The sequence below is a fragment of the Mauremys reevesii genome, unplaced genomic scaffold (genome assembly GCF_016161935.1).
Source record: "Mauremys reevesii isolate NIE-2019 unplaced genomic scaffold, ASM1616193v1 Contig135, whole genome shotgun sequence".
In the NCBI taxonomy this organism is placed as follows: Eukaryota; Metazoa; Chordata; order Testudines; family Geoemydidae; genus Mauremys; species Mauremys reevesii.
The window spans coordinates 29363-100035 of NW_024100755.1; the positions used below are offsets into that span (position 1 = coordinate 29363).

A 70673-nucleotide genomic window follows, 5' to 3' on the forward strand; every position below is an offset into this window, starting at 1 on the left:
GGCGATAAGGAAGCTTTCTTCCTGAGTCAAGTATGGAGTAAAACAAGGAAGAAAATACAGAAGCCTTTATTGCACATTATGAACCGACAGGGGGAAAGAATTTCCCCTGCTGCACTGATTTACTCATTAAGAAGAGAGGGGGAGTTGGGGAGGCTCCTCCTGACCGGCCTTCGGGACCAGGACGCGGAGGTGCTCCGCGGGACGCGAGCCCTGGACGGAAGACGCTGGAGGCACGGCGCAGGTAGAGGCTCGTGCCGTGGCCCCGGAGGTCGCTCGGACCTACAAGCAAGTAAGTTGTTTTGGCAGGAGCCCGGAGAAGGCGCCCCACGCTGGCTGGTCTGAGCCTGGGACAGTGCTGGAAAACCGCTGTGCTTCTCCGGTATGAGCAGCAACAACTGGGTGTTCTGACACAGGATTTACAGTTTAAAAGAAGCCAAGCAGGGAAAGTAAAGAACATCATGAGTTAATCGAAGACAGCTCATTTTTTTTCTTCTCGCCCCAGTCAAGGACACTAAGACTTGGCAAACAGCCCAGACTAAAGAGAGCTTGACTGGGCCCAAAAAAGCTAATGAGAGCTGCAAAATCCTGCCAGGCACTAACGGACTGTGTTAGCTGTCTCCTTTTACAGGTATGGAAGAGCTGCCCAAAGATCCTAGCAGCCCTGCCATTTTTGCAACCAGGAGACTGACTGGACCCATGATTTTTATTGCAAAGACCCCTTCACATCAGGAGAATTTTCCTACTGATGATTGGCCTAATTATTTTTTAGTTCCATTGTGCTTTTAAATAGCAGGAAAAAAGGACAAGGTAACGTGCTGGCTAATTTTTCCCTTGTCCGCTGCAGCCCCCACGTCCTGATTATTTCCCAGAGAAGCTGGATCTACGACGGTGGTGGAAAAGAAGAAAAACACTCACGTTGTTGATATTGCCACAGTCCAGAAATTCCTGACTAAAAAGACATTGAGAACTGACCCTGGTGAAGAAATAAAGAATTGTACACTGGCAGGAAGAAATTTGGGACTCCTGCTGAGAAATGTGATGTTAATTGACTGTTGGGGTTTATTCTACAGGCTGCGCCTGTGTTTTGGATAAAATTTTAGCATATATTGCCCTCCCTAATTGGATTGTAATGATATTACCCCCCCATTACTAATCCCAGTTTTTTAGAGTTTAATTGTTTTTTGTTTCTAAAGTTTGAGATAACTCAGCCAAAAGGTTTGTTGAGTATTTTCAAGGGGGGGGGGAGTTTATGGTGTTATTAGGCATAAATTTAGGTAATTTAGGAGTATGGCTTTTGGGTGTTATTAGGCATAAATTTAGGTAATTTGGGAGAATGGCTTTGACTTTATGTGACCCAAAATACCTTTATGTAAAGTGCTTTGGATCGGGCCCAGGCAGGCACGCAATAGATAGAGAACTTGAAGAGGAAAAAAGGATCGGGCCCAGGCGGCGGGCAACAGACAACAAGCTTGGAAAACTGGTTGATAACCTTGAGGGTGTAGTTGATAGAAAAGGTAATTAACTACAAGCGAGTAATGTTAGGCAGAGTAAAAGTTAACTCTGTGGTTGCTAAAGGGAATAATAGCTGAATTTTGTAAAAATGCTGAGAGAGAAAAGTTTTTGGTGTTTTGAAATTTTTGTAAATACATGTAGGCAAAGAAATTAGTTTGTAATTGTTTGGCTATGAATAATTTTGTTGCATTAGCTGAAGAATGTATATAGTGCTATGTAATTGTAATTGTATTAGGCTAAGGGCATATAAGTGGTGATTTTTTTTTTTAGCGTTTAAAAGTAGAAGTTAATAGTAAGAACCCTTAAGCTGTGAATAGCTTTGAATTCAGAAGTGTTAGATGCAATTGTATTACTGTAAATGATTTAATTGATGATGTAATTTTTCTTTTTTTGCCTGATGGTATTAAGGGTATTTGTATATTGTATGTGATGATTGCTTGCCCAGTAGGGGTAGTTTTGTTTTGTTTTTTAGATATTAAGAAAATTGGTGTTAGCTGTATAGCATTTTTATGTACCATGCATTTATTTATGGAGTTAAATTTATGTTATGTGTCTTATGTTTTGTTTTGTGGTGTTTATTTGTTTGTTTTTCTGGCCAGAATTGTCTTTTGCGTTTTATGTGGTTTATGTTGTGTTTTTAGGATTCTCTACTCCCTCAGTGTCAGTTTGATCGCCTGACATCTGAGGGATGATTTGGTAATAGAAGTTTGCCACAAGTTGGTGTGCTATAGAGAAGGGGGGAATCCTGTAGAATTTATACCATTTATTTGTTGTGTATTTATGTTTGTTTTGTTTGATGTTGTTGGTGTTGTATGTTATGAATTGCATGGTTATGGATAAGCCTTATAGATTGAGGAAGTATTATTTGGTTTTTAGTTTTGTTTTGCTTAATGGGTTATTGTTAATTTTTTTATGTGTTTTTGGAATAGAGGGGAGAATTTCCCTATGCTGGCTTGGTGGAAAATCACAGCTGCGTGGTTACGAGAATAGAGGGATGAGATAATGTTGTTATGAGAAAGTAGGGAACTGCCAGAGCGAGGCAAAGGCCAGGTGGCCTAATTGGACTCAGATACGCGCATGGGAAATGGGAAGACAGTAAGCAAGGTGGATTCCGGCGAAGTGGGTCCGCCTGGCTGATTTTGGCGCAGAGTGCCATAAATACAATGGCCTTCTGCCTGCTGCCCCATGTTGCTGCAGTGAAAGCCCTTATTGGAAACCTGCTTTGTGGGTGTTTGTACATTGGCAGAACCTCCTGGCCCTTGCCACTTGTGCTACCTGGAGGAGGGATGTATAGGTAAAAATAGGGCATTGGGAAGATATTGTTACGGTTTAGTTAGTCAGCTGGTGTTTAGATTTGCTTTTAGTTTTGCTGTGTAATAGATTGTAGTAATGTGATGCTATAAGTTGAAAATGTTTTGCTGTGCCTTCCTTTTTTTTATTATGAGAAAAGGGGGGAAGTGTCGGATTGTTTTGCATAAGAGTGTGGGAAACTGACATGCAAGTCTCAAGGATGAGGCTCGTTCTTATCTGCTGGGAGGCAATAACAGAATAATAAATTAGAGGGTTGGCCAGATGCTAAATAGCCAATGAAGTTATAGCTGTGCTTGTCTGTACCTTATTAACCAATTAGCAATTGCTTGATTGCCTGTATTAATTGTATAAATGAAATATGCTGGAGAGAAATAAATGACTTAGCTGCCAATCATACTGACTGAAGAGCTTTGTTCATGCCCGCTTGAGAGGCACCGAGACGCAACAGGAAGACCAGCAGGAAAATCAGCGGTGGCGGCAGGAAGATCAGTGGTGGCAGGATGCAACTCTGGGGCTGCTGCATGATCAAACTGACATGCTCCAGCGTCTGGTGGAGCTTCAGGAACAGCAGCAGGATCACAGAGTGCCACTGCAGCCCCTGTATAACCACCCTCAACCTCACCATGTTCCACATCCTCCTCACCCAGACGTGTAAGAACGCGTGGGGAGGCCCAGCACCCGCCCACTCCACCCCGTGACAGCCCAACCAGAAGGCTGTCATTACTGTGAAATTTTAAATGGCCTTCTCCATCCCTCCTATCCTCCTCCCAAACCACACCCTTACTTCTCTCCTCTTTTATAATGATTTAATAAAGAATTCCTGATTTTTATACTATAGTGACTTTATTTGCACAAGTAAGCTGTACTCAACGGGGAGGGTGAGTTGCTTACAGGGAATGAGTCAATCAGGGGTGTTCATCAACAAACACAGCAGTCACACTGTACCCTGGCCATTGATGAAGCCTGTTTTCAAAGCTTCTCTGATGCGCACCGCCTCTGGTGTGCTCTTCTAATCTCCTGGTGTCTGGCTGCTGTAATCAGCGACCAGGTGATTTGCCCCAGCCTCCCACCCCGCCATAAAGGTCTCCCTTACTCACAGAGATTGTGGAGAATACAGCAAGCAGCAATAACATTGGGGACATTGGTTTGGCTGAGGTCTGAGTGAGTCAGTAATGTGCGCCAGCGCCTTTAAACGACCAAATGCACATTCCACCACCATTCTGCACTTGCTCAGCCTGTAATTGAACAGATCCTGACCACGGTCCAGGCTGCCTGTGTATGGCTGCATGAGCCATGGCATCAAGGGGTAGGCTGGGTCCCCCAGGATAATGACAGGCATTTCAACATCCCCAACTGTTATTTTCTGGTCTGGGAAGTAATTCCCTGCTGCAGCCGTTTAAACAGAGTAGTGCTTGAATACGCGAAAGGCCATGAACTCTCCTGGCCATCCCACGTGGATGTTGGTGAAACGTCCTCAGATCCACCAGTGCTTGCAGCACCATTGAAAAGTACCCCTTCCGTTTACGTACTGGATGCCCTGGCGCCCGGTGCCAAGATAGGATATGGGTTCCATCTATCGCACTCCACAGTTAGGGAATCCCAGTGCAGCAAAGCCATCCACTATGGCCTGCACGTTTCCCAGAGTCACAACCTTTCGTAGCAGCAGCTTAGTGATTGCTTTGGCTACTTGCATCACAGCAGCCCCACAGTAGATTTTCCAACTCCAAATTGATTCCCGACTGACCGGTAGCTGTCTGGCGTTGTAAGCTCTACAGGGCTATCGCCACTCTCTTCTCAACTGTGAGGGCTGCTCTCATCTTGGTATTATGGCATTTCAGGGCAGGGGCAAGTCACAAAGTTCCATGAAAGTGCCCTTACGCATGCGAAAGTTTCGCAGCCACTGGGAATCGTCCCACACCTGCAACACAATGCGGTCCCACCAGTCTGTGCTTGTTTCCAGGGCCCAAAATCGGCGTTCAATGGATAGAATCTGCCCCATTACCATCAGGATCTCCAAAGCGCAGGGGCCCGCGGTTTGAGAGAATTCTGTGTCTACATCCTCATCACTGTCATCGCCACGCTGCCATATCCGCCTGCCTCGCCTCGGTTTGAAGGTCCTGGTTCACTATATACTGCACACGAGAGTGCAGAGGTGTTTAAAACATCCACGATTGCGGTATTGAGCTGAGCAGGTTCCATGCTTGCTGTGCTATGGCGTCTGCACAGTTCACTACAAAAAGGCGCGAAACGGTTGTCTGCTGCTTTCAGGAGGGAGGGGTGAGGCTGTACCCAGAACCACCCGCGACAATGATTTTTGCCCCATCAGGCACTGGGATCTCAACCCGAAATTCCAACGAGCCGGGGAGGCTGCGGAACTATGGGATAGCTACGGGATAGCTACCCACAGTGCAACGCTTCCAGAAATCGACGCTTAGCCTCGGACCGTGGACGACACCACCGATTTAATGTGTTTAGTGTGGCCGCACGCAATCAATTTTATACAATCTGTTTTGCTAAACCGGTTTATGTAAATTCAGAATAATCCCGTAGTGTAGACGCACCCTGTGTGTCAGTGTAGATGCTGCTGTTCATTATATCACCATAACTGGCCTCCAGTATCCCACAATGCCCGCCGTGAACTCGCCTGCCCTGCATTCCTGCTACAGAGCCATGGGGCCCTCCCCTTTCATAGCTCTGGGAAGTTCTGACAGCTGAGCCTGCTGCTCTGCTCCGGCAGCCAGGAGCAAATCACTGCCGTGGATGCTGCTCTCTCCCGCACTGCGAACACAAAGCCGGTGGCAGGAACTTCCTTACATGGGGGGCCACCGGCATCTGAACTGTGACACCCCCAGGACACCCCTTCCCTCGAGGAGGCTCTTACCTTCTAAATAGGGATGGCTGTTTTCTAGTAAAATCACTGAAAGGGAAGAAGAAAACTCGAAAGAGGTTCCTCCTGGCGCCACGCCCTGAACCCGAATACTCTCTCAGTCCTCAAAGAGAGACCTGGAGAGGAGACTTGCTGAAGCAAAGCCACAGGGTCTCTGAGGCCCCTGGCCCCTCGCCCCTGTCCTGCCTGGCTGATGGCAGCATTTCTCTGTGAGGTCACCACCTCCCACCACCTTGACCAATAGTCTGAGGTCCTGCAAAAGGCCTTTGTGATGTCACTGCCTGTCACGGACTCACAGATCGTGCCCACTCATGGCCCCGTGCGGTCCGTGGGGGTGCCTTCAGTGCGACAGCCCATCGCGGGGGTCCACTCTCTCTCGGGGTCAGGCCCCTCCACCTCCTGGAGCCGCACCTCTCTGAGCCTTAGCACGTCTGTCTCTCGCCGTGGGCCCCCTCAGGGAGTCCACGTGCTCTGGACCCCCTGGGCCTCCTCACCCCCGAAGGGGTTGCTGCCCCCTGTTCTCTAGACCGGAGTGACTCTCAGCCAGCATAAAACAGGAGGGTTTATTGAGAGTTGAACACAGCACAGGAAACTCTCAGGGCCTCAGGCCTGGCCTCCCTCAGCCCAGCACAGCCCAGTTCCCTGCAGCCAGGTGGGCTCTGCCTGCTTCCTCACCAGCCCTGAGCCCCCTGCTTCCCAGCTGGGCCTCTGATATCCCCGGCCCCAGGCCCCGCCTCTGTCCATTGTCTTTTCTCCAGGTAAACAGGGTTGCCTGGGCCTCCTCCCCTCTCTGCCCTCCTCTGGCTGGAACAGGTTGGTCACGGGGTCCTCTCCCCGCAGCCCATTGTCCTCTCACTGGCCAGAACTGGCTGTGACTCCTGAGCTGCGTCTCCGGGTCACCAGGTCACCAGGTCACCAGTCGCTGGGGTCTCCATCCTCCAGGCCAGAGCATTGGCCTGAGCCGCCAAGAAGAAGTTCCAGCCCTGAAGGGAGCAGGACTTTCAGCACAATGGTAAAACTGCACGAGCACAACCACGAAAAGATTTAAACCCTCAATCGCCTGATCCAAGTCAGACACCTTATCCATTAGGCCATGTGGTTACATAGAAAAAAAGGCCCTCCAGGCACTTCTTTGGAAAAGGCAGACACTGACACATCCAACGAAGTGGGATTCAGCCACGAAAGCTCATGCTCCAATACGCCTGTTAGTCTGTGAGGTGCCACACGACTCTTTGCTGCTTTTGCAGACACTGTGTTTCTCGGGTCAGCTACTGAGGGGGGCCGAGACTCTTTGGGCACAAGAAGTCGAGTTCCCAGTGACACGTGAGACTTAATTCTCTGGAGCCAGGTGCAGGGCTTTGGCAGGGAGGCTCAGGCATGGGGGATTGTGGTGCTACGGACGGACCAGCTGTCTAGGTGTGGAGATTTATTCTCACTGAGGAGGAGGAGGGGGAATCCTGCTGATAGGCAGTGGGGCCAGTGCAACCACTAGGCAAACTAGTCGGCCGCCCAGGGTGCCAAGTGGTTGGGGCACCAAAAACGCATTATGGGGAGGTGGGGAGTGGAGGTGAGCTGGGGCAGGGGAGGTGTGGAGGAAGGCTGCCTGCAGCAATAACAGGGGCAGGTGTGTGTGCAGGTGAACTGCTCCCTGTCCCAGTTCACCTCTGCTCTGTCTTCTCCCCTGAGCACAACGCCCCCGCTCTGATTCTCCTCCCCTCCCAGGCTTGCCGCACTAAACAGCTGATTGGCACCACAAGCCTGGGAGACGGGAGACGTGGCGAGCTCAGGGGAGAAGGTGGAGCGGAGGTGAGCTGGGGAGGGGAGCTGCTGCAGGGGGGGCTGCCTGCCTGTCCCCATGGCTCCCTGCCCCTGCACTCACTGCATGGTAAGTGGAGGACCCAGCCCCAGCCTGGTCCACTGCCCTTGCTCCCAGCAACGCCGCCGGCGAGTGCTGTGGGGCGGTTCCCCCTCCCCCAAGCTTGGGAGCCAGGGGAGCAGAGCAGGCTGGGGCCGCAGGTCTCTGTGGGGGGAAGCAGAGGGGGGCTGGTCCCAGGCCATCGTGGGACCAGGGGCCGCTAATTCCTGCGGAAGTGGAGTGACCCAGCCCCAGCCTGCTCTGCCCCTGGCTCCCAGGCTTGTGTTGGTGTTGGCTGGATTTGTGCGGGTGTTTGTGTACATTACCAATTGTGTGTGTGTGGCTGGATTCATGCATGTGTTTGTGTATGTTTGCAATTGTGTGTGTGTGCGCATGCTCTGCTGCCCTCTGCCAGTGCAACAACCGCTTTCTATATGTCACAGCCCCATACTGCTGGACCCGATGGTGATTTCCCCATCTTACAAGGGCTGGCTGGCCTGACCCTTCTCCCCTCTGGGCGGAGTGTGGCAGGGGCTGCAGCTCACCCCCTGTGGGGCAGGAGTGCCACGGTGTGGGGTGCTGGGCTCCAATGCACCTGGAGAGCAGCTCAGGTGAGGCTGAGCAGGGCGTGTGGTGTCTGTGCTGCATTGCCTGGTGCTGGGCCATTGCACAATCCCCAGCCACGCCACACACGTCCCGAGAGGGATTGGGGGCCAAGCAGATGATCCAGCAGGAGGATCATTCTCATTGGTGGCTGTCCAGTGGCAGTGAGTTCCACAGGCCTCGGCACAGGCTGTGTGGGGCAGGAGGTCCTGTGTTGGGAGCAGGGAGGAACTGTGTGCAGTTGTGTCTCTGTGCAAGATTGCGAATATTCTGGTGTGTGTGTGTGTGATTGAGAGTGCGGCTGTGGGGTGTGATTGTTTCTCTCTGTGGGGTTGGGCTAGCATGCCCTCTGTGTGTGTTGTGTGTGAGTGTTCTGGATTGTGTGAGTCCCTTTGTACAATGTGTGTGTGTGTCACTTGCTGCAGGATACAAAATCCTGCAAAGCCACCACACACACACACCCGGCGCAGCCCCGCCAGCAGGGGCAGCAGGGACACATACGCCTCCTGGGCCAGCTTGGACAATTTCCCATCACGACCCGGCACAGTGCTGGTGCCCCCACATGGGGTGGGCAGTGACCAGGCGGGGGCAGGGACAGAGCTTTGGGGGGCATGGGGGAGCAGGGCAGGGAATGAGGGGGCAGGGCAGGGCTTTGCGGGAAGGCCAAGTCTGTCTGCGGGTGTTTACAGCCGGCCCACCCGGGAGGGGGCGGCCGGGGCAGCGGGAGTCGGGTGACACGCAGCCGGTGCTGAGGCCCGGCGGACCCACCCAGACCCGCCACACCCAGATGCAGGGGTGGGTTACAGCCCCAGCGAACAAGGGCTCCGGGAACATTCCCGCTGGGTGGACACAGGATCGAGTCCTCGGACAGAGCCAGACCTGCCCTGACCCGCCCGCACAGACCTGCCCTGTGCCGGGGTGGGGCATTTCGCGGCAGGAGCTTCTCTGGCCCCGCCCCGACCAGCCGCGTGCGGGGGCGGGGAAGGTGAAGCGCAGCACGCCTGCGCTGGGCAGCATCATACCTTCAGAAACCACGGTTGAGAAACGGGTAAGTGGTAAGTGGGTCGAGGCTGGGGCTGGGAGTGGGCTGTTGCTTGCTGGGGAGAGGTGCAGACAGGGGTAAGGGGGTCGAGGCCGAGCTGGGAGCCAGGGCCCAGGCTGAGGGTGGGGTTGGGGAAGAGCTGGGACAGAGTGGGGCTGAGCGCTGCCCTCCATGGGGCTGGCTCAGGCCCTGAGGTGCCCCATGAATGTTCCTCTGTGTCCCCTAGGAGTCATGCCCCACATTTTGGGGACCACTGAACCCTACTCGCTAAGCAGGGGCCAGTGATGCCAAAGCGCAGGGAAGGGAGAACAAGTGCGGGGCCCCAGCACTGGAACCATGACCTCACTACTGTCTGTGGCTCTGCCCCTTCCACACCTTCCACCCACAGCCCCATCCACTGTCACCTCTGTTCCACCCCTTCCCCACTGGCCCCACCCCTGTCACTCCTTTACCCCTGCCCCGCCAGGCCCCGAGACCAGAGATGCTCTGTGCCCCTGCTGCAGCCCCCGGGCCGTAGCAGGGAGTGGGAGCTCCTCCAGCCCTGGGACCGACATGGGGGAGAGTTTTCCAGGGGGCCCAGTTTGGCCAGGGCCCCTAGTCATGGGCCCCACTGCCCCCTGGGCGACGCAGGTTTGGGGAGGCTGAGCCCCCGAGCCTCCATTATGAGCCGCCCAGGCTACCTCTGCTCAGTGGGTGGCCAGTCTCCTGTGTCTCTGCTGTTCGTGCTGGGGAGCCCGGCCGGCCTTAGGGTGGGGCCCCGGCAGCCGCCCAGGGCTCCAGGGGTCAAAGGGCACCGTGTGGCAGTGCAAAGGTGCTCACTGCCTCCCTGCCCCAGTGCTCCTCCGTGGCCCCACAGAGGGTGGGGAGCGAGGAGCAACACTATGTGCTCCATGCGCCCTGGTCACTTTCCCACCTGGTGCTGTGATGGGAGCATCAGAAGCTGCTGCTCTCTGCCCTCCCCTGATGCAGCCCGGCTGAGGAAAGTGACCTGGATGCAGGGAGCTCGATGATGTCACTTCGCCCTCCCCACGCCCTGCAGCCCCTCGGGTGCCCGGAGGAGCAGCATCCCAGGAGGAGCAGGCAGCAATGCCAGCGGCTCCATGTACACAGGTCAGTGTCCCACATGGGTGCAGGAGGGGCAGGGGTTAGGGATGAAGGTGCAGCAGAGGGGCAATGGCTGGTGGCACAGGAGCAGGGGCGGTTTAGATTTGCGCCGCCCCAGCAGGGCGGCACGCCACGGGGACGCCTGGCTGTCGCTGGTCCGCTGCTCGTGATTCCTGCAGACGTGGCTGCAGAGGGTCGCTGGTCCCGCTGCCCGTGGACCTCCCACAGGCATGCCTGCGGATGCTCCACCAAAGCCACGGGACCAGGGGACCCTCCGCAGGCACGCCTGCAGGAGGTCCACCGAGCCGCCTGCCGCCTCCCACGGATGTTGCCTGGCGCGCTAGCGCGCTGGGGTCTGGAGTCAGCCCTGCACAGGAGGGGAGTGCGGGAGTTAAGGGCAAAGGCGACAGTGTAGGGGTTAGGGCACAGGAGGGGGCAGGAGTTGGGGTGAAGGAGGCACAAGGGTTGGGAGTGCAGGAGCTAGCTGTAAACGGGGAGGCGGATCGTCCGGGGAAATGGGGAAGTGCCAAAGTACAAGTTTTGCCCCGGGCACCATTTCCCCTAACGCTGGTCCTTGGTCACATTTCTTGCTGGGAGGGGGAGGGGAGAAGAGGCGTTTTCTCTCTGTTTCTTTCCTCTCCATTTCCTGCTCCTTCCTTCAATTCCAGAAACCTCCCTTGTGTTTCAGACTGTGCCCTCCCCACCCCAGGCCTCTGGAGCCTTTGGAGCAGAAAGTTCCCAGGAGCTGAGGGTGTATCCAGGGGTGAGTAGCTGGCAGGAAGGAGTCCTAGCAGCTCTTCTGGGAGCGCAGGGGAGGAATGACTCCCCCCTCTCTAGATTCTCCCCATGGGGCTCTGGGGAGCAGGGAGGGTTGTGTGATAAATTCCATCCAACTCCCCCTTTGTTCCAAGCCGAGGGACGTCTCAGCTCTGCACGATCCCCTTGGCAGCACCAAACAAGGGATGTTTTCCACTGCCCAGGAGACACCAGCCAGAGACTGATGTGCTGGAAATATGTTGGGAAAAGGGACTGTCTGAATTGCCAAGGCAGGGAATGAACAATCTACAGTAACATCATTAACCACAGACACACTCTAGCCATGCTCCAGCCAGTAGGGAAAAGGGCAGGAATTCTTGCTGCTCAGCCATGGCCACATGTACAGAGCTGCACAGCAGTGAGTGTGCTGGGGAAGCTGGTCTGAGCAAACAATTGAAATGACCCTTCAGTGAGAACAGAACCAGAGTGTAGAAAGATCCATGTGTTAAGTGGTTGTGGCTGAGGGCTTAGGAGCTGAGCCATGACACCATAGAGGTTTTTCTGTGGAAGTTTGATTCTGCCAGCTAGGGAAGGCTGGTGTGTGGTGTCTCCATGGCTGTACTTTCAATGATGCAGATTTCTTCTCCCATTGTTTTGTGGGCATCCTACTAGATTGCCAGCTGCCTTCAACTGCAGTGTGGAGACTTTGTGTGTGGGGAGAGACAGGAGTGTGTTGAGGTAGGTAGGAGCGATCATTATTATCCCTCCTTGAAAGAGGGAGGAGCTAAGGCTGAGAAAAGAGAATTGACGTGTCTTAGGTCACACAGCCAGCCCATGGCAAGGTTGGGAATAGGACCCAAGAGCCCTGATTTTCAAACTAACCATCACATCTTGAATTTCAGACATTGAATGACCTGAATAAAGTGCTCTCGGATGAGCTCCAGACCAACAACAGTGCACAGTAATTATTCAGCAAGTATTTGAGGAGAACTGCAATGTTAGAGAGAACTATGAACTGCTCAGAGACCATTAATGCAGCAAAGCAGCAAAATTCATCAAACATATGACTGGTTCTGACTTATTTCCTTGGTCTTAAAAGAGAACAACAAGGACCTGAGTCTCCTCCTGTCAATAACCCCTGCTCAGCCAATCAGGTAGAGACTGAGGATGGGAGGCTGAGGGTTCTCACCAGAGAGCCCAAAGGATGGCCCAGGTCACCAGTGGGGATCACTGCCTGAGCACTATTTCAGCCCCACATTTTTGGGTGGGCCTCCCACAATGGGAGCTGTCGAGCACTCCTCGCAACACACACACACACACACACACACACACACTGCTCCTGGTGTTGGGAGGGGAACACGGAAAGGACAAAAGAAGCAAGAGACAAAGAGAAAGGAGGAAGGGATGGATGGAGGAAAAGGTGAAACAAAAGGACAAACTCTAATGACCACAGTGATTCTAAAGGACAAAATCCCAGGTGCGGAATAAAATTCTGCCTCCTTAAGTTTGTATTTTCCATGCCTAAAATTCAACTGTCGCTAGATGGATCAGACTGAACAGGTTTCAAACCTCAAGGAGGCTCTTACCTTCTAAACTGGGATGGCTGTTTTCTAGTAAAATCAGGAAAAGGAAAGGAGAAAACTCTAAAGAGGTTCCTCCTGGCGCTCACGTACCTGAACCGGAATACTCTCTCTGTCCTCAAAGAGAGAACTGGAGAAGGAGACTTGCTGAAGCAAAGCCACAGGGTCTCTGAGGCTCTGGCCCTCGCCCCTGTCCTGCCTGGCTGATGTCAGCATCTCTCTGTGAAGTCACCACCTCCCCACCACCTTTGACCAATAGTCTGAGGTCCTGCAAAAGGCCTTTGTGATGTCACTGCCACACCCCTCCCTTGCTGTGCTAATGTCCTGCCCCTGGCCAGGCACTTTGGAGGATTGAGCTACTCCCTGGGGATCACCCCACTCAAGAAGCGTTCATTCTAGGCAGCAAGCCGGCTAGACAGGAAAACATCAGACACTTCTCCCAATGCTACACTCAGTTTTTCAGAAATTAGTCGACTTTATGGCCAGAAGAGACCATTAGAGCATCTAATCTGACCCCCTGCATATCGCAGGCCTCCTATATGACACAATGGCTACTTTTGGGGCAAATACATTCTAGAAAGGCATCTAGTTTTCATTAAATGACATCAGGAGATGGCAAATCCATCACTTTCCTTGATAGCTTTTTCCTGTAGTGAATCATCCTGGCTGCTGAATATTTGTGTCTTATTTGTAATATGAATTTGTCTCTTTTCACCTTCCAGCCATTGGGTCTTGTTATACCTTTCTCTCCTATATTAAAGAGCCCTTTCATACCCAATCTTTTCTCTCCATTAAGGCCTTTCAACACTTCAATTAAGTCACCTTTCAATCTTCTTTTGATAAGCAAAACAGGTTGAGCTCGTTCAATAGCTCAGTAGAAGGCATTTTTCTCCAGCCCTCAGAACATTTGTTGGCTCTTTCGTTATCAGACTTCTCAACTGCAGCTGGATGTGGTTCTTGTTCTTCTGCACAGCACAGCTCCTGGAGAGGAGGGATCTGCAAATGTACATCTGTATGATACCTTGTTTAATTGATGAAACATAAACTGGACACTTAGAGGATTGGAACTGATTTCAGCTGATGGACAGCTTCGCCAGGTTTTTATGCATTTGAACAGCAAAATGTTGAGTGTTTACATTCATCAAGCACCGCATAGAGGAGCTCCTGAACATAATGGAGAATGGAATGAAATGTTTTCCTTTTTAAAAAAAAGAAAAAGGTTATAAGAGAACACAGGAGTTTGACCAAGTACCAGTGTGAGCAGCAAGAAGCACTCTATCACTGAGCTATACCCCGTGACAACAGGAATATAGAATTGTGATTCCAGGACTTTGCAGGATAGACCCTGCTTCATCGAGCTCCTTTGCCATTCCCAGACCACAGGTGGTTTTAAAAATGGGGTTTGATTAAACTTCTTAAATGTGGCAAACACCACAGCTTGCACACCACCGATATAGCTTCTCCCACTGACATAGCTGCCACCTCTGCGTGGATTAACTGCACCCACAGGAAAACTCTCTCTCTCTGCCCCTCACCTGCCTAAGGCTCTGGGAGGGAGTTTGGGTCGGGGGAGGAAGTCTAGGGGTGCAGGCCTGGGCTGGGGCTGGGATTGGGGTGCAGGCCTGGGGGAGTGTGGGTGCAGAAGGGGTGAGAGGCTGGGCCTGGGAGGGAGTTTGGGTTGGGGAGGGGTCTGGGCTGCAGGCTCTGGGATGGAGTTTGGGTGCTGGGTGCAGGCCTGGGCTGGGGCAGGAGGAAGGGGGAACAGGAGTAGGGGTGGGGTTGTGGGCTGTGGAGGACGATTGTGTAGGCGGAGGGGGTGGGAAGGGGTGGGGGTGCAGGCTCAGGAAGGGGTCAGGGGTGTGGCGCTACCTGGGGCTCCAAGGCAGGCAGGCTGGGGCTCTGTGTTGCTGCCCCAGGCATCACCCCACAGTGTCCCATTGGCTGCAGGGGCTCGACAGGGCAGCGGTGGAAGCACAGACCCACCCCACCCTGCCATGCGGAGGGGCCGCAGCCACTGGAGTGAGCAGGTAGATGACTGGAAGGGTTTTCCAATCCCTGTAATAGCTACATGAACAGAACAATTTTCCTTTTCTTTAGCACTATCTAACCAGGGCTTAGGTCACCTTAACTCTATGGGTTGGGGGTGGGTTTCACACTCTAAGAGACGCCACGCCAGTTCAGTGCCCAGCGACACCAGCCCTTAGATCCCTCTTGGCATTTCAATGTAGGCACTGACCTGTGAGAGGAAAACATCAGCTCACAAACACAGAGACTGAATTCCCTACATTTAATCTCGCTGCACTTTCCAGAAAGTCACAAAATTCAATTCATTCTTGCTAGGACAGAGAAAAATAAGCAACATTAAGTTTTTGGCTTGATTAAATAAAATTAAGTGTTTAATCAATATAGTAAAAAATCTGTCTTGATTCTCTAACTAACACTCACAGCGTGAAATAGAACAGAGACAAAGCTTGTCAGTGATTTATCAATTTAGCAAAATGATCTTCCCATTATTAATTTCACGCTGCCCCCATTGGAGGTCTGGGCATCTCCAGTGTCATTGTTCATGCCTACCTTCCTCTTCGAATTGTTCTCAGACATTCGCCTTCCTCTGCAGCATGGGGCCTGGGTCACTTGCTGGAGGATTCCTGCACCTTGGAGGTCTTTAAGCCACGATTTGAGGCCTTCAATAACCTGTGGGACATAGGTCAGGGGTTTGTTACAGGAGTGGATGGGTGAGATTCTGTGGCCTGCATTGTGCAGGAGGTCAGACTAGATGATCATAATGGTCCCTTCTGACATTAAGTCTATGAATCTATTTATCTTTTCCCAAATTTGGAAAATTGTGCAGTTCAGTATGTGAATAGTGACCCCGTCTCCTTCCTGCACCTGCTCTACATTGCTCCACAGCAGCTTCTCCCCATGCAGAGTCACCCCAGCACTGCAGTGCAGCCGCCCAGGGTTCAGCGGGGCCTGGCAAGTGACAGTGGGTGCAGCTAACAGCCCGTGTGCCTGGCCGTGAGGCAGCTGTAAAAAGCAACCCACCCCCAGAAGTACAGAGACTGAATTCCCAACTGTAACATCATGACCCTGTAGAAAGCCACACGTGTCAGTTGTATTGTCACAGGAGATGCAAAATACTGTGGACATAGTCACTCCCATTTGTGGATTTTTGGGGAAGTGGAGCCAGCTGCTGGAGGGTTTTGTCTCTTCCCCTCCATAACAGCCAGTCCATGCTTCTGGGCCTCAGTTTGGGCCTCTATTTCTCTGTCTCTAACTCCAGGGCTTTGTGTGAGCAGCTCCTCCTGGCTGCCTCTGCTCCATAGCCCTTCTGTGCACAGGTGCCTCTGCTTCTTTGAGCTTCCATTGAAACTCCCTGTCCTTTGCCTTCTTCTGCTTCCAGTCTGGCCAGCTCTAGTTAAGTAGCTGCCTCTCTGGTAGTCATTTTCCTCCTTTCTTGGGTGCTGAGACACCCCCTCTGCAGTTCACTGCTGAAACTCGGGATGCACTCTAGCTCCAGGGTGCTTAGTTAACAGGAGACTTCTTCCCTAGCGCCCAGTGTTCAGCCTTTCTGGGCAGCAACTTGCAACCTGTGCAGTCTCCAGCTTCTTCTGCTCTTCACTCTTCATTAGTTTGCTTATTTTTCTTTCCCCTATTTCCCTTACCTGAAAGGAGCAAACAGAAAATCATAAACCAGTAACCACTTTGTTCGTTCTCCAGCCAACTACACCCTGGAACTCACTACCAGTCTCTCAGCAAGCAATCAGCTAAAGCTGCCTGGAGGTCAGGACCTGGGATAGCAAGTGGCTGTGCACAGGAGTGAGGGGCACACAGAGCTGGAGGAGCCCAGGGGCCACAGTCGGGAGTGAGGGGCACTGTAGGGCTGGGGGAAGCTGAGAGGGGCTGCGTGGTCGGGAGGAGGGGCACCAGCAGAGCTGTGAGTCTGGGAGGTCAGGGGACTGGGACAGCAGGGGCTGCAGGTCGGGAGTGAGGGGCACCACCAGAGCTGTGGAATCTGGAGGTCAGGACTGGGATAGCAGGTGTAGCGTGGTCGGGCATGAGGGCCACCAGCAGTGCAGTGACTGGGGAGTTTCAGCGGAGCCCAGGGGCTGCAAGTCGGGAGTGAGGGGCACCAGCAGAGCTGTGGAGTCTGGAGGTCAGGACTGGGAGCAGCAGGGGCCGGGCTGCAGGTCAGGGGAGGAGGAGCACCAGCCGCTCAGTGACTGGGAGCTTCAGCGGGAGCCCAGGGGGCCGCGGGTTGGGGGACTGAGGGGCACTGTAGGGCTGGGAGTGAAAACTGTGCAGTTCAGGAATGTGAATAGTGACCTCGTCCCTTCCCTGCACCTGCTCTACATTGCTCCACAGCAGCTTCTCCACCTGCAGAGTCACTCCCAGCACGGCAGTGCAGCCGCCCAGGGTTCAGCAGGGGCCCCTGGCAAGGACCAAGTGCAGCTAACAGCCTGGTGTGCTCTGGCCGTGAGGCAGCTGTTAAAAAGCAACATCCGCCTCCCAGAAGTATGCAGAGACTGAATTCCCCAACTCTCTTAACATCATGACCCCTGTAGAAAGCCACACGCCAGTTGTATTTACAGGGAGATGCAAAAATCAAGTGACCAATTTTAAGTTGAGTAAATAAAGTTGAGGAGATAGTTATTAACCTCACAAAAATATACTAAAGATCCTCAACAGCAACACCTTGAAGGTGAAAGCTACACCAGAGACAAACTTTGCTCAGCAAAGGCTCATTTCCCAAACGATCCTCACAAATGTTACATTTTTAATTCCCACCCTCCTCCACAGGAGCTCTGTGCAGTGTCACTGTTCTGCAGGCAGCTTCCCATTCAATCGTTGTTGTGGGACATCCCTGAGGCCTGCAAATGTACTAACGAGCAGAATTTGAAGAGCAACCTACCTCGCTTCCCAGGCTGGATTTGAGTGTTTTGTCCCTGTCACTTAGTTTTGTCAATAGTACAGATGCCAGGGGCAGTGACTCCAGGCTCTGCTTGAGGGATCCTGCACAGGGGCTGGGGGGGAGAAAGGATTGTAGATTCTCACCTGACCTCGGAGTAGGAGGCGTAATACATTGAAGGGGGCATTTTTGACTCCTCCTCTCCTCAGTGTCCCAGGGGCTGGAATTCTGGAATATATGTACTTGTCTGGTAACACCCTCCCCGTCTCCCGGGCGAGTGCAGCGCCGCTGGGGCTGTCTCCAGTGGCTGAAGTTGCCTCCATCTCTCACTCTTCTTACCTGGGGGTGGGGGAGACAAAGAGGAGGAGATGGTCCCAGGGTGGAAAGCAAAATTAGGGGCTGGGAAAGAAGGACTGTTTGGAAAGGTGGGTTTTAAGCAGGGGATGGGAGGTCATCTCTTTGTATTGGACCAGCTCTCCAGTGGGGAGAGAGCCAGAGAGCGAGAAGCAAATGTGTAAGCTGTAGTTTTTCCCCAGCAGCAGGTGGGCCACGCTGCCTCTCTCTGCTGGGCCTGGCTTCTCGGGATCGGGGACCCGGCTACCACCACAGGGCAGGCAGAGAGTGGCGTGCCCGGGCGGGCAGGGGGCGGGGGCCCAAGCGGAGGCTGGAGGCTGCGTGAGTGGGTATGCAGATCTGTGTGCGAGCAGAGCATTGTGGAGCGGATTTATATTGGCTGCGTGGCAGGGCCCGACTTTGCACCGGAGCTCGGGCGTGGAGAAGCGGGAGGGGCTCCGGGGACGTTGCGCTGGGCAGCTGCCGTCGCAGTGGGGCTGTGTGGCGCAGGCCAGCGGAATCGGGTCCGCCTTCCGTGTGTTATAAGTGCAGGGCGAGTGGAGGCAGGCAGGCGTGGCGGGCCAGGCAGCAGAACTCATATCTTACCTGGCAGGGGAAATACCATGATCACAAAGCAGCAAAGAATCCTGTGGCACCTTATAGACTAAACAGAGACGTTCTTTGGCAGCATGAGCTGCTGTGGGGTGAATACCCACTTCTTCGGATGCAAGCAGTGGAAATTTCCAGGGGCAGGTGTAGATATATAAGGAAGCAAGCTAGAGATAAAGAGGTTAGATCAATCAGGAGGATGAGGCCCTGTTCCAGGCAGCTGAGCTGTGAAAACCATGAGGATAAAACTGGTTCTGTAATTGGCAAGCCATTCACAGTCTTTGCTTGTTTAGTCCTGAGCTGATGGTGTTAAATTTACAGATGAACTGAGCTCAGCAGTTTCTCTCTTGAAGTTTGGTCCTGAAAGTTTTTTTGCTGCAGGATGGCCGCTTAAAATCTAAGCTATTGTGTGGCTCCAGGAGGTTGAAGTGTTCTCCTACAGGTTTTTGTATATTGCCATTCCTAATGTCTGATTTGTGTCCATTTATCCTTTTCTCAGAGACTGTCCAGTTTGGCCTCATGTACATAGCAGTGGGGCATTGCTGGCATAATGATGGTATATATTACATTGGTGGACGGCAGGTGAATGAAACCTTCGTGATGGTGTGGGCTGATCTGGTTAGGTCCTGTGATGGTGTTGCTGGTGTAGATATGTGGGCAAAGAGTTGGCATCGAGGTTTGCTTGTGGCGTTGGTTGCCTGAGCCTAGAGTTACTTATGGTGCAGTGTGTGCAGGCTGCTGGTGAGAATATGCTTCAGGTTGGGCAGTGTTGTCCAAAGGCGAGGACTGGCCTGCCACCCAAGGTACTGGGGAAAGTGTGGGATCATTGTCCAGGATGGGGTTGTAGATCCCTGATGATGCGCTGAGGGGTTTGAGCTGGGGACTGTATGTGATGGGCTGTGTGGAGTCCCAAGTTGGTTCTCTTTTCTCTTGGCCGAGTTTGTCTTGCAGTAGGAGGCTTCTGGTACACATCTGGCTCTGTTGATCTGTTCCCTTATTTCCTCGTGTGGGGTACCTGTAGTCTCTAGAGAATGCTTGGTGGAGATTTTCTAGGTGTTGGTCTCTGTCTGCATGGGTTAGAGCAGATACGGCTGTACTCTCAAAAGCTTGGCTGGTAGACAATGGATCTTGTGGGTGTGCCCCAGGATGGAAGCTTCTGGAGGCATGAAGGCAGGTATAGCGGTCGTGTAGGTTTTTTGGGGCAGGTAGGTGTTGATACGTGACCACCACTTTCATTTGCACCGTGGGTGTCTAGGGAAGTGGACCTCCCGTGGTAGATAGTAGGTCCAGGCTGGAGTGTTGATGGAGGTGGAAGCTGGTTGAAATCATGGTGGAATTTTTCCAGAGTCTCCTTCCCATGGGTCCAGATGATGAAGATGTCACCACGAGCGTAGGTAGAGTAAGGGCGAGTGGACGGAGCTGAGGAAGCATTGTTCCAGGTCGGCCATAAAAATATTGGCATATTGTGGGCCATGCTGGTGCCTACAGCAAAGTACTGATCTGGAGATATAGCATTGTCATTAAATTTGAAATAAAGGTGTGTGAGGATAAAGGCACAGAGCTCAGCAACCAGTTAAAGGTGGTGCATCACTTCAGGATACTGGTTCTGGACAGTCAGGCTCCATCAGTGTGTGGGATGTTTGTAGAGAGCCTCTACATCCATAGTGGCTAGATGGTGTTTTCTGAAGGTCACCAATGTATCAGGTTTCAGAAAATCAGTGTGGAAGGCGGAGATAGCTGGGATGCTGGTAACATAGGGTCTGAGTAGAGAATATGCTTCAGGTTGCAGGTTGTCTGTGGCGAGGACTGGCCTGCCACCCAAGGCTCTCAGAAGTGTGGGGACTCCAGATGTGGCCGTTGTAGATCCCTGATGATGCTGGAGGGTTTGAGTTGGGGACTGTATGATGGCCAGTGGAGTCCTGGGTTTTTCTTTCTTGGGTTCTTTCAGCAGTAGGAGGCTGGGTACACATCATCTGGCCTGTTGAGTTTTTTCTTTATTTGGTGGGTACTGTAGTCTTGAGAATGCTTGGTGGAGATTTTCTAGGTGAGGTCTTGTGCGGGTTAGAGCAGATACGTACTCTTGTAGTGCTTGGCTCAGGATGCTTGGCATGTGGTGGCTCTGTGGTGTGCCCGGATGGAGGCTGGAGGGCTGAAGGTAGGCATAGCGGCCGGTCGGCGGTAGGTTTGTGGTGCATAGGGTGGTGTTAATGTGACCACCACTTATTTGCACCGTGGTGTCTAGGAAGTGGACCTCCCGTGCAGATAGGTCCAGGCTGAGGTTGATGGAGGGGTGGAAGCTGTTGGAAAGCTAAGGAATTTTTTTCCAGAGTCTCCTTCCCATGGGTCCAGATGATGAAGATGTCATCAATGCCGTAGCGTAGGTAGAGAAGGGGCTAGGAGGGAAGGTGAGGGAGCTGGATAGCATTGTTCCAGGGCCATAAAAATATCAGCATCATATTGGCATATTGTGGGGCCACAGTGTGCCCATTACCTGATCTGGGACATAGCGGTGCCACTGATCTGGAGATCTGGAGATCATATTGTCATTAAATTTGAAATAGTTGTGTGTGAGGATGAAAGGCACAGAGCTCAGCAAAGCATCCAGTCAGCTGCTGTGGCATCATAGGGGATACTGTTCCTGACAGCTGTATTCCATCAGTGTGTGGATGTTTGTGTAGAGAGCCCCCGCATCCATATAGTTGGCTAGGATGGTGTTTTCTGGTTTTCTGAAGGTCACCAATGCTAGTGTTTCCTCAGGAAATCAGTGAAGCCACTTGAGATAGCTGGGAGTGCTGGTAACCTAGGGTCTGAGTATGAGGAGTCCACATATCCAGACAGTCCTTCAGTGAGAGCCTTCCAATGCCAGAGATGATGGGGCGTCCAGATTTCTGCAGTGAGAGTTCTATGTGGAGATCTTGGGTAGTAGAGATGTAGGAATAACCCTGGTCGGGGTTCTAAGTGGGTATGTTGATTTGTTCCGGGTGTTAGTGTAGGGAGTGTCCTGAGTAGATGGGTGCGGTGCTTTATTTTATTTATTTTATTCCTCAGTGGGATCTAAGGGAAGTAGCCTGTAAAATTTGGTATTGGAGAGTTGTCTGGCGGCCTCCTTTTGGTAGTCAGACCTGTTCATGATGACAACAGCACCTCCTTTATCAACCTCTTTGATTATAATGTCAGGATGGTTTCTGAGGCTGTGGATGGCATTGCGTTCTGCACGACTTAGGTTGTGAGGCAAGCGATGTTGTTTTTCCACAATTTCTGCCTGTGTACTTCGGCTGAAGCATTCAATGTATAGGTCCAGACTGTCATTTTGACCCTCAGGAGGAGTCCCTGTGGAGTTCTTCTTCTTGTGCTGTTGGTGGGAGGGTAACTGTTTACAGTGCGCTGTTCAGTGTTGTCCTGGAAGTATTCTTTGAGTCGGAGACGGCGAAGTAGGCTTCCATATCGCAGCAGAACTGTATCATGTTGGTGGGGGTGGCAGGGCAGAAAGAGAGTCCCCGAGATAGGACAGACTGTTCTTCTGGGCTGAGTGTGTGGCTGGATAGATTGACGATATTGCTCGGTGGGTTAGGGTATCACGGTTGTGGCCCCATGTGGCAGGTAGGAGTTTAGACAGCTTACAGTCCTTTTTCCTTTGTAGAGAGGTGAAGTGAGTGATGTAGATCTCCTGTCTTATTTTAGTGAAGTCCGTTTGTATGGAAGTTTGGTTATTGATGATCACAAAGGTGGTTTTCCCAGGATGAGGCTCATCCATTGCACTGCGGGTGTGCTGACCCCTGCGATTTCCCCAAATGCGGGAAACTCAACTGCATAGTTTGTGGTAGTGGGGGACTGCGTTCGCGCTCTCCCCTGGCGATTGGTTTGAACAACAGAAAACCGACAGTGGGCTGCTTAGGCTTAGTGCACTGCAAAGCAGACTCTCGGGAAAGCAGTTGTCAGTCTGGGCCTTTGGGAGTGCTCTTTTCCACAGGCCCTGTACTTCTAGGTATCTTTGTCACAGGTTCCTCCTTGTAAGCAAAGCTCAGCTCTGGAACTTTACTTGGGTCTCTCTGTGTTCTTGGCTTTCCCTGGTCTTTTGCAGCTGATCTGCTCTCTAGTCTGCTTTTGGGGGGCTTGGACCGGTGCCTTCTTTGGCTCTAAGGGGAGCTGCCTGCCTGCCTGCTCTGCTTCTTTCCCTGCTTGTAGCTTCTTGCCCGGCCCTTCTTCTCGGGCTCTTCCTCCTTTGACGGGAGGATGGCCTGTCCAAAACGCCTGTCCCACCTGGTCTCCTCGTCCAACAGGCAGCCTGCCCCTGCCCTGGGGCCGCTTTGGCTTTCGCTGTCTGTTCCTGTCTCTTGGTGGCCACCCTGTCTGTGCTACGGAGACTAGGCTGTCACAACCCCATGCTGGAGGAGGGCTTTCCGACGCTTGAGGCCCACCCACCGCCTCCCCGAATGCCCTTAGCTACGCTATGGTTAGGGCGGCGTGGCCATGTCGCCCAGGAGCGGGTTTTCCCTTTGCACACCTCTGACGGACGGAGCTGTTTTGACTTAACTGTTCAGCACGCACCGACCCTCGGGCCTGGGCTGCACGGGAACGTCGTCGCACGGCTACATCAGTCCGTGCCTTGGTCGGAAGAATTCTTCCGTCGACCTAGCTCCGCCTTTCGGGAGGTGGATGGCCGGCACCAACGAAAACCTCTCCAGGACCCTTCTCCGGGAACAGGGCCCTTCCGTTTGGGGAGATTATGCTGCTTTAAAAAAGAGAAATTGTTTAACTGCCTTTCTCTGAGGCAAGGTTGATTTGTATTGCTTCCCTCGTGGCTCCTTATAGCAGTTGTGTTCTGAAATCTTTAGGGTTTGACTTCATTTATGATGAAATCTTGCTGTAACTTTATTCTAATTTTCAATGAGTAACTAGACCTGAGCTGTTTCGTGTGTTAGTGGAGGATTGTTTAAAAACCTGGGATTCCACTTTCGGCTGCCTTTCCATTACATTTCCTCTGAAAGCCACCGAAAGCCTCCACTTCCCACATAACTCTCTCAAACCTGCAGCCATCAGGCATACAGAAGATGCTTACAGTTTCACTCCATACGAGTCCAGTTCCTTGCTGTTTCCTGTCTAACCACTGCACACATATGGTATCCCCTCCCTACCCGGAGCTGCTTCCTGGCTTTTGCGCTCAGGACAGGAAAACGAGAATGGAGAGGTAAGCTGTGCAGGGAACTCTTCCTCAGCTCGCACTCCACCCCCCAAGGGCCTTTCGAGGTCTTCTACGGACTTCAGGTTTCATTTGATTTCCAAGGTTTATGGGCTCATTAATTAGCCATCTCTCCTAATGCAGGGATCCTATGGGTCAGACCAAAGATCGATGGCCCAAAAGAGCTAAGAAACAGAAATAAAGGTGAGCGCTAGGCGTTACATTCAGATGAGCATCCAGAATCTGACTGTGCCCTGGCAAGTTCAACGCTGCTGAAAAGAAGGAGCTCGTCAGGTCCCTCTGCTAGCACCCAAATCTGGTGGCTCGTCGGTCTGCTGGGAAATAAGGAAAAGGAAATGAATTAAAGGAGTCAGGCAATAACAAGGAAATGAAGAGGTTTGTCGAACGGGTTCTGTCTGATTGACTGTCTTCCCAGCTACCCATCAAAGTTAAAGACCTAGCCCAGTATCCTGTCTGCTGACAGCAGCCAATGTCAGGTGCCACAGAGGGAATGAACAGAACAGAGAATCATCAAGTGCTCCATCCCCTGTCGCCCATGCCCCGCTTCTGGCAAACAGGGATACCTAGCTAGGGATACCGCTGGCAAAGCGCCATAGATGGACCTATCCTCCATTAATTTATCTAGTGCTTTTTTGAACCCTGTTATAGTCTTGGCCTTCACGACATCCTCTGGCAAAGAGTTCCACAGGTTGGCTGTGTGGTGCGTGAAGAAAGACTTCCTTTTGTTTGTTTTAAAGCTGCTGCCTATTAATTTGGTTTGGTGACCCCTGGTTCGTGTGTTATGAGAAGGAGTATATAACTCTTCCTTATTTACTTGGTCTACGCCAGTCATAGATTTACAGACCTCCTCGTATCCCCTTTAGTCATCTCTTTTCCAAGATGAAAAGTCCCAATCTTATGAATCTCTTCTTAGATGGAAGCTGGTCCATATCCCTCATCATCTTTGTTGTCCGTTTCTGAATCTTTCCCATTCCCATATATCTTTTTGAGATTGGGGCGACCGCATCAGCATGCAGTATTCAAGATGTGGGCATACCATGGATTGATATTGAGGCAATATGATAGTTTCTGTCTTATTACCTGTCCCTTTCTTAATGATTCCCAATGCTCCGCTGCACATTGAGTGGATGTTTTCAGAGAACTATTCACAACGACTCCCAGATCTCTTTCTCAGTGGTAACAGCTAATTTAGACCCCATCGTTTTATAGGGATAGTTGGGATTATGTTTGCCAATGTGCATTACTTTGCACTTATGAGCACCGACGTTCATCTGCCATTCGGTTGTCCCGTCAGCCAGTTTTGTGAGATCTCTTTGTGGCTCTTGGTAGTCTGCCTGGGACTTAACTCTCTTGAGCAATTTTGTATCATCTGCAAATTTTGCCACCTCACTGATTAGCCCTTTCCCCAGATCATTTATGAATAAGTTGAACAGTACTGCTCCCAGTACAGACACCCGGGGATAAGAGAGGGAAGATCCTCTTCTGACACTGGCAGACCAGGTGCCAGCTCATGCCAAGGCCCCTAGGCCTTACTGAAAAGTGACAAACGCATGGCTGGAAACTAGTCTTGCTCACCTGTTTGTTAGTGTTGTTAAAACAGGCATTAGCTTTATAAAAACGTGTTTAGAGTCTATGACAAGCTCGTGAGTTGCTGCATGCATTATTCTCACCTATAATAGCCGTAGCCCATGTTGTAAGGTGATATATAAGCGTTGGCACTAAAGCTGTAAAAAACCCCTTGCCGCCGCCACGCCACCCATCAGGAGAGAAGCATTACCAAGTGTGAAATGCCAGTTTACCAGAAGAGGCGTCATCTCCTTTCCAACAAGAGAAGGCCCTGACTGAGACATCAGGCAAGCCACTGTGGATCATCCGTGGACAAAAGACTTGGCTGATTGCTCCTCCTCACACACCTACGAGGAGGCAGAGCCCTGCACAAACACTTGCCCCCATCAGCTTGAGCTCTGGGGGAATGGAATAAAAATCCCTGTCAGGAAGAAACTGTTGTTCCCCCCTCCCCACGATGCTGCTTGGACTTCAGGGAGCCGGCACACCTTCTAAGCAGCAGCAAGGGATCCCGGCTGTTTGGCTAGGTTAGCCTAAGGACATACAGAGCTTGCGTGTTACAGCAGCTTCTACTACCCTGGGTAGCAAGATAGAGTCAGGGTGCCCAAGGGGTCTGTCTGTGACTCCATGTTAAGGCTGTTCTAGTGCCTGAGGAGTTCACACTTGATACTTGGTGGGTGAAATTAAAGTGAGGAGCCCCGCTGCCTGCCAGCCCCAGGCGCCGGGGGCTGCTGCTCTCTGGGGCTCTGGCCACACTAGAAAGGTAAGTTTCTAGCTTGCCTGGTTCAGAAAACCAGAAGGGAAAGAAAGAGAACCCACATTACATTTTTTAAAAAAAGAATCCTCCTGATTTGTAAGCCACTGTCATGATTTGGGGGATTTTCCAATAGCGAGGATGGCAACAATGAGAAGCTAAGGGTTATTATGTAGCATTTAGATTACAGTAGGCTTGGGGGGGGCGGAAATCAGGATTGGGGCCCCTGTGTGCCGGGTGCAGCACGACACCTAGTGCCTTGTCTTGATCTTACGAACCAAGATACATAGAACGTAGGCCGGGTGGGGAGAAGTCTGTGTAACTCATGGAGTTGTGGATATACACGTGACCTCAAATATTACCAACCGCCCCACCCCACCCCCCAAAAATACAAAAAAAAAACAAAAAAATCCCATCTCCCCAACAGACCCAGAATCTGGAAAGCATTTGTCCCTCATACTGTTGAAAAGACTCACAGCAGAAAGAAGGAGTCCAGCTTCTTAAATAACTCTCTAGCAAGACAAAGAAGAACCTCTCACATCTATAGACTCACAAAACACTTCCAAGAAACTGTAAAGAAAGAAAAACACCCAGATTTTTCTGCTACTTCAAAAAACATTTGCTTTAAAGAAAGTATCACAGTTCAACTCTTTTCTGCTTTTCTAACCAGAAGGTTCTCCTCTAAAGGAGATACACCGATCCTGGAAGCACTGCAATACCAGATCAATGCATAGGGCAGACAAAGCAAGCTTCTGTTCTAACCCCCCCTGCTTCAAAAATCAAGTTAATATACAGTCCTCACATCAAGGATGTATCAGAGATTAAACTGATAAGAACAGACACAACACTTTGATCTGAGCTCCAAGGAGCCCAAAAACAATATTCACATTCTGCTATGCACGCACACCCCTGCGCCCACCCATTTCGACCTCACCAGGACGAGCTCCCAGAACCGCAACAACCACCACAACTCGGGAACTCTACCTGAGAATCACTTCCCCAAAATGACTCCAGTGGAAGACTTCGAAGCAAGAACCCTTAACACACAATTCTGTTCAAAGACAGACAAGTCTTGCAGACGCCTTCCTCTCCCTAGTTTCCTCTATACTCCTAATTTCCATAAAGCCACCCACTGACCTGGACTACCAATCTCTCACGGTTAACTCTTACAGCAAAACAGGGTAAAGAAAGCCTATGCAGGCGCTATTCCACAGCCCGAGGCGCTTTTCTGCTCCTTCCCACAGAACTAGCTCAAACAGACAGTCAATTGCATCAAAGCAATTCCTTGCCATTTGGGGCATTGGTGCCCCTTAGTCCCTCTGAGGTGATCGGCTGCTTCCTTCTGGCCTGAAACGCTAGGAATCTGACTCAAAGGGCCACAGCCTTCCTCTTCTTCTGCGCCTATGAACTAGCACTCATCTAGGCAAAACGTTGACCATTTCCTAAGTTAAAACACTGGTGTTTTCCCAACAGGAAAGGGATGGACAATTTCTCTTCTGTGGGAAGACGAGGGAAACCATGCAATCACCTTCTGGAAGGTATATTAAGGAGGGCGGCAGAAGAGCCCTCACGGACTAGACTAAGAAAGCAGCTCTTGAACTGACCTTCCAGCAATGACAAACTAAAATCTGCAAGAGCAGCCTTTCAACTCAGGGGCCCAATAAGAAGCCGTTACCAATAACTAACCGAAGAGTTACAAATGACTCCAAACCAGACACTTTTAGGAAAAACCAAACGTTAACACAAACAACAACGCATTTCTTTGCTGCTCTTCAACCGTGATACTCTCCTCCACCGTTCCTCCCAAAAACATACAAAACCAAAGAGCCAGTAGAATGCACATCACAAAACAGTCCCCTGCTAGCTAGGAAACAATCTCACTAACATGAGAATCTTAAAGTAAATAAACCATTTTCAGAGCTCTGAGCTTTTTTCATATACTATAGATAAGCTTCAGCCAGTGACACCAGTTCAGGTAGCCCCCTTCTGTTTTTCTCACAGCAGGCAACAGCCTTGCCAAAGCAAAGCCTTAAAAAATTGGGTACAAACTCATCAACATTCCTCTCCACGGAAAAATGCAAAGGGAAATAGGCTGGCCAGGGGCATGAGGACAATGGCCCAGACAAAGGGGGAGGGACTTGGTCCAGGGGTGGAGGAAGACAGAAAAAGGGACAGGCATGGGATTGGCTTCCTGTCTTTTTTCCTTTGCTCAGCATTTTACCTGTGACTGTAATGGGGAGACTTGAGAAATACCTGTGATGCTGGTGAGGTAGGTGGCTGCCCCGAGAGCACAGAGCTGAGCATTTTCCACTGGGTTGCTGCCTGCACCCTCAGCGCCTGGCCATGATCATATAAAAGCAACAAAGAATCCTGTGGCACCTTATAGACTAACAGACGTCTATTAAGTCTTGCATCTGAAGAAGTGGGTATTCACCCACGAAAGCTCATGCTGCAGAACGTCTGTTAGTCTATAAGGTGCCACAGGATTCTTTGTTGCTTTTACAGATCCAGACTAACACGGCTACCCCTCTAATACATGATCATATAGTGGTTAGTGTTCTGCGCTCTGGCCGCAGCAGCCTAGGTTCGAATCCGGGTCACGGCATTGCTTTTTGGTGGGGAGGGGCTATCCTGCAGCACGCCTCGTGGCTCAGTCTGATGGCGTCCGTTTGCAAAGAGAGCCATCAGCCGGTCCTTAGTTTCTGCTTGGTAAAGGCAAGTCAGTGGGGTCCATTGGTCAGAAAAAGAGTACCAGGACTTCTTGCTGGGCGTCAGGGTCCAAAAGCAACACATTACCTACTGGAAAGGGCTGTGTTTCGAATGTCCATCCAGTGTGCGTTGAAGGGAAGGATCTGCGTGCCTGGGAAGCTGCGTCCCTCCAGAGGCGCTTGAGAAGCCAAAGGGGCCATGGGTGAGTTTGCGATGAGGTGAGTGTGAAGTGTGGAAGGGGGAGGGTGGCAAGAGGAGGTTTTGAGAGGAAAAAAGGTGCTGCTGAGCTGGTAGGTGAGGGTAAGGTCCCAGGCGGGTGTTGTGTGAGGAGCTGTGTAGGCCCGAAAAGGCGTTGTGCTGGGCAAGGGCAGGTGAGGAGGGCCAGGGCTTTTCCCAGGGCTGTTACTGCAGCCAAAGCCTTTGGGAAGCAGAAGAGGCCATCTCGCTAGAGGTTAAATTCACAACTCTTTCAACTCCCAGAGCCCGTCTACAGCACAGATGATTTGTATACACCTTCACCGTGAGCCAAATTGGCAGGTTTCCGGGAGCCCTGTGAGTCCGATGTTGTTTTAGTCTCCCTGCTGATTTATTAGGAGAATAAAAGATGGACACTAGAACTGAGGCAGACTACGGACACCGCATTCTGAGAAAACAATGGTGAACCTCCAACTCCAGCAGTGTGGGCCACATAGACAAGTAACCAGCACCCACAATCTTTACAAGCTTTTTTCCAAAATAACTCATCTTTTGGAAAAATAGGTTGAGCCTTTTTGACAATCTGGCTAAAGATTTTAGTGCCTAACTGGAGCCTAGTTCTTCTGCAAATCTGGCCCTAGCGGTGGGTGTGAGACCTTCTGAAAATTCTGGCCAATGTGTCTGGAAGCTCCAAGAAGCATCGCAACTTTGAGCATTTACTAGAACAGGATGAACAAAACCTTCCTTCCTTGACCGACAATCACCTTGATTCCAGGTTGAGGTTTCAAGAGAATTGATTTGATTCTTAGATGCACTGCGAAACAAACACCCTCCTGTAGACATTGGAAGGGGGAGGCTGAAATGGATCTGCCACTAAACCACGTTGCCTTTCATCAGTAGCCACCTGAGCAAGAGGGTAACCACTGGCCTAGAGGTGAAAGGCCCATAGCCCATGCTCAGAAGCCTTCAGCGGCTAGATCTGAGGAATGGAAAAGCTTAATGATCTTTCTCCGGGGTGTTACTTCCAAAGACTTGTATATAGCGCTGGGTGAAAGGTTTTTGGATGAATATTATATTTAGTGAAATATTTTGGTGGACCCAAAATGATTGTTTGGTTTGGTTTGGTTTCACCAAGAAAAGTGAAAAGAAAAGAAAAAGATCTTGGGTCAAAGTGCAATGTTGTTCTAATTTAGGTTAGGCTCGGTAAGAAGGAAAAACTAAATTGTTTGCACAAGTAAGTGTATTTGTGTAAAAGGGTGCAGAGGCTGGGCTTTAAGGGGCAGATAGCCATATTGTAGTAGTTGGAAGCTTTGCTTTCCCCATGGCCTCTAAAGAGTTTCCGAGCATTCTGAAGGAGGCCAGGAAGTTGCATTCTTCTGGTTGAACTCCAAGCGAGGAAGGCAAGGTAGGCTTTTGTTGAAGAGGATAACTCCCTGACCGGGAATCGAACCCGGGCCGTGGCGGTGAAAGCGCCAAATCCTAACCACTAGACCACCAGGGAGATAACAGCTGGGGGGGTTGGGCATAACTTTCTAGGCCTACGAAGAGGCCATTCGTTCATCTTCAAAGGAGGTTAACACAAGCTCTGAGCTCTTTGTTTCCTTACAGTTCCCTTCCTATTTTTAGCACTGATATGAAAAAGAAACAGAAAACATATTAAGACAATTTCCAGTATTGTTATACATTGAGGCCATGTCTTTTTTAAAAAAAAAAACAGTTTTGTTGCTATCTTGTTTTACTCTCCATGGGCTTACAGAAATGTATGAGGGATGAATAAGATGTGGTGGAATCGTCAGCCTTAAGCAATCTCCATCCCAATGAAGAGGGCTGGTGGAGGATTTGAGAAAGAAGCAGTTATCTCAACTACTGAGCGCTGGCGAAGATATAGAAATAAGTAGAGAAGCTCTAGATGGCTGCTCAGGGGGAGGGGGGCAATCAGCTTCTGAAAGGTTATTTTTTCCCTCTCTTGCCTGGGCTAGAAGAGACTCAACTCTCTTAGGACCATGGAATTGTCAATGTGTCTTGTCTTCATGATGTACTAAAGGTCCGAGACCGCCTCAGCTGGTTGAGAGGACAAAGAGTGGATTCCGTTATGCTCTGAGACTCTAAGGGAGAGAGTGATGTTGAAGAATGCAAGATGAAACGCCCAACGTGGGGCTCGAACCCATGACCCTGAGATTAAAAGTCTCATGCTCTACCAACTGAGCTAGTCCTCAAGGGGTAGCAAAGGCACAGACAGTGCAAAAGAAGAGCGAAGGAAGTTTCTTTGCGTGCTGAGATTCGTTTCCTGACATTTGCCTTCTTTCCTGGTTCCTTCACTCTCCAGCTAGCAAACAGGGCCGTTCCAAGGCTAGTTAGATGCTGGTGTCTAGACCAGAGAAGTGGGAAAATCATCTAGCAGCTGCTCAGAGAAACCTGGGTGGGAGGGTGGAATTTAGGATTCTCCCAGCAGGAGGAGGTGCTGTTTCTCAGAAAAAGCTTCTCAGCGCCCAAAGAGGGGGCAGAGAAGACAGTTCCCCGCCGGCCGCCAGACACATCTTTTCGCAGGGAATCAGAACCCCCTGGGGTAAAACTCTTCCAAGGATGTGCGGCTCCAGGAATGTCAGAGAAGGGAAGGACTGTTTGCTTTAGGAGGTGGGTGCGGGAACCTGCAGGTCCTTAGGTCCCTCCAGCGTCCGATGAAAGCATTTGGGGGGAAGGGGCCGGGATAGACAAAGACAGGAAAGATGGGCTTGCGGCTCCTATGCAAACACCATGTTGCCAGCGGTCCAAGAGAAGCGGGTGGGGGTTCGAGCATTTTGGCTGCTTCCTGAGGGCATGGAACTCACAACCTGGCAATGCTCAGAGCCCCGTTCCTCGGGAGTTTTCTTTGTGTTGGTCTTGTGATGCTGAGGGAGGAAGCTGAAGCATCATTTGAGTTTGTTTCAGTGCCTTCGGTTGGGCTAAGGTTGTGACCCTGAGCACAGGTGTTCCAGCTCTTAACCCTGAGGAATGGACAATGGACCAACTTAATCTGTTGGACAGAAAGTAGCCAGAAAAATCTAATGATGCTTCCGGTTCCTCTGTCAGGATCACAAGAGAAACACAAAAAATCCCAAGAGGAACAATTCTTCTCTGCTTTTGTTACCTCCATCGCAACCCTCTCCACCTCTTCTTCTGCCTACCTAGCGGCTCTTTGATGGAGAAAGATCCTGGAGCGGATAGAATTTCTGAGATACAAACTGAGAGAGAGGCTTTGAGACCTCCTGATAGGATGTTGCCACAATCTACCAGGGCTCTTGGTTGTAGCGGCCTCCGGTCTCTGCTCCTATGTTGTCAATTCTGTGCCCTCATGAAGCAGCCAAACCAGAGTACGTAGAGCACCCAGTTTAGGGCTCAAGCCCAAACCCTGAGACTAAGAGTCTTACCTTCCCTTTATCAGTGTCTACTGTACTGCTCCCTTCTTCCTCCACCTGTATATGTTTGACATCCATACCTGCCCAAGATCAAGCAATGCCAACTTTCTGGTGGGGAATAAACTGGAATTTACCCAACTAGGTGCCTTGAGCGCATGGATTCTGAAGGTATTTACGATTCCCTCTAATTTCTCTTGCCGCTACTCTAAGAAAGCTCCTAAACAAGGGCTCTTCCAGTATGTTACAAGGGCAATTGAAACCAGGCCACCTCTTGAGGTGGAATCAAGAGGTTGTGTCAGGAGTGGGATTTGAACCCACGCCTCCTGCAGGAGACCAGAAGCCCCAGTTGTGGGAAAGACAGAGCCTTGAGTCTGGCGCCTTAGACCACTCGGCCATCCTGACGCTGGGACAAAAGCAGCTCTCTCAACCCTCCTTTTCTTCAATATTGTATGAGCCGCTCAAGGAGGCCAAGACAGCATCTCTCGTTCAACACCTACATCACATCTGGTTTTTAGACACCATCACCCTCATCTAAAGTTTCAGGTTTCCTACAACCCTGTGCCTTCTGAGGTGTTCTAATCTCCCCCCTCACTTATTAGATGGACACTAGGACAGAGGCAGAATAGAGACACTTAGCTTAATGAGAACCTCAAACTCCCGCACGGTGGGCCACAGAGTCAAGCAGCCAGCACTCACAATCGGTACCGGCCTTGTTTGGGTTTTTTTCCCAAACTAGCTCAGCACTCAGGGTGTTGAGCCCTTCTGGAAATCTTGCAAAAGAGTTTGGAGCCTGAATGGGTGTTGAGTTCTTAAGAAAACCTTGTTTTTGTTTTGTTTCCCCAAGAAAATTGGGGACAAAAGATTAATCTAGGGTGAACCTGGATGTTTACTGCTGTTTTCGTTCAGCTCCACTAGGCTCTTTCGAAAGCTGGTCCGTTCCCCATTACAGAGGGTCCAAGCAGAGAGAGTGAAGGAACCCCTGTGCTCAGCATCACAACCTGAGCCCGAGGAAAAGCACTGAAACACGCTCAAATGACGCTTTAGGTTCATCCATCAGAATCACAAGAGCAAGACAAAGACATCTCAAGAGGAAGAGTCCTCAGTTTTCATTTACCCCATCGCAACCCTCTTCACTTCTTCTTCTGCCTACCTAGAGGCTCATCCAGGAAAATCACTCAACTGATTATAATTTGGGCAGAGAAACCCAGGCAGGGCTTGTGCTCCCCCTCCATGTGAGCGGATAGCACTCTGACTTCATCTACGGGGTCTCTCAGCTTTGGCTTCCCCAGTTTGTCAACTCGGTGCAGGCAGGAAGCAGGCTCTCCTCGGCTTTGGCAAGCCACTTTCTGTCCAAATTGGGAAACCGGTCCACTCTCCATTCCCCTGTGAGAACAAGAGCAGAGAGTTCACCAGCTGAACCCAATCCGAGGCATTGAAAAAAATGGAATTATGCTTCCCGTTCCTCCGTCAGGATCACCAGGGAAACACACCAAAATCCCAAGAGGAACAACTCGTCTCTGTTTTATTTACCCCCAACGCAATCCTCTCCGCTTCTTCTGCCTCCCTCGAGGCTCTTCCAGGGACAAAACTCATTGAGCTGATAGGATTTGGGGGATGGAAACGGAGAGAGGGGGTTTGACACCTCCTGAGAGGATGTGGACGCGATAGAACAGCTCTCTCGGTTTTAGAAGCCTCCTAGCCTGGCTCTTTTGTTGTCAATTCTGTGCCATCAGGAAGCAGCGAAAGCAGGGTAGGTAGGGCACCCGGTGACGTTGCACTCCATACGTTTTATGAAAAGATGCTTATAAGTGTGAGTATGATGTAAGTGGAATATGCTTGATGCAAAAGGTCTCTTGTAAGGTATCATAACAAAGGTTCTAACCTACTGAATATATGCCCCCTATTTGTATGCATGTCTCATTCTTGTCTCTGAAGCTGGAAATATGAAGTCTAACTCTGAGGTCCTATTGTAATTGTGCAAAGCGTGGGCCACTAATGGCGGTTTAAAACCTTGACGGCTCCCATTGACAATTGGTTGTAAATGGTTTATTGACCTGCAAACCTTCCTGTGTACGTGTGGGCCAACCCAGGAAGAATGGAAACTAGGGGGTCTTACAGAGACCACGATAGTGGAATCCATCTTAAATCTGGTATTTTCCATTTAGAAGGAAGGGTGAGGACCCAGAGAGACAAAAGATTCCCGCCTTATGCCAAAGCTATAAAAGGGGTGAAGCAGGACAAAGGGGCTGCCAGTCATGAGAAAACCCCTGCCAGTCATGAGAAAACCTAAGATGTCTGCTGGAAGTAACAAAGACCGAAGCAGGGGAAAGGATTGGGCCCAGACTAGGCAGGAGTCTAGTCTGTGAAAGAAGCTGATTGGAACACCTCTGAGGGTGAGCTATTCCTGAATCAGTTTCTTAATGTATTAGGCTTAGGCTTGCGTGTTTTGTTTTAGTTTGCTTGGTGACTTCCTTTGTTCTGTCTGTTATTACTTGAAATCACTTCACTCCTACTTTTTAACCTTAATAAAAATGACTTTTGTTTATTAATAAACCCAGAGGAAGTGATTAATCCTGGGGAGCAAACAGCTGTGCATCTCTCTCTATCAGTGATCTAGAGGGTGAAGAATTTAGGAATTTACCCTGTATAAGCTTTATAGAGAGTACAAGGGATTTATTTGGGGTTTTGGATCCCACTGGGAGCTGGGTGCTGGAGACAGGTGCTGAGCTGTTTTGAGTTAAAGTCTGCAGCTTTGGGAGTGTGGCCCAGAGCCTGGGTCTGTGTTGCAGCAGGCTAGGGTGTCTGGCTCAACAAGGCAGGGTTCTGGAGTCCCAAGCTGGCAGGGAAAACGGGCTCGGAAGTAATTTCAGTCCCAAGGGGATCTCTGTGACCGAACCCATCACAGTGGCGTAGTCGAGCAGGATATGTGCACAGCTGATTGCTTTGAGACACTGGTAGTGATTTTTAAGTGTGTTGCCCGGAGGACAGACAAAGTGCTTATTCGGGAAAGGGAAGATGACAACTTTGGTTGCCAAATTGGCTGGGAAAGCTCTGGATATATTCAGTAAGATGCCTATTGCTGATGCTTCAAACTATGGTCTATTTAAGGAATTGGTTTTGAAACAGTTTCAGATTAGGCCCGAAACCTAGAGGGTTAAATTCACAACTCTTTCAACTCCCAGAGCCCTTCTACAGCACAGATGATTTGTATACACCTTCACCGTGAGCCAAATCGGCAGGTTTCCGGGAGCCCTGTGAGTCCGATGTTGTTTTAGTCTCCTACTGATTTATTAGGAGAATAAAAGATGGACACCAGAACTGAGGCAGACTACGGACACCGCATTCTGAGAAAACAATGGTGAACCTCCAACTCCAGCAGTGTGGGCCACATAGACAAGTAACCAGCACCCACAATCTTTACAAGCTTTTTTTCCAAAATAACTCACCTTTTGGAAAAATAGGTTGAGCCTTTTTGACAATCTGGCTAAAGATTTTAGTGCCTAACTGGGAGCCTAGTTCTTCTGCAAATCTGGCCGTAGCGGTGGGTGTGAGACCTTCTGAAAATTCTGGCCAATGTGTCTGGAAGCTCCAAGAAGCATCGCAACTTTGAGCATTTACTAGAACAGGATGAACAAAACCTTCCTTCCTTGACCTACAATCACCTTGATTCCAGGTTGAGGTTTCAAGAGAATTGATTTGATTCTTAGATGCACTGCGAAACAAACACCCTCCTGTAGACATTGGAAGGGGGAGGCTGAAATGGATCTGCCACTAAACCACGTTGCCTTTCATCAGTAGCCACCTGAGCAAGAGGGTAACCACTGGCCTAGAGGTGAAAGGCCCATAGCCCATGCTCAGAAGCCTTCAGCGGCTAGATCTTAGGAATGGAAAAGCTTAATGATCTTTCTCCGGGGTGTTACTTCCAAAGACTTGTATATAGTGCTGGGTGAAAGGTTTTTGGATGAATATTATATTTAGTGAAATATTTTGGTGGACCCAAAATGATTGTTTGGTTTGGTTTGGTTTCACCAAGAAAAGTGAAAAGAAAAGAAAAAGATCTTGGGTCAAAGTGCAATGTTGTTCTAATTTAGGTTAGGCTCGGTAAGAAGGAAAAACTAAATTGTTTGCACAAGTAAGTGTATTTGTGTAAAAGGATGCAGAGGCTGGGCTTTAAGGGGCAGATAGCCATATTGTAGTAGTTGGAAGCTTTGCTTTCCCCATGGCCTCTAAAGAGTTTCCGAGCATTCTGAAGGAGGCCAGGAAGTTGCCTTCTTCTGGTTGAACTCCAAGCGAGGAAGGCAAGGTAGACTTTTGTTGAAGAGGATAACTCCCTGACCGGGAATCGAACCCGGGCCGTGGCGGTGAAAGCACCAAACCCTAACCACTAGACCACCAGGGAGATGACAGTTGGGGTTGGGCATAACTTTCTAGGCCTACTTTCTGTCCAACTGAGGCCATTCGTTCGTCTTCAAAGGAGGTTAACACAAGCTCTGAGCTCTTTGTTTCCTTACGGTTCCCTTCCTATTTTTAGCACTGATATGAAAAAGAAACAGAAAACATATTAAGACAATTTCCAGTATTGTTATACATTGAGGCCATGTCTTTTTTTTTAAAAAAAACAGTTTTGTTGCTATCTTGTTTTACTCTCCATGGGCTTACAGAAATGTATGAGGATGAATAAGATGTGGTGGAATCGTCAGCCTTAAGCAATCTCCATCCCAATGAAGAGGGCTGGTGGAGGATTTGAGAAAGAAGCAGTTATCTCAACTACTGAGCGCTGGCGAAGATATAGAAATAAGTAGAGAAGCTCTAGATGGCTGCTCAGGGGGAGGGGGGCAATCAGCTTCTGAAAGGTTATTTTTTTCCCTCTCTTGCCTGGGCTAGAAGAGACTCAACTCTCTTAGGACCATGGAATTGTCAATGTGTCTTGTCTTCATGATGTACTAAAGGTCCGAGACCGCCTCAGCTGGTTGAGAGGACAAAGAGTGGATTCCGTTATGCTCTGAGACTCTAAGGGAGAGAGTGATGTTGAAGAGTGCAGATGAAACGCCCACGTGGGGCTCGAACCCATGACCCTGAGATTAAAAGTCTCATGCTCTACCGACTGAGCTAGTCGGGCAAGGCCTCAAGGGGTAGCAAAGGCACAGACAGTGCAAAAGAAGAGCGAAGGAAGTTTCTTTGCGTGCTGAGATTCGTTTCCTGACATTTGCCTTCTTTCCTGGTTCCTTCGCTCTCCAGCTAGCAAACAGGGCCCGTTCCAAGGCTAGTTAGATGCTGGTGTCTAGACCAGAGAAGTGGGAAAATCATCCAGCAGCTGCTCAGAGAAACCTGGGTGGGAGGGTGGAATTTAGGATTCTCCCAGCAGGAGGAGGTGCTGTTTCTCAGAAAAAGCTTCTCAGCGCCCAAAGAGGGGGCAGAGAAGACAGTTCCCGCCGCCGCCAGACACATCTTTCGCAGGGAATCAGAACCCCTGGGGTAAAACTCTTCCAAGGATGTGCGGCTCCAGGAATGTCAGAGAAGGGAAGGACTGTTTGCTTTAGGAGGTGGGTGCGGGAACCTGCAGGTCCTTAGGTCCTCCAGCGTCCGATGAAAGCATTTGGGGGGAAGGGGCCGGGATAGACAAAGACAGGAAAGACGGGCTTGCGGCTCCTGTGCAAACACCATGTTGCCAGCGGTCCAAGAGAAGCGGGTGGGGGTTCGAGCATTTTGGCTGCTTCCTGAGGGCACGGAACTCACAACCTGGCAATGCTCAGAGCCCCGTTCCTCGGGAGTTTTCTTTGTGTTGGTCTTGTGATGCTGAGGGAGGAAGCTGAAGCATCATTTGAGTTTGTTTCAGTGCCTTCGGTTGGGCTAAGGTTGTGACCCATTCATATATATAGTATGAACTATATACACTAACTATACTACAAACGAATAAAGTTAACTACAACTATATAAATCTGAACTATATATACAAGAATTAACGAGAGAAACTACGAGTAGCTAGGGAAGTGGAGGTCAGCTAAGCCGCGCTCCACTGTTCCAACGACCGACACGGGCAGTAAGAAGGAACTGAGGAGCGGGTGGGTCAGTAGTGGTATATATCTGGCGCTATAGCGGCGCCACTCCAGGGGGCATCCATCCGACCCACCGAGTGTTGCTTGGGTAAAAATCTTCCGACGAACGTGCACACGGCGTGCGCACACCTAACTGGAATGCATATGAGCAATCACTCGAAGAAGAACTCCTTCTTTCTTGTATATTGCAAAGAAACCTGGTGTTATTTTTCACCAAGGAAGCTGGTAGATGTTTGAACACAAAGTATTGCAGCTTGGGAACAATCCCCCAGAAATGGCATCTTCCCCCCCTCCACCCCGGAGCTTCCCTGCCTGAACGTAAAGAGTGCGCAGCGCGCGTCTCTCTCCCTTGCTGCTGCTGCTGCTGCTGCCGCCCCCTAAGGGCTACAGCATAAGAGCAGTGCTAGCTGCTGTAGCACCTCAGGAGGGAGGGGACCCTGCCATTTTTGGCAGCCTTCCTCTCCCGCTACCTGGAGGAGACACGAAGGGGACTTCCGGCCAGGAGACGGACTTCACTCACCTTAGCAGCTGCTGGGGCTTCTGTGAGTGTTTGACCCTATGATTCCACCCCCGCCCCTGCCCCTGCCCCTGCCCCTGCCCCATGCTGGGGAAGGGGCAGCCCCATCCCCCATCCAGAGTGAAGTTATGGTGAGGGGCAGCAACATGGAAGGCCACCTGTGATGGCAACCCCCCCATCCAGTACCCATCATAGAGGAGGTGAGTGAGCTTTCTGGACCTGAGAGGGGCCCTACGAGCATGTGCAGTGACTGTGGTGCGGAGTGAGTGTGCTGTGGGGGCAGAGGGGCAGAAGAGGGGTCCCTCCCCTGGAGCTTGCTGCTGCCAGTGGTGGTGATGGGGAGTCCTCTCTGGCCCTAGCCCTGGGGCAGCCTGTCTGCACCCCAAGTTCCTCATCCTCAGCCCTTCCCCACCCCAAAGCCTGCACTCCCAGCACTGAGCACACTCCTGCACTGTGAACCTCTCATCCCCAGCCCCACCCCAGAACCCTCACCTGAGGGGAAAAACATGCAACTTAAATTTGGTGGTCAGTTTGGAGTATCATTTTGTTTAGCATGATACTTGACTATTTTACACCCCTTCAAAGTATGTAACTGGTCGTATACAGGTGTTACGAGGTGGGAATGTGCTTAATGTTTTCTCTGAATACTGTCTGTGTGCCTCAGTTTCCCCAATGCATTTCTTAAGGCTCTAGATGGTGGGATAAGGGGGTGTGATTGTTGTAAAGCCCTAGAGGGCCAGTGTGATGGTGTCTGCACAGAGAATGGCCGAAACCCTGTCTCCAGGCAACTGATGGCCTGAGCCCCTCCCCTGCAAAGGTGCCAGCTGAAGGTGTTGGAGACAAAGAGATCAGGTGAGCAGAGAGGAGTGGGGGCTGGAGGGGGTTTGGGAGTCTGGAGCTGGCCCGGGACCAGGCGTGAAGTGCAGACAAGGGGGGGTCTGGCTCACTGCCCCCAGAATGGACCCGGCCTAGGGGTCCGGTTCACTGTACCTACAAGCTCTGTTTTACACCCTGTTCCTGTCATCGAATAAATCTCTGTGTTACTGGCTGGCTGAGAGTCACGTCTGACTGCAAAGTGGGGGGGCGGGACCCTCTGGCTTCCCGAGGACCCCACCTGGGCGGGCTCGCTGTGGGAAGCGCACAGAGGGGCAGAAGATGCTGAATGCTCCAAGGAGAGACCCAGGAAGGTGAAGCCGTGTGAGCTTCTTGCCCAGAAAAAGTCTGCTCCGAGGGAGAGGAGGCTCCCCAAAGTCCTGCCTGGCTTGGTGGGGAGCAGTTCCAGAGCATCGCCCAGGGACTCCGTGACACCCGGTACCCACCACAGGGAAGGCGAGTGGGCTTTCTGTGCAGTGACTGTGGCGCAGAGTGAGTGTGCTGCGGGAGGTGGGGACGATGGGTCCCTCCTCTGGAGCTTGCGGCTGCTGGTAACAGGGAGGGGGGTCCTCTCTGGCCCTAGCCCTGGGGCAGCCTGTCTGCATCCCAAGTTCCTTATCCCCAGCCCTGCCCCACCCCAGTCCCTGCACCCCCAGCCCTGAGCACCCTCCTGCACTGTGAACCCCTCATCCCCAGCCCAACCCCAGAGCCCACACCTGAGGGGAAAAACATGCAACTTAAATTTGGTGGTCAGTTTGGAGTATCATTTTGTTTAGCACAATACTTGACTATTTTACACCCCTTTAAAGTGTATAACTAGTTGTATACAGGTGTTACAAAGTGGGGCTGTTCTTAATGTTTTCTCTGAATACAGTGTGGGTGCCTCAGTTTCCCCTGTGCATTTCTCAAGGATCTAGATGGTGGGATAAGGGGGTGTGATTGTTGTAGAGCCCTAGAGTGCTAGTGTGATGCCGTCTGCACAGAGAATGGCTGAAACCCTGTCTCCTGGATACTGATGGCCTGGGCCGCTCTCCTGCAAGGTGCCAACTGAAGGTGTTGGAGAACAGAGAGATCAGGTGGCCTCCTAATGCCTGGAAAAGAGACAAAGGCCAGAGGAGGGAGTGTCAGTGCCTGTGCAGACTTCCGGGAAGCGCACGGTGTGGAAGGGGATGCTGGGATGCTTTGGAACAACTCCATACAAAGCCAGTCAGGACTCTGGGGGAGCTTTCTCTATCGCAGCAGACTGTCTCCAGTGCAGGAAGCTTACACCTTCCTGGGTCTGACCTCGAAGCATTCAGCCCTTCCACACTGTGCGCCTTATGCAGCCAGTCTGCCCAGGCAGGTCCTGGGGAAACCAGAGGTCCCTGCACCCCCAACTCCACAGTCAGACGTGACTCTCAGCCAGACAGTAAAACAGAAGGTTTATTAGATGACGGGAACACAGTTTAAACAGAGCTTGTTGGTACAGAAAACAGGACCCCTCAGTCAGGCCCATCTTGTGGGGTGGGGAGCCCAGAACCAAGTTCTGTGTCTCTCCCCATTTCCCCAGCCAGCTCCAAACTGACACTCCCTCCTCTGGCCTCTGTGTCTCTTCTGGACAAGGAGGCCACCTGATCTCTTTGTCCCCAACACCTTCAGTTGGCATCTTGCAGGGGAAACTGAGGCACCCACACAGTATTCAGAGAAAACATTAAGAACATTCCCACTTTGTCACAACAGGTGCAACAAAATATAATACCATATATTGAAGTAGGCAAGTGCCGCTTCTGACTTTCCACTTTTAATTGACCCTTGTAATCTTGTGGCACTGACGCGTTGTAGCTTCATTTTATATCGGCTTACAGGGCGGGAGCGGGGGGGGCACCACCATTTTGGGCCCCACCAAAAATTATACAAACCTGTCGCCTATAGGCAGGCATGGGGGTTTCTGGCAGGCGAGGGAGAAGGTGAAAGGAGGCGAGTGGTGGGTGGGGACTGACTAGGAGGGACGCAGCAAGCCAGCGGGGGGCTAGGGGGTGAAGAGGGGTGTGATGGTGGGGCCCAGCAGGGAGGGGGCAGGTCCTATTTTACTGCTGTGATCTGGTCACCCCATGTGCAGTTTCTTCCTGCCCCCACCGAACCTTGTTTCGATGGGGCGGAGCTGGGGAAGGAGGGTTTGTTTCCATGGGGCCGGGCGGCGCTGGGGGGGGGAAGAAGGGGGCAATTTTATATTAATAAGGAAATGTTTTATAAATTTTAATAAAATAAACATTAGTGAAGAAAATCAGTTGTACAACTATCAAAACAAATTATTTTCCTGATATGAAAGTGCAAATCAGCTAATTAATATATGATGCAATGTATGTAATAGATAATTTTGTTATTATTTATATAGTCATGGAAAGTAAATAATACATGGAAGAAATGAAAGGGTTTTCTTTAAGTGTTTTTTTGTTTTAGTCATCCCTGCCGGGGCCCCATCGAAACTGTTCGAATTGGGCCCCGCACTTCCTGAAGCCGCCCTGGCAATGAGGCTAATCATCTAGTGGAACAAGCTCCGCAAGAGACGTGGTTAATTCCCCATCACTGCCCTGTGTAAATGAAGACCGCAGCTCTTGCTGCAAGACACCTGGTGTGTGGGTGTCCCTGTTCCCCCTTCAGAACCTCTGGTACATGGTGCTTCCCTCCTCCCAGTTCAAGATCCCCATCATGTGGGTGCTCCCATCCAGGATCTCTGGTGGGTGTCTCTGTCCCCCACCCCATGAACTAGCTCCAGTGTGTGGTTTCCCCTGCCTGCCCCCATCCGGGATCTGTGGGTGTCTCTGTTCCCCTTTTCAAGATCCGTGTTGCAGGGGGGCATCCCTCCCCCCAAGTCAGACTCCCCATCGTGTCGGTGCTCCCATCCCCCCTTCCAGGCTCTGCGGGGGGGGGTGTGTGTGTCTAAAAAGAGACTGTGTCTCACTGTCTTGCCCAGGCTACACTGCAGGGGCTATTCACAGGTGCGATCCCACTACTGATCAGCACAGGAGATTTGACCTGCTCTGTTTCCAACCTGGGCCGGTTCACCCCTCCTTAGGCAACCTGGAGACCCCAAACTCCCCCGGGATCACCATATTGATGCTGAACTTAGTGCGGACACCCAATCGGCACAGCCCCCTGCAGCCCAGAACTCCTGAGCTCAAGCGATCAACTGGCCTCAGGCTCCCCAGGAGCTGGGATCACAGGTACCAGCCATGGAGCCTAGCTTGTTTCTCAGCCTGGCAGCTGGAGCTTTAAACTCTGCTTGTGAGCTCTGTGCCTTGGCCAGATGGGGACAGCCTGGAACTGGGAAATGCTCCTGCTCCCCCCGCCCCCGTCTCATGTCAGGGTGCAGGCACCGCTGTCCTCCCAGGTAAGATCCCGGATGTTTCGGTGCCCCCTTTCCCCGCCCAGGTGTCCGGGTACCTCTCCCCCCCCATACAGAATCCTGGATGTGTGGGTGTCCATCCCTCTGCAGAGGATCCCGGAGTGTGGATGCCCTTGTCCCCCCCACAACATCCTGGGTGTGTGGGTGCCACTCTCCCCCCCCCCCCGTAGATCTCTGGTGGGTGGGTCCCCAGGGTGTGAGTGCTCCCATCCCCCGATACAGGCTGGGGGGGTTATAACTGGCTCTCCCTGTCCTGCCCAGGCGGTGCTACAGCAGCTGTTCACAGGGGCAGCAGCCCCACTGTCAACCTGCAGCTTTAACCTGCTCCAGGGGTGACCTGCTTCACCCTCCTGTGGGAGCCCGGGGACCCCGAACTTCCCAGAATCACCTGATTGATGCCGAGCTTAGCACAGACACCGGCTCAGCCTGGCAGGGAGCTGCCCTGAGCCCTGACAATCAGCTTCCCTCCGCCTCCTGCTGCACAGCGAGGATCCCACGCGAGAGCTTCGTGCCCAGTTCGTTCAGGAGCGTCCCAGGCTCCAGCTGTAAACTCTGCTGGTCAGTTCTGATCTTTGGCCACACGGGGGCGGCACTAACGGTCCCATCTAAACGCTGTTTGCGTTCGGCCCTTCGGATCCCAGATTGTAACCCGCGGGCAGATCTCTGAGCGCAGCCAAATCCCTCCCCAAACTGAACATTGAAGCAGCAGCTCCCGTTGGAAAGATCAGGATTTTTGCCTTTAAAAACAAGGGAAATATCTGCAGTGAGAAACTGAAGAAGCTCAATTGATTTCATTGACTCCATGAATGTTCCTCTGTGTCCCCCTAGGAGTCATGCCCCACATTTTGGGGACCACTGAACCCTACTCGCTAAGCAGGGGCTAGTGATGCCAAAGCCCAGGGAAAGGGAGAACAAGTGCAGGGCCCCCAGCACTGGAGCCATGTGAAGGGGCTGCAGGAGAGGGGCAATGGCTGGTGGCCCAGGGAATTAAGGGCAAAGGGGGCACAGGAGGGGGCAGGAGTTAGGGGTGAAGGAGGTGCAAGGGTTGGGAGTGCAGGAGCTAGCGGTAAAGGGGGAGTGGGGATCATCCAGGGGCAATGGGGAAGTGCCAAAGTACAAGCTTTGCCCAGGGCACCATTTTCCCTAATGCTGGTCTGAGCAAACAATTGGAAATGACCCTTCAGTGAGACCAGAACCATAGTGTAGAAAAGCCCCTTTGTTAAGTGGTGGGGGCTGAGGGCTTAGGGAGATGGGTTAGAAAACAACAGCCACTTGTCTGTGGAGATTTGATTCGTGCCTGCTAGGCCAGGCTGGGGTGTGGTGTCTCCATGGCTGCACTTCCAGTGTCTGATCTGCCACAGGGAGCCAAGTCTAGACATACTCAGAGGCTCTATGCCAGGGTTCCTCAAACTTCCTTTCACTACAACCCCTTTTTGCCAAAAAAAACCCAAAAAACTTACTACCTGACCCTAGAAAGACGCACCAAGCCCCTCTACACTGAGCACAGGCAGAGGAGACAAAGCCTGAGCCCTGCCCCAGTTGGGGGAGGGCAAAACCAGAGCTTGAGGGATTCAGCCCTGGGTGGTGGGGCTCAGACTTTTGGTTTCAGCCCCAGGCACCAACAAGTCTAATGCCAGCCCTGGCGACCCCATTAAATCAGGGTTATGACCCACTTTGGGGTCCTGACTCACAGTTTGAGAACCACTGCTCTAGGCTGATGGGAGAGAGTTTTCCTGTGGGTGTAGTTAATCCACTTCCCAAGAGGTGGCAGCTATGTCAGTGGGAGAAGCTATATCAGTGGGTGTGCAAGCTGTGGTGTTTACCACATTTAAGAAGTTTAATCAAACCCCATTTTGAAAACCACCTGTGGTCTGGGAATGGCAAAGGAGCTCGATGAAGCAGGGTCTGTCCTTCAAAGTGGTGGACATCATGATTCCATACTCCTGTTGTCATTGGGGATATTGCTCAGTGTTAGAGTGCTTAACTGCAGTTCAAATAGTCCTCAGTTCAAACCCCCGTGTTGTCTTATAACCTTCTTTCTTTTTTTTTAAAAAGTTAAACATTTTCATTTCCATTCTCCATTATGTTCAGGGGCTCCTCTATACAGGAGTGCTTGATAACAATGTAAACACTCAACATTTTGCTGTCCAAATGCACAAAAACCTAGCAAAGCTGTCCATCAGCTGAAATCAGATCCAATCCTCTAAGTGTCTAGTTTATGTTTTCATCAGTTAAACAAAGGTATCATACGAATGTACATTTGCAGATCCCTCTTCTCCAGGAGCTATGTTGTGCAGAAGAAGAAGAACCACATCCAGCTGCAGTTCAGGAGTCTGATGACCAAAGAGCCACAAAGTGTTCTCAGGGCTGGAGAAAAATGCCGTCTAGTGAGCTATTGAACGAGCTCAACCTGTTTAGCTTATCAAAAGAAGATTGAAAGGTGACTTCATTGAAGTGTTGAAGGGCCTTAATGGAGACAAAAGATTGGGTATTAAAGGGCTTTTTAATTGAGGAGAGAAAGGCATAACAAGAGCTTGTGGCTGGAAGGTGAAAAGAAACAAATTCATATTAGAAATAAGACACAAATATTCAACAGCGAGGATGATTCACCACAGGAACAAGCTACCAAGGAAAGTAGTGGATTCTCCATCTCCTGATGTCATTTAATGAAGACTAGATGCCTTTCTGGAATGTGTTTGCCCCAAAAGTAGCTCTGGTGTCATACAGGAGGCCTGTGATATGCAGGGGGTCAGATTAGATGCTCTAATGGTCTCTTCTGGCCATATAGTCGACTAATTTCTGAAAAACTGAGTGTAGCATTGGGAACTGTTTCCGATGTTTTCCTGTCTAGCCGGCTTGCTTCCTAGAACAAACGCTCCTTGAGTGGGGTGATCCACAGGGAGTAGCTCAAACCTCCAAAGTGCATGTGCAGGGGCAGGACATTGGCACAGCAAGAGAGGGGTGTGGCAGTGACATCACAAAGGCTTTTTGCAGGACCTCAGGCTATTGGTCAAAGGTGGTGGGGAGGTGGTGACCTCACAGAGAGATGCTGACATCAGCCAGGCAGGACAGGGGTGAGGGGCCAGGGAAACCTCAGAGACCCCTGTGGCTTTGCTTCAGCAAGACTCCTTCTCCAGGTCTCTCTTTGAGGACTGAGAGAGTATTCAGGTTCACGGACGTGAGTGCCAGGAGGAAGCTTTTTCGAGTTTTCTCCTTCCCTTTTCCTGATTTTACTAGAAAACAGCCATTGCTGTTTAGAAGGTTGAAGCCTCCTCGAGGTTTGAAACCTGTTCAGTCTGATCCATCTGGTGACAGTTGAATTCTAGGCATGGAAAACACGAACTTAAGGAGGCAGAATTTTATTCCGCACCTGGGATTTTGTCCCTTAGAATCACTGGGGTCATTAGGGTTTGTCCTTTCTGTTTCACCTTTTCCTCCATCCATCCATCCATCCCTCCCTCCTTTCTCTTTGTCTCTTGCTTCTTTTGTCCTTTCTCCTGTTCCCCTCCCAACACCAGGAGGGGTGTGCGTATGTGTCTCAGGGGAATGCTCTGCAGCTCCCACTCTGGGAGGTCCACCCAAAAATGTGGGGCTGAAATAGTGCTTGGGCAGTGATCCCCACCAGTGACCTGGGCCATCCTTTGGGCGAGAACCCTCAGCCTCCCGTCCTCAGTCTCTACCCTGATTGGCTGAGCAGGGGGTTATTGACAGGGAGGAGACTCAGGTCCTTGTTGTTCTCTTTTAAGCCCAAGGAAATAAGTCATAACCAGTCATATGTTTGATGAATTTTGCTGCTTCGCTGCATTAATGGTCTCTGAGCAGTTCATGATTCTCTCTAACATTGCAGTTCTCCTCAAATACTTGCTGAATAATTACTGTGAACTGTTGTTGGTGTGGAGCTCATATGAAAGCACTTTATTCAGGTCATTCAGTGTCTGAAATTCAAGATCCGATGGTTAGTTTGAAAATCAGGGCTCTTGGGTCCTATTCCCAACCTTGCCATGGGCTGGCTGTGTGACCTAAGACAAGTCAATTCTCCTTTCTCAGCCTTAGCTTCTTCCTCTTTCAAGTAGGGATAATAATGATCCGCTCCTACCTAGCTCAACACACTGTCTCTCCCCACACACACTCACTGTTTCCACACTGCAGTTGGAAAGCAGCTGGCAATCTAGTAGGATGCCCATGCAACAATGGGAGAGAGAAACCTGCATCACTGAAAGTACAACCATGGAGACACCACACACCAGCCTTCCCTGCCTAGCAAGACTCAAACCTCCACAGAAAGACCCCTATATTGTTATACCGCAGCTCCCTAAGGCCTCAGCCACAACCACTTAACACGGGAGCCTTTCTACACTCGGGTTCTGTTCTCACTGAACGGTCATTTCTAATGGTTTGCTCAGACCAGCTTCCCCAGCACACTCACTGCTGTGCAGCTCTGTACGTGTGGCCATGGCTGAGCAGCAAGAATTCCTGCCCATTTCCCTACTGGCTGGAGCATGGCTAGAGTGTGTTTGTGGTTAATGACGTTGCTGTAGATTGTTTGTTTCCTGCCTTGGCAATTCAGACAGTCCCTTTCCCCAACATATCTCCAGCACATCCGAGCTCCCTGCATCCATGTCACGTTCCTCAGCCGGGCTGCATCAGGGGAGGGCAGAGAGCAGCAGCTTCTGATGCTCCCCTCCCAGCACAGCCCAGGTTGGATGGGGACAGTGACCAGGACCCATGGAGCACATAGTGTTGCTCCTTGCTCCCCCCAACCCTCTATGGGGCCACGGAGGGACGCTGGGGGTGGGTGAGCTGTATCTTTGTGTCAACACTTGCCCCATCCCCCACAATGTTCCCCCACTGTGTCCAAGCAGGGCGAAATGTGGGAGCCCCCCAGGAAGCCGTGTCTGACACTACACTGGCAGTGTGCACCTTTGCACTGCCGCAGGGTGCTTCTTTGAACACCGAGTGCCCCGCAGATCTGCGGCCCATGGAAAAGTCTCCCCATGTCGTCCCAAGCGCTAGAGGAGCTCCCATCCCCTGCTTTGGCCCAGGGGCTGCAGCAGGGACACTGAGCTTCTCTGGTCTCAGGGCTGCAGCGGGGGGGGGGGGAGGAGTAAATGAGTGAGCAGGGTGGGGCCAGTGGGGAAGGGGTGAAACAGAGGTGCCCAGTGGATGGGGCCGTGGGTGGAAGGCATGGAAGGGTTGAAAGAGGGCAGGGCCGCAGGCAGAAGTGTTTGGGGCCATGGTTCTGGTGCCAGCGCTGCTGCCCCTGTTCTCCCTTTCCCTGGATTTTGGCATCACTAGCCCCTGCTTAGCCAGTAGGGTTCAGTGGTCCCCAAAATGTGGGGCATGATTCCTAGGGAGACACAGAGGAACATTTATGGGGGCACCTCAGGGCCCAAGCCAAGCCCCATGGAGGGCAAGGAGGGAGCACCACTCAGCCCCAGCTCCTCCCCAACCCCACCCTCAGCCTGGGCCCCTGACTCCCAGCGCAGCCTCGACCCCCTTACCCCTGTCTGCACCCCTCTCCTCAGCAAGCAACAGCCCCACTCCCAGCCCCGGTTTTTGACTGCGGCTTCCGAGGGGCCACAGCCATGGATAAGAGGGCACAGTGTGAAATGTTTGGGGACCACTGGTTTAGGGTGATTGTTGTGTATTTGGTTGTCATGGATTTTGTTACTATGGCAACTGAGTTAGACTATTAAGGGATAGCTCAGCCGGTTTCAACCGGCTGAGTGAACTCTCTGTCTCTGTAAATAAAATGGAGGTTTTGGTTAGCTGTCTGCTCTCTGGCCTCAAGTGATTGCTTCCTACACCGGCTGCCCCAAGGATATAACAGTGATGTTCTCAATCACTTCTACAAAGTCCAATAAAAGCTATTCCTCACCCACCCACCCCTCCATCAGGACTGACTAGGTATGTTCTGCTGCCCTTCACTCATGCAGGAAGGATAATAACATTTCATTCCACTCAATCCTAAAGTGATTTGTAACCCACCACCAGCCGAAACTGGTCATTTTGGGAAAGTGGCCCCATCATGCTGCATACCTAGGCAGAGTAGGTGAGTCTGTGCAAACACGGTCTGTTCCTGAAGTCTTTCCCCCAGCTCCTCACTAGATGTGAGGGGGGAGCTCATTCAGCCCCTGCTTCCGCTTAGTATTTAAAAACTCCTTATTGTCCCTATCTCTGCTGGCCTTAGATTCCTCCTCCTGTCTTTTTTTTGACAGTTCTGATGAGGTGGCAGAGTGGTTAAGGTGGTGGACTACTAATCAATTGTGCTCTGCACACATGGGTTTGAATCCCATTTTCATCGGATACATTTAGTCTTCACCCCTCCTTTGTAGACAACCATCTCCCCCCTTTGGTACAATGACAGATCAAACAATGTTGCTTCTTGCAAACAAAAACCTTCTCAGAAACTCAGATTCCCCCCTTGCTTTAAATAAAATGTCTAAATCCCAGATTTCTTAAAAAAAAAAATCTCTAGTCCCGTATTTCTTAGTTTTTATCTCAAAAGGTAACATCCTCATCATCTCCCCCAAACACCCCGGGACCTCCCCCAAATAATTGAAATACTCCCATCCTGAGCAAGGCTACAACAGTGAACCACAGCTAGTGTCTAGGCCAAAGCTGTTCTGAAGGAGGCAACTCCAAAATTTTCTCCCTGCTTCCCTTGGCAAGGTCTGACTGAGAAAACAAAATTCCCCAAACTGAAAATTTTCTGCTGAGAACCCAATACTAGTCTGTTTGGGGACTTTGGTTTGAATGTATTAATATTATTCTCTTCTGATTTCTGATCAGTTCAGTCTTTGTCCTCCAGGTGTGTTTCCAGCTGCTGAGTTGTGGGGGAGAGAGGCCAAGTCATGATGTCTCTTCCCCTCTTTCATAGTTTCTTCCAACTTGCTAGGAAGCTCCTTAGCTACGACATGAGTCAAGCAGTGTCCTTTGTCGCTGTGCTATCTCGGAGAAGCCTGCATTGTACACGGTTCCTGGGATAGTCCTTGGCAGTGTGGATCCCTTTAATGGGCCAGCAGCGAGTCTGGCTCCTCCATTGTCACACCAGAAAGGCTGGCGATGGGCATTTCCCAACCCATATCTCAGTAACACACACAGGCCTTGGCTACACTTGCAAATTTGCAGCGCTGCAGCAGGGTGTGAAAACACACCCTCTCCAGCGCTGCAAATTGCGGCGCTGCAAAGCGCCAGTGTGGTCAAAGCCCCAGCGCTGGGAGCGCGGCTCCCAGCTCTGTCCGTTATTCCCCACAGGGAGGTGGAGTGCGGACAGCGCTGGGAGAGCTCTCTCCCAGCGCTGGCGCTTTGACTACACTTAGCGCTTCAAAGCGGCAGCGCTTTGAAGTGCAAGTGTAGCCAAGCCCACAGAGCAAAACTTCATAACTTCCCAACCAATGCGAGCACACACAATCCAACACGATATTAATGTTCAACAGATCGAGACTTTTGAAATGATACCTCACCAGGCAGACTTTGTACAAACCATCTCATCATCATATGAGAGTGGTGAATATGGGGCTTCCAGGCGCTGCTTTGAGCACAGAGTGCCACACCTGGGCTTCCATTGCAATGGAGATGTAACCTTAGAGTCCATCTCTCCTGGGATAAAGATGGCAGCAGGGCTGGCCTGGGTCATCTGACTTGGGCTCCTGGAGCTAAAGCAGAGGGGCAGATATTTGTGTTCATGCTGAAGCCTGGGTTCAGAAACCCTCACCCCTCGTGGGGCCTCAGAGGTTGGGCTCAAGCCCATATGTCTGCACTGTAATTTTATAGTCTTGCAGCCCAAGCCCCATTACCCTGTGTCAGCTGACCTGGGCTTTGAGACAGGTGCCCTGGATGTGTTAATCACAGTGTAGACACAACATTAGGCTACGTCTCCAGTGCAATGAAACACCCTCGGTTGGCCCGTGTCGGATTAGTCAGGGTCATGCAGCTTGGCCTGGAGTAAAGTTGCAGTGTCCGTGTCTGGGCTCAGGCTCAGTCCCCTGGTCTAGGAGCCCAGAAGGGTGGGAGGGAGTTTAGCGAGTGGAAATGGTAAAACCGCAGGGAAGTATTACCATGGACTCATGGCATTTTTCCATTGGTCTGTCTGCTCTGGAGCAGGGACAATAACACGTCCTGCTGCTTTCGTTATTTCAAAGGGTGGTTTAGGATTTTCATTCTCAGACACTGGGCACAAAGCAGGACTCAACCCTCGGCATAAACTAAATGAGCTGCCCACAGATTCTGGCAACTGCAATGAGCCATTTGGTGTGAGAGCTCAGACCTGCCCCTGTCCCAGTTTTGGTGTCCTCATTAGAAAAACATGTTGTGAAATTGGAGCTGGGGCAGCAAAGAGCCACCAAATGTTCTGAGGGCTGGAGAAAAATGCCTTCTAGTGAGCTACTGAATGAGCTCAACCTGTTTAGCTTATCAAAAGATTGAAAGGTGACGTCATTGAAGTGTTGAAGGACCTTAATCGAGAGAAAAGATTGGGTATTAAAGCAGAGAAAGGCATAACAAGCCCCAATGGCTGGACGGTGAAAAGAGACAAATTCATATTACAACTAAGGCACAAATATTCAACAGTGAAGATGATTCACCACAGGAACAAGCTATCAGGGAAAGCGGTGGATTCTCCATCTCCTGATGTCATTTAATGAAGACTAGATGCCTTTCTGGAATGTGTTTGCCCGAAAAGTAGCTATTGTGTCATACAGGAGGCCTGTGATAAGCCTGAAAAACTGAGTGTAGCATTGGGAGCAGTGTCTGATGTTTTCCTGTCCAGCCGGCTTGCTTCCTAGAACGAACGCTCCTTGAGAGGGGTGATCCACAGGGAGTAGCTCAAGCCTCCAAAGTGCCTGGCCAGGGGCAGGACATTAGCACAGCAAGGGAGGGGTGTGGCAGTGGCATCACAAAGGCCTTTTGCAGAACCTCAGACTATTGGTCAAAGGTGGTGGGGAGGTGGTGACCTCACAGAGAGATGCTGACATCAGCCAGGCAGGAGAGGGGCGAGGGGCCAGGGAAACCTCAGAGACCCTGTGGCTTTGCTTCAGCAAGTCTCCTTCTCCAGGTCTCTCTCTGAGGACAGAGAGAGTATTCGGGTTCATGTACGTGAGCGCCAGGAGGAAGCTCTTTCGAGTTTTCTCCGTCCCTTTTAGTGATTTTACTAGAAAACAGCCGTCCCTGTTTAGAAGGTAAGAGCCTCCTCAAGGTTTGAAACCTGTTCAGTCTGATCCATCTGGTGACAGTTGAATTCTAGGCATGGAAAACACGAGCTTAAGGAGGCCGAATTTTATTCTGCTCCTGGGATTTTGTCCCTTAGAATCACTGGGGACATTGGGGTTTGTCTTTTTTGTTTCACCTCTTCCTCCATCTCTCCCTCCTTTCTCTTTGTCTCTTGCTTCTTTTGTCCTTTTTCCTGTTCCCCTCCCAACACCAGGAGGTGCGTGTCATGGAGGAGTGCTCTACAGCTTCCACTGTGGGAGGTCCACCCAAAAATGTGGGGCTGAATTAGTACTCAGCCAATCAGGGCCGGATTAATCTTTTGTGGGCCCCAGCACCAAACGTTTCTGTTCCCCTCCTAATACCAGGAGCGGGGTGTGTGTGTGTTGCGGGGGAGTGCTCTGCACCTCCCACTGTGGGAGGTCCACCCAAAAATGTGGGGCTGAAATAGTGCTCGGGCAGTGATCCCCACCGGTGACCTGGGCCATCCATTGGGCTCTCTGGTGAGAACCTTCAGCCTCCCGTCCTCAGTCTCTACCCTGATTGGCTGAGCAGGGGGTTACTGATAGGAAGGAGACTCAGGTGCTTGTTGTTCTCTTTGAAGACCAAGTAAATAAGTCAGAACCAGTCATATGTTTGACAAATTTTCCTGCTTCTCTGCATTAATTGTCTCTGAGCAGTTCATGATTCTCTCTAACATTGAGAACTGGTTAAAAGACAGGGAACAAAGGGTAGGAATAAATGGTAAATTCTCAGAATGGAGAGGGGTAACTAGTGGTGTTCCCCAAGGGTCAGTCCGAGGACCAATCCTATTCACCTTATTCATAAATGATCTGGAGAAAGGGGTAAAAAGTGAGGTGGCAAAGTTTGCAGATGACACTAAATTGCTCAAGATAGTTAAGACCAAAGGAGACTGTGGAGAACTTCAAAAAGAGCTCACACAACTAAGTGATTGAACAACAAAATGGCAAACGAAATTTAATGTGGATAAATGTAAAGTAATGCACATTGGAAAAAATAACCCCAGCTATACATACAATATAATGGGGGCTAATTTAGCTACAACAAATCAGGAAAAAGATCTTCGAGTCATCATGGATAGTTCTCTGAAGATGTCCACACAGTGTGCAGAGGCAATCAAAAAAGCAAACAGGATGTTAGGAATCATTAAAAAGGGGATAGAGAATAAGACGGAGGATATATTATTGCCCTTATATAACTCCATGGTACACCCACATCTTGAATACTACGTACAGATGTGGTCTCATCTCAAAAAAGATATACTGGCATTAGAAAAGGTTCAGAGAAGGGCAATTAAAATGATTAGGGGTCTGGAACGGGTCCCATATGAGGAGAGATTAAAGAGGCTAGAACTTTTCAGCTTGGAAAAGAGGAGACTAAGGGGGGACATGATAGAGGTATATAAAATCATGAGTGATGTGGAGAAAGTAGATAAGGAAAAGCTATTTACTTACTCCCATAATACAAGAACTAGGGGCCACCAAGTGAAATTAATGGGCAGCAGGTTTAAAACAAATAAAAGGAAGTTCTTCTTCACACAGCGCCCAGTCAACTTGTGGAACTTCTTGCCTGAAGAGGTTCTGAAGGCTAGGACTATAACAGGGTTTAAAAGAGAACTGGATAAATTCATGGAGGTTAAGTCCATGAATGGCTATTAGCCAGGATGAGTAAGGAATGGTGTCCCTAGCCTGTTTGTCAGAGGGTGGAGATGGATGGCAGGAGAGAGATCACTTGATCATTACCTGTTAGGTTCACTCCCTGGGCTGCTTCTGCTCTACAACTATGATTGTCTTTTTACACCAAAATCACTAACTTGAGCAGCCAATTCCATGTACAGTCCTAGTGGATGTAAGACACAGGTAGCTTTTGCCTCAGGGTAGCTTGGCGGCATCAACCCTCTCTCCCCGACCTGGAGCTGATGAACATTCCTGGCTGGAGGGACACACGCTCCTATGAGTCAAAAGGAAAGGAGTTGATAGAAAAGATCACAGGACTGACCCCAAAGAAGGGGGAGCTGCAAAAGGCAGAAGGAGGCAATTCATCTGGGGGAGCTGAGAGACCACGGTGAAGATGGTGCAGAGATCACTATACTGGAATTAGCAAATGTGATTTTTTTAAAAAACAAATCTTTGGCCAGCCCTAATCAAGGCATTTCTTACAGTTCTCTCCCATTTGGATTTTCTGATATCTAATAGGGAATGACCTTTGATTGAAGCTTTTCCCAAATGCAGAGCATGTGTAGGGTCTCTCTCCACTGTGAATTCTACGATGTCTGACAAGGTCTGGGCACTCAATGAAGCTTTTCCCGCACTCAGAGGATGTGTAGGGTCTCTCTTGTGTGGATTCTAAGATGTACGATAAGGTCTGAGCTCCATTTGAAGCTTTTCCCGCACTCAGAGCATGTGTAGGGCGTCTCTCCGGTGTGGATTCTACGATGTTTGATAAGGTCTGAGCTCCGATTGAAGCGTTTCCCGCACTCAGAGCATGCGTAGGGCGTCTCTCCAGTGTGGATTCTACAATGTGTGATAAGGTCTGAGCTCCAACTGAAGCTTTTCCCACATTCCGAGCATGTGTGGGGCTTCTCTCCTGTGTGGATTCTATGATGTTTGATAAGGGTTGATCTCCGACTGAAGCTTTTCCCACACTCAGAGCATGTGTAGGGCAGCTCTCCTGTGTGGATTCTACGATGTGTGATAAGGTGTGAGCTCTGATTGAAGCTTTTCCCACACTCAGAGCATGTGTAGGGCGTCTCTCCAGTGTGGATTCTACGGTGTGTGATAAGCTTTGAGCTGCAACTGAAGCTTTTCCCACACTCAGAGCATGTGTAGGGCAGCTCTCCTGTGTGGATTCTACGATGTGTGATAAGGTGTGAGCTCTGATTGAAGCTTTTCCCACACTCAGAGCATGTGTAGGGCATCTCTCCAGTGTGGATTCTACGATGTTTGATAAGGTTTGAGCTGCAACTGAAGCTTTTCCCACACTCCGAGCATGTGTAGGGCAGCTCTCCTGTGTGGGTTATCTGATGTGCGATAAGGGTAGAGCTCTGATTGAAGCCTTTCCCACACTCAGAGCACATGTAGGGTCTCTCTCCTCTGTGGATTCTCTGATGTGTGAAAAGGTCTGAGCTCTCATTGAAGCTTTTCCCACACTCATGCCATGTGTAGCGTGTCTCTTCCAAGTTGATTCTCTTGTGTGTAATAAGGTCTGAGAGGCTACTTAAGTTTTCCTCTGGACTCTGCTGAGTCTCACAGGCTTTTTCTTTTTCTGGCAGTGCACAACTCCCGGAAACATTCCCTTTGGGTCTTCCTGATAACATCCCATGTGATTCTACTTGCTCAGCATCTTCCTGCTGGGGATTCTCCTCATTCTCACTCACCATCCCAACACCTGATGGGAGACAGAGAGAATCCAGACATAGGTCACTCCCTGCGCCAGAGAGAAAGGAAATCTCAGAGACAGGAAGGGAAAAAGGGATGAACAAACCAAAATATGTGTGGGAGAGATCAAACCTATCAGGAGCTCATTTTCCCCACACCCTTCCCCAGAGGAGAGAGGAAGGGATCAGTTCTGGGTGTGTATCTCACCACAACACTCAGGGGAAAGCGAGATTGGGGAGGGACCTGCTGCCAGTTGTCAGTTAGGGTAGGTGGGAAGCCGTGAGTGACATCTGCCTAATGATTCCACATCTGAAGGGAACAATCCTGAACTTGGAGAGCTCACAAGGTCTTTGTAGGGCATCCCAAATGTTTCCTGTATTCATGGACAGTTTTTGAGATGGTTTAACCAATCCCTCACCTGTGCAGGCAGCTCTTGGGAGCACTTCTTTCTCAGAGCCCTGAAGGTCTGGGACCCACGGCTCTTCCCCTCGTTCCAGCTGCGAGATCACATCAGGTTTGGAAACTGGAAACCCTACGTCAGGTAAAGAAAACAAGGGAGGTCAGTGGAATTTGTGGGATACTTGTCACAAAGAATAGTCCACGGTTTTAACCCCAGATCATTTTTAAGCAGTAACGTCCCAAGGCTGGCTTCCTTGGCTCAAAGTGGCAGGAGAGTTATTATTATTATAAATCATATGCATTACCTTAGTGCCTAAGGACCAGCTAACAGTGGATCCCCATTGTGCTAGGCAAAGTACAAACACAGAATAGTAGATGGCCCATGCCCTGAACGATTTACAATCTAACTAGACAAGACAACCACAGAATGGGGGAAGGGGTAGAACCACCAGATAACGAAATAGATCTTAAGATGCTTAAAGAAAATTTAGTTTGATAGCATCCTGTCCGGCAAGAAATCACTTATCAACGGTTGTGGTACCCTCATTTCTGTATTGTTTTATCTTTATGTCCACCACTTTTCTGGTTCTCTAATTGTTTCTGCCTGCGGTATAATTAATTTTGCTGGGTGTAAGTTAATTAGGGTAGTATGTATTGTATGTATGCTTCACTCAGCAAAACTGAGATCCTCCCATGGACAGGTGACAATTATGCCACTGCTTGCATCCGAAGAAGTGGGTATTCACCCACAAAAGCTCATGCTGCAAAACATCTGTTAGTCTATAAGGTGCCACAGGATTCTTTGCTGCTTCTACAGAACCAGACTAACACGGCTACCCCTCTGATAATTATTCCCTTGTCTCTGTCGGGTATTCCATTGATGTAGGTTGGTCCCAGCCTGTCCTTAATGACCCATTCATATCACCCCAAGACAGCTCCGTGACAAAACACCTCATGTCTCCTCCTCTTTATAATCATGGCAATACCAACCACAGAGGGAAACTGAGGTGTGTATTGGCATCATAGAAGTATCACCAAAATTCCTGCCTCTATAACACACACACGGCTCACAGCCCCTGGAGAGAAAGCAAAGCACGGGAACTGGAGGTTAGTCCAGTGAACACAGTGGAGGACAAGCTGCAATCCTCACACCCTGGTCAAACAGGAGAGGCAGGTGGGTCCCCACCCATAGAGAGGGGCTGGCTAGAGGCCTGATACCCAAGAGGCCATTGCTTGAGCAGACCATGGAGGCAGTTCAAAGGCTTCGCTACCCCAGAACTGTGACATCGCAAAAGCAGATTTGGGGGAATTAGGAAACCTAGTGACTCAGGTGTAATGGGAGGGAGAATTAAACTCCCCCAGTGTGTGGAGAAGGCTGGGGAATTAAACACTAAAATTCAGAAGCAACAGCCCCTAATTCTTCCAGAAAAGGAGAGTGTAAGAAACAAGAACTGGGCCACGCAAGCTCCGGAGGGACAGGCTCAGAGATCCAAGGAGCCTGGAGGGAAGACAGCTTGTGGCTGCTGCAGATGGGGAGAGGGGGGGACAAGACTCTCCAAACTCTCACTCCTGTTGACCCCGACCTGATTTTATCATCTACGACCACCATGTCTTGTGGGCAATTTTATACTTGCTAGAGGGAAAATGTCATGATCACAATATTGCTTATTAGCTTGGAACATGCGTGGAGGGGCAAGGAGGCGATGCAGGTCTACACTACAGCCGGGATCGACGCTCTGAGATTGATCCACCCATGGTCGATTTACCGGGTGTAGTAAACACTCGCTAAATCGACTGCAGATCCCTCTCCAGTCGCCCCCTGTACTCTATCCAGATGAGAAGAGTAAAGTAAGTCGACCTCCTGCAGCGTACGCCCTGTGGTAACGCGATCTAAGGTACGCTGACTCCAGCTACTTTATTCACGTAGCTGGAGTTGCGCAGCGTAGGTCGACTGACTGCAGTAGTGTAAACATAGCCAAAGCTTGCTACAGTTAAGGGCCGTATATTAGGTGGAGGCTTTGTGGGAGTAGTTATGCTGAAGTCTGGGATTTATCTGCATAGGCCTAAGGAGAGAATCCCAAGTCAGATATTTTGCACCCTGATTTTGAGAAACTAACGAGTAACCACAAACAGGTGCAATACCCACAGGATTCTGAAAGCGGGGGTGGGCTTTAGCAATTAGGTTGCTATGCAGTATCTCAGCAGTTGGACGCATTCATATATTGGAATTATTAATAACTAAGTGATGTAAATCATGAGTATTAATGCTTGATGCTAAATTATGGACTTCCCAAAGGCAGGAACAAACCATCCCGATGTGTAGGAAGAAAAGTAAATATGGCAGGCGACCAGCTTGGCTTAACAGTGAAATCCTTGCTCGTCTTAAACACACAAAAAACAGCTTACAAGAAGTGGAAGATTGGACAAATAACCAGGGAGGAGTATAAAAGTATTGCTCAGGCATGCAGGAGTGAAATTAGGAAGGCCAAATCACACTTGGAGTTGCAGCTATCCGGAGATGTTAGGAGTAACAAGAAGGGTTTCTTCAGGTATGTTAGCAACAAGAAGAAAGTCTAGGAAAGTGTGGGCCCCTTGCTGAATGAGGGAGGGAACCTAGTGACAGAGGATGTGGAGAAAGCTAGTGTACTCAATGCTTTTTTTGCCTCTGTCTGCACAGACAAGGTCAGCTCCCAGACAGCAGCACTCTGCAGCACGGTAAGGGGAGGAGGTGACCAGCTCTCTGTGGAGAAAGTAGTAGTTCGGGACTACTTAGAAAAGCTGGATGAGCACAAGTCCATGGGGCCGGATGCACTGCATCCGAGGGTGCTAAAGGAGTTAGCCGATGAGATTGCAGAGCCATTGGCCATTATGTTTGAAAAATCATGACGATCGGGGGAAGTCCCGGATGACTGGAAAAAAGCTAATGTAGTGCCCATCTTTAAAAGAGGGAAGAAGGAAGATCCAGGGAACTACAGGCCAGTCAGTCTCACCTCAGTCCCTGGAAAAATCATGGAGCAGGTCCTCAAGGAATCAATTTTGAACCACTTAAAGGAGGGGAAAGTGATCAGGAACAGGCAGCATGGATTCACCAAGGGCAAGTCATGCCTGACTAACCTAATTGCCTTCTATGATGAGATAACTGGCTCTGTGGATGAGGGGAAAGCAGTGGATGTGCTATTTCTGGACTTTAGCAAAGCTTTTGATACAGTCTCCCACAGTATTCTTGCCAGCAAGTTAAAGAAGTGTGGGCTGGATGAATGGACGGTAAGGTGGATAGAAAACTGGCTAGATGGTCGGGCTCAACGGGTAGTGATAAATGGTTCCATGTCTAGTTGACAGCTGGTATCAAGTGGAGTGCCCCAAGGGTTGGTCCTGGGGCCGGTTTTGTTCAATATCTTCATTAATGATCTGGAGGATGGCGTGGATGGCACCCTCAGCAAGTTTGCAGATGACACTAAACTGGGAGGAGTGGTTGATACGCTGGAGGGTAGGGATAGGATACAGAGGGACCTGGACAAATTAGAGGATTGGGCCAAAAGAAATATGATGAGGTTCAACAAGGACAAGTGCAGAGTCCTGAACTTAGGACGGCAGAATCCCATGCACTGCTACAGACTAGGGACCGAATGGCTGGGCAGCAGTTCTGCAGAAAAGGACCTAGGGGTTACGGTGGACGAAAAGCTGAATATGAGTCAACAGTGTGCCCTTGTTGCCAAGGCGGCTAATGGCATTTTGGGTTGTATAAATAGGGGCATTTCCAGCAGATCGAGGGATGTGATCATTCCCCTCTATTCAGCACTGGTGAGGCCTCATTTGGAGTACTGTGTCCAGTTTTGGGCCCCACACTACAAGAAGGATGTGGATAAATTGGAGAGAGTCCAGCGGAGGGCAACAAAAATGATTAGGGGGCTGGAGCACATGACTTATGAGGAGAGGCTGAGGGAACTGGGATTGTTTAGCCTGCAGAAGAGAAGAATGAGGGGGGATTTGATAGCTGCTTTCAACTATCTGAAAGGGGGTTCCAAAGAGGATGGATCTAGACTGTTCTCAGTGGTAGAAGATGACAGAACAAGGAGTAATGGTCTCAAGTTGCAGAGGGGGAGGTTTAGGTTGGACATTAGGAAAAACTTTTTCACTAGTACGGTGGTGAGGAACTGGAATGGGTTACCTAGGGAGGTGGTGGAATCTCCTTCCTTAGAGGTTTTTAAGGTCAGGCTTGACAAAGCCCTGGCTGGGATGATTTAGTTGGGTTTGGTCCTGCTTTGAGCAGGGGGTTGGACTAGATGACCTCCTGAGGTCTCTTCCAACCCTGAGATTCTATGATTCTATGAAACTGAACAGAAATAAAACCGGAGTGTAGGCTCTAAAGCTTGGGTAGGGATTCGGGGGTCTGGGATTCCCCACAGCTCCAGATCCCTAAACCTCTCCTCCCTCCCACTGACCCACCCAGCCCACGTCCTGGGTGCCCTTCCTCCACACTCCCCTCCTCTTCATCCCATTACTCTCAGCCTGCACCACCTCCCGGCACCTTGGGAACTTCTTGCCTTTCCTCCTCGTCTCTCACAACCTCATCCCTCCCTGCTGCTTCTTAGCTCTAACCCTGCACACACCCTCCCCATGTCCTGGCACCCCAGAATTATCTACTCCCTGCTTCTCCTCCCCTCCCATAGCTCTGTTTTCCCTTCACTCGTGGGGTCCTGAATGTCAACATTATACGCTCTCCTATCAAAAACAACAAGGAGTCCAGTGGTGGCACCTTAAAGACTAACGGATTTATTTGGGCATCAGCTTTCGTGGGTAAAAAACTTCACTTCTTTAGCTGCATCTCCTATCAAAAGAGGAGCTCATCTGCCTGTCACACAAGCCAGGCATGAGTCATACACCTATTTACTTTAGAATTTTACAGTCAGCAGATTTTCCTATTGAAAAGGCATCAAAGCTACAGTTATTAATGTAGTTACTAACGTAGCCAATAAGGATGCATTCAATGCAATTTTAAAATGACTGACAGCACCAAAAAAGGCACATGTCCAAAAATGATACTTATGTATGGGAGGTAAGGCAAAAAAGGGGGGCAAGGAAACTTGTCAAGACTTGTATGACAAATCAAGGTATAAAGTTATCACTACTCGGGTTCTTTAGAGACCCCACAGCTTCTAATAACGCAGGGGACAGGACTCCTCACCCAGCAAGACCACCGTCTCATAGTTCTCCTGCATGACATCCCTGTAGAGGGCTCTCTGAGCGGGGTCCAGCAGAGCCCATTCCTCTCTGGTGAAATACACAGCCACCTCCTCGAAGGTCACTGGCACCTGAAAGAGAAAGAGTCCAACACTCAGTACCTGCAGCCCCACTCACAGTCCCATTACTCACAGAACAGCAGCACCAGGTAAATGGAAGCTCCGCGAGGCACATGTTAACTGAGTCCCACCCCACCTTGTCTAGAGCATCCAGGAGGCATCAGAGGGTAGAAAAAGAGAAACTTTGTGTTTCTCAGCTGACAGACGGAGGCAGGGTCTTCACATTTATCACATACCTACTAGCCAGAGCTTTATATAGGAGATATATGCTGGTGTCTCCCTGATAGGAATGCCAACACTCTCCAAATAAAATATATGGAAGAAAGGGGAAGTCAGTAGTAAAGAATTTAAGTGAGAAGGTCAGAATTGTAGACAACTGGCTATAAGAAATCAATGGAAATACGAAGGAAGTTTTTAAAAGTATATTAAGTACAAAATTAATCCTAACAATGGTAGTGGTAAATGACTAGATGGAAATGGCAGAATTATAAAAAATAATGCAGAAGAGGTAAAAGTCCTCAACAAATATTTCTCTCCTGGATTTGAAGAAAAACAGATGCTGTAACTCATATCATAAGATGTTGACGATGACACTCTTTCCATTCCAACAAGAACTCACGAGGACGTTAAACAGCAGCTATTAAAGTTAGACATGTTTAAATCAGCAGGTCCAGATAACTTGTATCCAAGAGTTTTAAAAGGCTTGGTGGAGCGGGTACCCATAGCAGTGCCTCTGTGTGACAACATCTTTATGGATGACTTAGAACAACGCTTCCTTAGCTCTCGTTCCCTAACGCCCCTACTCTACTTACGTTACATTGATGACATCTTCATCATCTGGACCCATGGAAAGGAAGCCCTTGAGGAATTCCACCATGATTTCAATAATTTCCATCCCACCATCAACCTCAGCCTAAACCAATCCACACAAGCGGTCCATTTCCTAGACACTACTGTGCTAATACGCGATGGTCACATAAACACCACCCTATACCAGAAACCCACTGACCGCTATACTTACCTACATGCCTCCAGCTTCCATCCACGACACACCACACGATCCATTGCCTACAGCCAAGCTCTAAGATACAACCACATTTGCTCCAAGCCCTCAGACAGAGATAAACACCTACAAGATCTCTATCAAGCATTCTTAAAACTACAATACCCATCTGCTGAAGTGAAAAAACAGATTGACAGAGCCAGAAGAGTACCCAGAAGTCACCTACTACAGGACAGGCCCAATAAAGAAAACAACAGAACGCCACTAGCCATCACCTACAGCCCCCAACTAAAACCTCTCCAGCGCATCATCAAAGATCTACAACCTATCCTTAAAGATGATCCCTCATTCTCACAGATCTTGGGAGACAGGCCAGTCCTCGCTTGCAGACAGCCCCCCAAACCTGAAGCAAATACTCACCAGCAACCACACACCATACAACATAAACACTAACCCAGGAACCTATCCTTGCAACAAAGCCCGATGCCAGCTCTGTCCACATATCTATTCAAGTGACACCATCATAGAACCTAATCACATCAGCCACGCCATCAGGGGCTTGTTCACCTGCACATCTACCAATGGGATATATGCCATCATGTGCCAGCAATGCCCCTCTGCCATGTACATTGGCCAAACCGGATAGTCTCTATGCAAAAGAATAAATGGACACAAATCTGGCATCAGGAATCATAACATTCAAAAACCAGTGGGAGAACACTTCAACCTCTCTAACCACTCAGTGACAGACTTGAAGGTGGCAATTTTGCAACAAAAAAACTTCAAAAACAGACTCCAAAGAGAGACTGCTGAACTCGAATTAATATGCAAATTAGATACAATTAACTTAGGTTTAAACAGAGACTGGGAATGGTTGGGTCATTACACTAATTGAATCTATTTCCCTATGTTAAGTTCTCCTCACACCTTCTATGGGCCATCTCAATTATCACTGCAAAAGTTTTTTTTCTCCTGCTGATGATAGCTCATCTCAATTGATTAGACTCTTCCAGTTGGTATGCATACTTCCAACTTTTCATGTTCTCTGTATGTATAAATATCTCCTGTCTGTGTGTTCCATTCTATGCATCCGAAGAAGTGAGCTGTAGATCACGAAAGCTTATGCTAAAATAAATTTGTTAGTCTCTAAGGTGCCACAAGTACTCCTGTTCTTTTTGCGGATACAGACTAACACGGCTGCTACTCTGAAACCTGTATGACATGTGTAATCCTGTGAATAATAGATAGGGGTGGGTATACTAACAGTATGGGTATTTCTATTACTTAATAAGGGTTGGGAGGGTATTGTAATGGATGTAGGCGTGTACATACTAACTGAGATAAAAGGAGAGTTACAACCCATCATACCCTACATTACACAAGTCTCAGCAGGTTTATCACATCCTGTCCCCTCCCTTTCTCCACCCTCAATATTTCCTGCCTCCCACCACCTCCAGCAGCTCCCACTCTCCTATGCATTTACTGCTCCTCTCCCTCCAAGCAGAGCCCACCATCAGCTCATGATAATCTCTTACCTGAGCCAGCTCCATTGCAGCCATTTCCTGCCCCCTGGGAGGACGGGATGATCTGGAGCAAACGTGGACGTTAGTCTGTAGCCTGTCAGGTTGACAAGGGTAATGTGAGAGAATTCAGACGGGGTTTTCATCCATTCCACAAGCCGATTCCCCTCAGGATTTTTCCCTGCTAATGGACATTCTAGGTTCTGCCACACTGTGAAGAACAGAGTGATCTTATTCCAGTACAGGCCTAGCCCCCTCCCACCAGGTGTAACCCTCTGAGAAATCGTGAAACCCTCCCAGTAACAGTCTCTTTTACACTTATCAAGTTTGTGGACAATACCAAGCTGGAAGGGGTAGCAAGTGGTTTGGAGGATAGGATTAAAATTCAAAATGATCTCGACAAACCGGAGAAATGGTCTGAAGTAAATATCAATAGGGACACCAGCAAAATACACCGCTTACGAAGGAACAATCAGTTGCACACATACAAAATGGGAAATGACTGCGTAGGAAGGAGTGCTGCAGAAAGGGATCTGGGGGTCATAGTGGATCACAAGCTAAATATGAGTCAACAGTGTAACACTGTTGCAAAAAAAGAAAACATCATTCTGGGATGTATTAGCGGGAGTACTGTAAGCGAGACATGAGAAATAATTCTTCTGCTCTATTTCACACTGATTAGGCCATAACTGGAGTACTGTGTCCAGTTGTGGGTGCCACATTTCAGGAAAGATGTGGACAAAGTGGAGAAAGTCCAGAGAAGAGCAAGAAAAATTATTAAAAGTCTAGAAAACATGACCTATGAGGGAAGATTGAAAACACTGGGTTTGTTTAGTCTGGAGAAGAGAAGACTGAGAGGGGACCTGGTAATAGTTTTCAAATACATAAAAGGTTGTTACAAAGATGCGGGAGAAAAATTGTTCTTCTTAACCTCTGAGGGTAGGATTAGAAGCAATGGCTTTAAATTGCAGCAAGGGTGGTTTAGGATGGAGAGTAGGGAAAAAACTTCCTAACTGTCAGAGTGGTTAAACACTGGAATAAATTGCGTAGGGAGGTTGTGGAATCTCCATCATTGGGGATTTTTAAGAGCAGGCTGGACAAACACCTCTCAGGCATGGTCTAGATAATACTTAGTCCTGCCTTGAGTGCAGGGGACTGGACTGGTGACCTCTCGAGGTCCCTTCCAGTTCTGTGATTCTATGAACCAAAGGCCAGAGAAGAGCAGAATCAAAGGAGTCACTTTGGGGGATTCTCCCTGTCATTGGCCCCAAGGCAGCTGTCTCGGGTTTACAAAGTTGTTGGATACTCCAGCCTTTATACAGTCTCTCCTGGGAGTGCCTCTTTCATAGGCTGGGCCTAGTTTTAGCTTTTGGCAAGTGTGACCCTGGGGGCTCTGAGACTGGGCCTTCTTGCCTCAGCACATCTTGTTTCTTTCTGTGGCTCCCAGCGAGTCCAAATGAGTAGATATTCCTCAGACAGATTGTGAACATAAAAATGGCCGACTGCATCAGAGCACTGGTCCATCTAGCTCAGTGGCCAATGCCAGGTGCTTCAGAGGGAAAGAACAGAAAAATCATCAAGTGATCCATCCCCTGCCACCCATTCCCAGCTTCTGGCAAAGAGGCGAGACACACCATCCCTGCCCGTCCTGCCTCTGACACTGGCAGATGAGGTGTTAGCTCTTGCAAAAGCCCCCATGTCTTAATTGAACATGGACAAACACATAGCTGGAATCAGTCTGACTCACCTATGTTAGTATTGTTAAAAGAGGTATTAGAATTGTAAGAATGTGTTTAGACTTTATTGAATGCTTGGGAGTTGGTGTCTGGGTTAGTATCTGACTAGTTGCAGGGCGTTGGACTAGATACCTCCTGAGGTCCCTTCCAACCCTGATATTCTATGATTCTATGACTGGCAGTAACCAGAACATTGCTGTGATTCGTGGGGTAAGGGGGTGGTTCTCAACCAGGGGTCCTGGGCCCGCTCAGGGGACACTAGCAGGTTTCAGGGGGGCCGCCAAGCAAGGCCACCATTGGACTCGCTGAGGCCCAGGGCAGAAAGCTGAAGTCCCAGCACATGGGGCTGAAGTCCAGGGCCCTGAGCCCCACCACCAGGGCTGAAGCCAAAGCCTGAGCAATGTAGCTTTGTGGGGCCCCTGTGGCACGGTGCCCCGAGAGGGGGAGAAAGTGCCCCAAGGCCTCAGCCAGAGGGTTGAGCCCTGACACACGACTGGCTCAGAGGGTCTCTGCCAGTCAGGAAGGGGGAGCAGCGAGGGAAGCCTGGCAACTGATGGCTGGAGGGGTGAAGAGGTTTGGGGTATGGTGGGGGAAGAAGCGTCTGGGACTGGAGAACCTGGGGCTGGGCAGTCTCCACAGGGGACACTGGCTCCTCCTGTGCCCTTTCCACACCCTCTTGCCAGTAGAGAATGACCCCCCTGTCCCCACCCCCAGCGGCAGCCGTGTCTCAGGACTCTCCCAAGCTGCACCCACTAACTCTCTTCCCATTTGGGGTATAGCTCAGGGCAACAATTTCCCACCAAGATGAACCCAGCTGGCTGCTGCCTGTTCTGGTGCCACAGGGTGGGTGAAAGGCAGAACTGCAGCACTTCTCAGGCAGAATTTATTTTCTTCATGCAAAAAAAAAAAAGAAAGAAATTCTGCACTGGACGTGAATTCTGTGCGTACGCAGTGGCCCAGAATTCCCACATGAGTAACTCACACCCGGCACAAACATAACCTGTTCATTCCCATCTCTTCTCCCTATACGTCGAGTCCCAGAGCTGCTGCTGTCATTAATGCACACAGGCTTTCACTCCCGTCAGTGCTGGCACGACCCAATCCAGTGACAGGACTGAACCCTTATTCTCCCATCACATGGGACAGTCTCAGCTGAGGGAGGGTGAGAGTGGGAGGGGGTTCAAAGAGAAAAGAGTTGTTGTAGCCATATTGGTCCCAAGATATCAAAGAGAGGGATTTTTAATTGGTTCTAAAAAAAATTACCTCGCCCACCTTGTCTCTCCAAGAGATCTGAAAGTGGCAGAAGGAGACAAACAGGAAGACAGAGCTCAGGACTCTAAATCAAACATTTTCAAGCCCCTGGAAGAAACTACATTTCCCTTCTTCCCCTGGGTATGTTTGTGTCCTATATGAGGAATGACCCCATTCCTCTCACAGCAGCAAGGGGAGACTGCAGCCAGCCCCAGATGGTCCTTCCCCAGCCTGGTATGTATTGTGAGGAAATGTGTGTGTGGTGGGTGCCTGGGCTGGGTACAGCAAAATCGATCTGCAGACTGGAAAGTCAGGGCAACTTCAGCACAGCTTGGGGGCAGGGGTAGCAGTTCTGGAGCTGGGCCTCTGCCCCCACAGGTCCCATGGCAGATGGCTCTGGCAGCATCAAGTGGGTCCATCACGGCAGGGAAAGGTTGGGGTAGTGTCTGAAATCGGGGTGAGGATTGCAGGGGGGAGGGGGGATCCATGCCCAGGAATGGGGGAGGGGGGTCCATGCCCAGGAATGGGGGAGGGAATTCACCTCCCCACCCCTCTGCAGAGCCCAGGAACTAGGGATTTATCCAGCAAAGTGAATTTCACTCTGGGTGACTTTGAGCCGGCCACAGAAAGATCCTTGTGTTTTAGGCTCCACACTGGCCCCAGGAGTTTACTAGTACTCCCTCCCCAGACTGCCGGGGGCAGCCAGGGATAATTAGTGGGTTATGGGAATTAGAAGATGAAAACTCACTAAGAACAATGATATTTGTGTGTTTATTATTAAATCCCCAGACACCCACCAATCCCCGTCCTCCTTCCCATGAGCTATAAATATCTAAGGGACTCAGCTATTGATCCTGCAGCCAGTTCCTGCCCTTCCCCACTTTCTAAAGCAGCACTTTTAAGAACAGGCCAGGGAAACATGCAAATACTTTGAACCAAATTCCAGAAGCTGCTGAGCATGGACAAGTTACAATGAAACCAAGGTTCCGTCTCTCCAAGGACCTGGCCCCTAGTGCAAAATAACAGACACTCCCCAGAAATATGAAACAGCAACTTCATAACTGATAGATTATTATCTATTGACTTCTGGGAATTACCCCCCAAAAAACCCAGAAAACAAAACAAAAAACCCCTAATGACGGTGTTATCCTGAGGAAAAGATTTCATGTGTCTTTAGATCATACCGATTTGTATTCTGGAATTTTATACAATAAAATGCCTAATTCGTAGCCCTATGGCAATTGCTTGATGTCACTACAGAGCAGAATTAAGGCTGGTGCCTTAGTTGTGAATTTCCATCCCCTAGCATATTGCAATTGCTGTTAAGTGGGTTTGACAAAATTCATTTTGTCTATTTCTTACTTTTAATTTCAATTGATAGCGATATTTATTTTTAAGCCCTTTTTTCAATGTTTACAATTTCAATGTTCAGAGCTGTGGGAAGTTATGGGGGTCGTCAGACAACAATTATTTAATTACAGTAACTTTTGAGATTCCAAAAGCCAAATCATAGAACTGTTCAAAGAGAAATTGTCAATGTCACATGCAAAATATACAGTGTAAATATCCTTAAATCAAACTGGACTTTCTCCAGAAGCATTTCTGTATATTACCTATATAAATATTTTTTCATCTGTCTGTGCGTACAGTGAAATCAACATTTACCGCAATTTATTCATAAAAATCCAATCCTTTCGAGCATAATTTTAAGTAATGACGTACTTGAATTCTTTCATTTCCTAGACTGGAATGTTTCATTTCAGGATAATTACACCCTCCCTGTGATGTATTTCACTCTCAGTACTGTAACCCCCTCGTGATGTAGCTCCTGTCCGGGAGCTCTGCTGAGGCGAGTGACATTATGATCAGATGATGACACTCTGACACATGAGAAGAGACACATGGGGGAGGGTGGAGGATGAGGTAACATGGAGGCTTCCAGAGTTGAACGTGGCCGTAAGAGCAAACGCCCTCTCAGCCTCTCCTCTCCCACCTCCCAGAGTCAGTAATTCTGAGAAATCGTTCCTTGAAATCTAAATAGCCCCAGTATGAGAGACAGTGATTAACGCAGGTACCTTGGGGGCTGCAGCGCCAACCCCCTGCCTGGACGAGGAGGGTGAAGAATTGCAGTAGAAATGGGTTAAGGCTGGGAGAGGGCACAGCTGATGTGGGACTGGGAGCTGAGTTGACCAAGAGGCCAGAACCCATGGGCGGCGGGCGGGGGAGGAAGGAGAAGAAGTCAACAGGACTGGGTAGAGGCATTTCAGTGTATTTTCCCATTAACCATTCTGCCATGTATTTAATTTCAGAAGCTTTTCATTCACATCTAAACACCCTGGAGCTAAGCTGGGTTGATGCATTTCCACTTACAGTGGTACAGTTTTAATCAGGTGTTGAATCAGATGCTTATGCAACACAAAGCAGTCAATAATGGGTGTGCTTTCATGAACTGACTTGTCTGTGTGCTGTGCATCGCTTTGAAAAAAAGATGGTGTGAACGACTGTCAAAATTTTAGGCATTAAGAAATGATAAGTAGGTGTCAGTTCCTTTCTCATGCGTTTCTCTCATAATTTTAGTGTCAGTTTTGAATCAGTATTAATACCATGTTGTTTTAACAGCAGTAGGGTCCATTTGTATAATTGTTTGGAAGATTTCATTGGATATTGTGACCCAGCCGTCTTCACCTTTTCTTTTGAGATTCCTAAATATAACCCAGCGCACCACTCCTGACAGACTGCAAGCCCTGGCCGGTGACATGCCCCTTAGAGAGCAAACACCAGACGAGCCCTTTCGCCCTAAAACGCGGAATTGGCTCTGACATTGCTTTATCCGCCCCACCAGAAAATGCTGTAGGGAACCAGGTCATTACAGAGACTGTCACTAGGTACCGTTCTACTAGCTCTGGGCCAACATTCAAATGGTTCTGTTTGTTTATCTATCATTCTGCTTTGCAATTCTTAGATCCCATTTAAAAACTGGAACTGAAATAACCAAAGCAAGTTAAGAAGGGAGTGACATCGGGCACAGGTGGGTGTAAAACAATAAAGGGAAAGAACTGACTATGGGAAAACGAACATCGCAAACTATCAGAGCCCCAGACACAGGCGCCGACTTACATGGGGCTCTGGGGCTTTAGCCCCAGGAATATTCCCAAGCAGGGGCTCTGCCCCACCAATGTTTTCTCCCCTGCTTGGAGCGCACCCCCCGCCGCCACCGCCACCGTCGCCACGGCTGGAGCTTCCCCCCTCCCCGCCCGGCAGGGGCGGCTCTAGGCACCAGCAAAACAAGCTGGTGCCTAGAGCTGGGGCCCCAGCTCATCCTGCCGCTGCGAGCCGAGGAGCGGCCCGTCCCCTGCAGCCAGGCAGGGCCGCGCTCCCGGCTCCGCTTGGGGGAGAGGGATGGCCCCTTACCGGTAGCGCGGCCCCGCCTTGCTGCAGAGGACGGGCCGCTCCTCCTCCGCTTGTTCCCCGGGTCCTACACAGCCCGGCAGCAGCAGCTTGGCTGGGGGGGGCGGGGCTGAGCTCCGCCCCGCTCAGAGCCGCGTGGTCAGGGGGCGGGGCTACAAGCTCCAGGCTGAGCAGGGGCAGCTGAGCTCAGCCTGGAGCTCATAGCCCCGCCCCCTCCCCACGCGGCTCTGAGCGGGGAAGAGCTCAGCCCTCCGAGCCATGCGGCTGCTGCGCGTGAGCCGGGGTGAGCAGCCGGGCGGG

At 50.0% G+C, this 70673-nt stretch overlaps 6 non-coding genes across 6 annotated transcripts; 2 read left to right on the plus strand and 4 right to left on the minus strand.

Annotated features, from left to right (window-relative positions):
- Nucleotides 1-22188: 22188 nt before the first annotated feature.
- LOC120393003 lies at nucleotides 22189-22353 on the plus strand. The gene has a single exon (XR_005591855.1). It is a non-coding gene; the product is annotated as a U1 spliceosomal RNA (small nuclear RNA).
- A 4353-nt stretch (nucleotides 22354-26706) lies between these two features.
- LOC120393004 lies at nucleotides 26707-26902 on the minus strand. Its single transcript, XR_005591856.1, has one exon. It is a non-coding gene; the product is annotated as a U2 spliceosomal RNA (small nuclear RNA).
- Nucleotides 26903-30354: 3452 nt separating this feature from the next.
- On the minus strand, nucleotides 30355-30426 carry TRNAE-UUC. The gene has a single exon. It is a non-coding gene; the product is annotated as a tRNA-Glu (tRNA).
- A 2187-nt stretch (nucleotides 30427-32613) lies between these two features.
- Nucleotides 32614-32722, minus strand: TRNAL-CAA. The gene is made up of 2 exons: nucleotides 32685-32722; nucleotides 32614-32659 (listed from the first exon to the last, which is right to left on the minus strand). It is a non-coding gene; the product is annotated as a tRNA-Leu (tRNA).
- Nucleotides 32723-36647: 3925 nt separating this feature from the next.
- On the minus strand, nucleotides 36648-36719 carry TRNAE-UUC. Its single transcript has one exon. It is a non-coding gene; the product is annotated as a tRNA-Glu (tRNA).
- A 12654-nt stretch (nucleotides 36720-49373) lies between these two features.
- Nucleotides 49374-49455, plus strand: TRNAS-ACU. The gene has a single exon. It is a non-coding gene; the product is annotated as a tRNA-Ser (tRNA).
- Nucleotides 49456-70673: the final 21218 nt, after the last annotated feature.